General features: G+C 44.1%; 1 protein-coding gene, 1 long non-coding RNA gene and 1 pseudogene across 6 annotated transcripts; 1 reads left to right on the forward strand and 2 right to left on the reverse strand.

The window, feature by feature from the left end:
* Positions 1 to 720: 720 nt before the first annotated feature.
* LOC136541622 (phospholipase D delta-like) lies at positions 721 to 7,359 on the reverse strand. Of its 4 annotated transcripts, XM_066533599.1 has the most exons (11): positions 6,992 to 7,082; positions 5,082 to 6,150; positions 4,112 to 4,228; positions 3,312 to 3,506; positions 2,953 to 3,213; positions 2,787 to 2,855; positions 2,507 to 2,654; positions 1,946 to 2,094; positions 1,681 to 1,845; positions 1,388 to 1,585; positions 721 to 1,289 (listed from the first exon to the last, which is right to left on the reverse strand). In XM_066533599.1, exons 2-11 carry the CDS (start codon positions 6,003 to 6,005, stop codon positions 996 to 998), a joined length of 2,520 nt encoding a protein of 839 aa, XP_066389696.1. In that variant the 5' UTR covers positions 6,006 to 6,150; positions 6,992 to 7,082; the 3' UTR covers positions 721 to 995. The 4 variants fall into 4 exon arrangements, with proteins under 4 accessions (XP_066389696.1, XP_066389697.1, XP_066389699.1 ...); XM_066533600.1 differs by lacking the exons at positions 5,082 to 6,150; positions 6,992 to 7,082 and adding an exon at positions 7,132 to 7,359 and having other exon boundaries at positions 723 to 1,289; positions 4,112 to 4,239; XM_066533602.1 differs by lacking the exon at positions 5,082 to 6,150 and having other exon boundaries at positions 724 to 1,289; positions 4,112 to 4,239; positions 6,992 to 7,011.
* A 23,873-nt stretch (positions 7,360 to 31,232) lies between these two features.
* On the forward strand, positions 31,233 to 45,864 carry LOC136545632 (uncharacterized). 2 transcript variants are annotated; one of them, XR_010781101.1, is made up of 5 exons: positions 31,233 to 31,366; positions 31,447 to 31,493; positions 31,665 to 32,104; positions 32,244 to 32,327; positions 45,579 to 45,864. It is a non-coding gene; the product is annotated as an uncharacterized lncRNA (long non-coding RNA). The 2 variants fall into 2 exon arrangements; XR_010781100.1 differs by having other exon boundaries at positions 31,245 to 31,493.
* Positions 45,865 to 53,250: 7,386 nt separating this feature from the next.
* Positions 53,251 to 55,546, reverse strand: LOC136543664 (protein FAR1-RELATED SEQUENCE 5-like; annotated as a pseudogene).
* Positions 55,547 to 72,089: the final 16,543 nt, after the last annotated feature.

A 72,089-nucleotide genomic window follows, 5' to 3' on the forward strand; every position in this document is an offset into this window, starting at 1 on the left:
TTCCTGGCTAACCGTCCTATTTTTTCTGCATGCCAGCTTGAACAGGTTAGGAGCTAGAAATCTGGGAGCCTCCCCTTCTAGCTAGACGTGGTGCCAGAACCGAGCTTTGTGTCCATTGCCAATTGTGACCGTGGTGGAGGCATTGAACAGGAGGTGATCTATATCCTTAATTGGTACTTCCGTTGCCACCCACGGTTTGGAGTCATCCGTCCATTCCTGCCATAGCCATCGGAGGCACAACGCTCTCCCAAATCTCTCTAAGTCTGGCACCCCCATTCCCCCAAGTCCTTGGGCATGCAGTTGGTCGGCCAATTTACTAGGCAGTGGCCTCCATTAGTATTCTCATCTCCTTTCCAAAGAAACCATCTTCGGTTTGCACATATTCAGTTTAGTCTGAATTCAGTACTAACCTGTCCTTGGACGTTGCAACATTTTTTCCCTGAAATCATATGATTCGAACATACATAGCATGAACGCAGTTTAGTCTGAATTTCAGTACTAACCTATCCTTGGACCTTGCAACATCTTTCCCTGAAATCATATGATTCGAACACACACAGCAAGAACGACGGGAACTGAAGTGCCAAATGGTCTTGTATTCCAACATCTTAACCAGAACTCTATCCAGTAATCCAGATCCCTGTTTTTTAGTCGAGAAAAGATCTTTACTTAAGGTTTTTAGCCTCAATATCATCAGCTGTTATCAGAAGCTAATTTAAGCAAAGATGGCATTGAGCCCCAACGAAATTGCAATGGCCAAAGAATAATATTGCCATATGCAAAACCGTTACCATGCACGTCTCTTTTCATCATAATGTATAATACATACATACATACACTTTTTCATCATATCATACATTACAGCCTTAAAGCTAGAAATCGACCAACAACTTTCCCAAGTATCAACCACTTGTTGGACCACGTCCAATGATTCTGACGAGCAGAGCTTCAGCTCTCCATGTGCCACCTTCGAGCTTCTTCAAGCTCCATTCAACTCACGTCGTCAACGCATTGGGGAGCGACGAGTGCGTGCCCAGCACCTTGCCACCGACATCTGGGAAGCTCTCCTGCCCAGGCAGCAGTCCCACCGTCCCATCTTGTTCAACCCTCACGGGGTACTTCATGAGGTGGCCCTTCATATCCACCATCTGTGGCGAGACATAGCACGCCCAGTTGTCATCTGCCATCTGGTTCACCCGCTGCACGCACTCCTCGGACTCTGGCCGGCGGAAACACTCCTCCACTGTGCCCAGGTGCTCCGCCCAAAGAGACATCCTGTACCCATACACCTGCAGATGAACAGCAATGCAACCGGCACATGTGTTATGGCTTATGTGCTTCAGCGCTATCTGTGGTGCAAAGAATTCCATACAGAGGAGAGACGTGCCTGTCCTCTTGGAGGGCTGCCGCTTCCAGCCCAGCTGTAGTGAGGCTGGTACGCACCCATGGCGATCTCTGTGTCCCGTGAGCCGTCCATGGATCTCTGGTTTATGTTAGCTGATCCGATGAGCACGTACTCGTCGTCGATAATCATCCCTTTTGAGTGCACATAGATCATGAACCTCCTGAACTTCTGGGCCAAACGCTGGAAGAAAAGAAAGGAAGTCAGTCTATCCTTGTAAAACAGATCTAGTTAAATAGCACATTTGAGCAACTTATTCAAGAATGCAGTGTAGTTACCAGTGCAGAGTTCTCATTGGAATTGTTTGTCGACGAAACTTCATTCAAGACTTCACGCTTGCCAAGGCAATAGAAGTTCAGGTACTCCTGTGGATGGCTTTCATGTAGACCCTCCTTTCGTAGAGCATCTGCGACGATCTTGTACATCATGGACATGGTATGCCCCTTGAAGAGATAAAATGGAAGCAATGAAAAAAAAAACATAAGGGAAAAAACAGTGCATCAAATATTTTCAATGAAAATGCGACCATGACGAGGAGCCAACCTGCCAATAGAGTATCTCCTGCATAGCAGCAGTTGTTGGATTGCCTTCAGGCCACATCGGTATAACAATGTATGCTGCAAACCTTTCCTTTGCCTTAATCTTTCTTGCAATCTTTATGGCCAATTCAATTGGTATTAGGTTCTCAGCACCTGTTGCCAAAAGAGCAGTTCAAATCATAAGTTGGATTCGCCTTAGTGATCTTGATATAGAAAAATGCATCAAATGGTATATGCATTACATATTACTAGTTTCTTCCATCACCTTATGCAATCAAACCAGTCATATTTATGCTCTTTCTTTTTACCTTGGATAAGTGGTAAAAGGTTCAATTATTCCTCAGTCAATACTTACGAGTGCTAAAATAAGGTCGTTATTTGCTTGTAATGACAGATCTAGAACTAAACTAGGTTATATGTCTAATAGTGGAAACTGAAGCAACAAATATTACAAGATCCAAAAAGCAAGTCCTGATGTAGAGGGAATGGTGGTACAAATGGGAGGATTAAGAACAAGCGAGAACAAAACAAAAGTAATTCATGTAGCTAACAGTCAACTTGTTACCTGCACTTCGGTGTGCAGACCAGTAGTATGAAGACCCAATAAAGTACTGATTTTCAATATAGACAAAGTGCTGCGCAGATCTGATCGCTTTAACATATGCATTGTGTATGCTTTTGTCTATCTGCAGATTCTTTGCACAGACAAGATTCTGCACAACAAAAGGGTACAACAGCATCTTACAGATAGAAAGCTTGCATTTTAATGTTTTTTAAATTAATTATGCCAGGTCTCCATTAAAACAAATTCACATTCCATGGCTATTCGCTGAAATGGATCATACCTGGGATTCAGCCTCTTGAACAAGTTTTGGGAATCCTTTTACAGATCCTGAATCAATTGATCGGAAAACCTAACCAAATATGAGAAGATAAACAAATCTACAACCTAGTAGAGTAATAATAGAATAGAGCTGTTACATTGATCCCAATATGAATAACTCATTGTACCTGTACATGCCAATTTTCAGGATCTTTTTCTTCAACAACATGTGCATTTAATTCATCTGCAGAGGGGGAAACAATCCATGACATCCTATCAATTTTTACCAATGTATCATGATGCCAACTCACAGCTCTTCTGACACTGACTTTCCATTTTGCAGATTTTCTCCATCTCTGTTCAAAGTTTGTAAGTATATCATATGCAGCAGGACCCTCGATTTTACAATGTAAATCATGCCATGGCTGTCTGGGTCCATGCTTATTAACCTGTCATGATGCTGACTTTATCAATACTAGCATAGAAAGTTCTGTAAGAGAGTCAGCAAAATAGTTGGAGAGGAAAAAATAGATGGTAGAGAACTTACAGGGAATGTGGGGTTGTGGAAATCATCCTTGAAAATAGTATCTAAATCCTTGAAAAGCCTGTGTTCAGGTGTATCATATCTGCCATCACACAAGTCTAGACCACCAATAAAAGCAGTTATTTTTCGATTGTTTCCTGTGGCTTGGGTGTCTACAATGACACATTTCTGATGGTGTGTAAATAAAGTTCCTACAACCTGGAGAAGATAACTTGTTTTTTTAAGATATACTAGTAGTAAGTGTTACAGAACTCAGAGGTAAGGGTGTAAGTGCTATAAAATAAGTAGGACGTATGAACTACGGATTCTAACTCCAAACCCAGAACTTCATTACGAATACTTCTGTATTCAAATTCAGTTAAGGAGACTCACCAAGAGCACTATGCAAGCAGCGTGCTCATATACCTAGCCAACAGTTCATCACTTTTTTCTACCCAAGGTTTCTCCACAAGAATGCTATAACATACACAATGCGAATTTGAGTCTTCGTTTTTCAGCAGCATATATATCAAACTGCCAACTTTATCACTAACTCGCAACTTTTTATTCGAACCAAAAAGTATATACAGCTTTAATAAAATGCAAGTGGGCATCTTCTGTACAAGTTCAACATTCTATCAGCTCAAAATGTAGGTTTATGTTTTGGAGGACAATGCACAGGATGTGGAGAGTGAGTCACAATGTACATGAGAGGACAAAGGACTAACAGAGACAATAAGAATGAGTGCTTGATACGATGAAACCAGCAATGTAGCAATTCAGTGTACATGTATGTAACAACAAGGGAGAAACAATATCCAAACCTGCTGCTTGAAAATGCTAAGTTTGTTGCTAGCATAGCGAGGAGACAGCACACAATGGACACCTGAATGCCTGAAATATTTTCGAGCTTCTTCATCATGTGTATGCATGAGACCATCCTGCATTCCACCTACATCATTTCTATCAGACTATTCTTCTCTAAAGGAAGCAACAAACATGCACTAATAGTCAAAACAATAAGAGCAGTAACTGAAACTTGCAGTTTGCATTCTATTCTTCTTTAGGCTTATCTTGTTCATAATTTTTTTCAAGAAAAACACAGATGACTGATTATCATTATATTAAGATAGAAAAATATAAATAATTACAGAATAAACCGAAAATTCAACATAAATAACAAAGAAGAATAAAAAGACACAACATATGCAGGTTTAAATAGTTTAACAATTGACCTTATTAGCTTAGTTCTTTGTGTATTCATCTTGACAACAATCTTAGGAGACACCAGGGACATTGACCATAAGGAATTACACATCCTCAAAATACCTCTACCTTTTCAGTTATTATATTCTTCCATTCATCATTATCACCTAGTAATTAGACAAGAGTACTATCTAGTCCTTGTTTGCTATCTGTCTACCTCTTGACAACCATTTAAGCAAAATAGTGAAATAAAAAAAAAACTGGACCTGCGAGGGTATGACCACCCCCAGGCATTGCATTAAGAAGAAGACCTTCTCACGTAGGCCTAGAAAACCCCCGAACCCCTGCCCCACCCTTACACAGCGGCATCGTCGCCCTGTGAGAACGGGCCGGTCCTTAGACCTGTGCTTTGGCGTGGGACAGACGAGGGGATTTTTTTAACCCCAGCCTGAAATTCGCTCCCACGGAGAGTCGAACCCAGGACCTGAGGAGTGCCGCCGGAACGCTCTAACCAGTTGGACTAGAGGATATTTATCCATTTCAGCAAAGTAGGAAATGAAGAGGTTCTATGGGAGGAAAGAATCCTACTGTTTTTAAGAGAAATTTGTCATGTGATGTTTTGTCATCCCAAAGCAACACTATAACACGGACTCCTTCTTGAACTTTGCGCTTCAAAATTTCCCCAATGGTGACAGGGTTTCCATTGGGAACAGGTTTTGTTGACTCCCTTACAAGCTTCACAGGATGATACAAGGACCAGCCGACTATGTAGATAAGGTGATGAGCCTCAATGATTGCATGACAAATATCTTCCCAGCATTTGTTTTGTTCATATGTCCTCCCACCATCCATCTCAATCTGAGGTTGAAAATTGTCAGGAACATGAGCATCTTGATATAGTGTGACCCTGCCACCCTTCCTAAGAGGGAAATATGCATTTGGGACACCAACACTCTGAGGGCCATCAGCACCAACTCCATCCTTGTATAGTGGGTTCATGTCGATTGGCTTATACTGGATATTTAAATGCAGCTCAGGAGATGGCTTCATAGGATTACTGTACTGACCAGAAATTGGAAACCAGCCACCGACCATATCACCTGGTGTGATGTGCTCAACTGGTATTGAAGCCACACCGATAAGCTCTGCCCCAAAAACATCGTTGTCCTTTACAAGAAACTCAATTCTGCTAACTGAATGAGCAACTTGAACATAGAAATGTTCATCCCATTTAGGGTTCTCCGAGTTGGGAATGACTCGAGTTTGTGCCACCGTTGCTCCTGAGAGACAAACTGAAACATACGGATCACTAGTGATGATCTTCCTCATGTCTGGGTGGGTGTTCTCCGACTTCCCACAATCAGTGCTGCAAGCTCCATACCCAGTAAAGCATTTTCGCATCCTTTCTGTCATGAGATCCATATTGGGGAGACATTTTGCTTCAATTATTTGTATATCCAAGTCTCCATGCAACAGCATACTAACCCCAGATTCAGCTGAGTGCTTTCCCATTTTATCACGGTATAAAAAAGATCCACCAGACAATAAGATGAACCAGAAGCTAAACTGTCATTATCCTAGAGAAAACATCCTTTGCCAACCAAATCATACTGAAGGGCGCTGAGACCTTTATAGGTTATACAAATACAGAAGGAACCTGCAGAGTGAACTCAATTTTCAGAGGACGCATTCATAATAAACATCAGAAAAGTGAAGACGGCACATATTTTGCAATGTGGACCCGAAAGCCTGAATCCCTTGGTTATGCAGTGGCATTCAGTTTCAGTAATTTGTTTTTGACAAAAGTCCAAGGAGTTTTTGGATTCTCTGAATAACATGAGATCCTAATTCCTATTGACTGGTTGGGAACACGGGCATTGGATCAAAGTAGAAAGAAGACACTCCACAACTTTGACATGATTGTATCGGTGCTCCCTCCTCCACTTGTATTTGGTTTGTGTAAACATCTCAAATTCATAATTGCATACGTCTGTCTAATAACTCCCTACTCCCATTCAATAGACTCACCCTAGAATCAGTCCTATGAAATCAAGTTTTCACAAGATCCATCTATTGAATGATTGTATCACCAACCGGCTGTAGCAAAGAATCTGATTCCACGAGCATAAGAAGCAAAACGATCAAATCAACATATCTAGCATCTTAAGCTAAAGTGGAGGTCATCTGATTATGCGAGCAAAGGCCAAAAGGAACCTTATGATTGTTGGATAATGTATTGTGCTAGAATTCCACAGCTCTTAAGCTAAAGTGGAGGTCATCTGATTATGCGAGCAGAGGCCAAAAAAGAACCATATGATTATTGGATAAGGTATTGTGCTAGAATTCCACAACTATATTAATATATATGTAACACACATTGTAAGGTAATCGAGTTTTACTCTCCTAAAAGCATATATATACGCTTTAATATTTCAATGATAAATGCATAACTATCACTGAGCGCTAATGCACCTAGCAATTCTAGTGGAATAACATACCTGAACATGCAAATACAGTAACTGATTAAAACCAGAAGCCAATAAACAATCCCCAATCGGAAGCCGGAGAGAAAGGGAGAGAGGCAGAGCGGAAAGAGAAGAGAAATAGAAGATAAGGGAAGAGGGGACGGTGGGCAAACCGATAAATGTCCCGGTTGGCCATTCCCGTGGCGCGCGGAGTGCACGGGGCAACGAGCGGCGCAGGCGGCAGGGCCAGGGGCGCCGGTGGAGTAGCATAGACCGGGGGCTCATGCGCCCCGGTGAAAGCTGACGAACGAGCGGTCAGCGGTGGACGGGGTGCGCGCAGTTCGGGTCCCGAGCGCGCCGGGCAGAAGAGTGATGCGGCGCCTCCGTCGGCGGCGGCGGCGGGCGCGGGCCTCGTCTGGAATAAAAGAAAATTTGATAAATTTGTTTTTCGAGTAGTTAAAAAATACTGTAGAAAATATATTTGTTGGCTTTCTCCTATCATTTTCAGTATTTATAGCTTTTAAAAAGTCAAAAATAATTTTGCATCGGAAATCCCGCACTATTTTAAAATTATTTCGACCATTTTTATATTTTTTCTAATTTATATTTGTACTGGAAACATATGTTTTCTTTTTATTCTGCCTCTATATTGACAGATTGGATATTGTATCATGAGTCATGAATTATTTTTATAAGTCATCCTAATTATTTTATTTTTTTCACTCTTGTACGTTTACGTTACAAACCTTATTCTTTTCCCACATTCTCCCACCTCCGTATTCATCCATGGGTTACTTGCGCTTAGAACATCTCTAAACTCCACTCCCCATCTTGATCTTTTAGTAATAATACTAAAAAAACAGCTCTCCAACAACTCCCTATCTCACCTCATCTTTACGCGCTTGGAAAATTGATCCGATAGCGTGTGTATTGATCGGCCAAAGAGGTGAAATGACATAGGGGAAAAATAAGGAGTACGACAGGGTTATCAATGCAAATGTACTAGAGATAAAAGTAAAAAAAAGCGGTTGGTATGATTTAGAAATAGTTTTGGATTTCTGATATAAAATTATTTTCTATATTTTGCAAGCCAGATTTTACAAACCATTAGAGAAATACAACAAATATGTTCCCACACAGGCTACAGCTCGCTGCCCCAACCCCGAAGCCGTGCAAGTCAAAAAAAGAACCCCAAAGCCACACCCTGGGCAAGCTGATTTTTTTTAATTTAACATTTTTTGTAAACTAATTTTAAATCTAACATTGTTTTTTTTTCAAAACTAACACTTTTGGCCGCGTCTATTGCCATGGCGCGACGAAAAGCCTATGCCGCGCCATGCATGGTGGCGCGACGGGTGGCTGACGTGGCGACGACTGGAAAGGCTGATCGGTGACGTGGCAGGGCCTATCGCGCCACCGATCTTGGCGCAGCAATGCCGCGCCCTGACCCGTGGCGCGGTAGAGCCGAATAAAAGCCCCGCTGCCAGTCCCGTCTACTCGAGCAACAAGCCCGCCTGGCCGCCGCGCCCACGCCCGCCCGCTTCAGCCGCCGCCGAGCACGCCGGCCGCCGCGCCACGAACGCCGGCACGCCACGGCCTGCCAAGGCCAGCGGCCGCGCCTCCTAGCCCGGTCTAGTGTGCCATCGCCGTGAGGACGAGCGCCACTGCCGTGAGGTACTTCCCTAGTGTATTTGTTGATTGAATCGACATTGTTAGTATAGTAAGTTAGTAAAATAAATAAAGTGAGTATAATTAGTAAAATATAGTTAGTTAGTATAGGTAATATAGTAAGTTAGTATAGATAGTAAAGTTAGGTAGTTTAGTTAGTACAGTTAGTGAGTCTAGTTATAAATTGAATTTAGTCTAATTAGTTGTTGTAGTTAGCCTTGTATAAATGCTAATATTAGATTAGTTAGTATAATTATAGTTAGAATAGGTATTAATATTACTATGGATATTACGTACCACGATTTCGACGACTTGATGAAGTTTCTTGAAATACTTTCGCAGATGAATTGTTGTATTAGAGTTTTATATGGAGAAAGTGTTAGGAGAGAAGACGGTATGTTTGAGGATATGGAAGAAGAATTAGAATGGTTTGATGAACCTCCTAGCTTCAACGACCTTTGTGTCCGTTTGAATATAAAGTTTGACGGTGATTTCACACTGAAGGGGATGTTTGATACTGGGAAGACTAGGGCACACTATGTCCTCATGCCCTTGCGCGACCATGCTCACTTGTCCCGCTACACTACAGTGCTCCAAGGTTCCAATGTGTCCATGGCTTAGGTGGTGCTGGAGAATGGGTACAGGATGCAAGGTGTTTAGGACGGCCCGTCCATTGATGGTGTTGGATGCAATGAACAAGAATTAGGGGTCGAAGGGGAAGCAACTCAGGATAACATAGATTTGGACGGTCAGTTGATGCAGGAGCAGTTTTATTCAACTACAGTAGGCTGTATAAGCAATGACTTCGATGTGAATGAGTTTGAACGGGTAGAGGAGGAGCAGGAGGAGGAGGACAGGATCGGTGATATAGTTAGCAGTGATTCAGATGATTCTGATGTTGACCAAGGAGGTACAGATGCTATGCCAACACCGGTTGATACCATGCCAGTACTGGTTCATACTATGCCATTACCAGTACCAACTGAGGTTTTGCATGGTATCTAGGCTCAGGGTAGATTAGTCACAGATTTGATAGCAGATGATACCCACTATGATTCATGGGCCAGAATTAGCGAAGCACAACAGTATGTTCCACCACCACCTTACACAGCGACTGAGCTTGAGCAACTAAGGTCAATGAACGTACCTTTTAGGGGCGTTCCGAACTATAGGGATGTCAGCATGACGGATATGACAGTTTGTGACACCGGTCTCTAGATGTGTAGGAAATCATTGTATGACCATGAGAAAGAAACCCTTAGGAAGGGGATGATATTCAATACTATGTTAGAGATGAAGCTCTTCCTTCAGGACTATGATGTGTACCACCATAGGCCGTACACCGTCACTCATTCGGACCAGGAGTTGAGGTACCATGTGATATGCAAAAACAGTTGTATATGGAGGTTAAATGCATGAAAGAGACAGAGTGATGGCAAGTGTAGGATAAGTAAAGTTATCAAACCCCACACTTGCCTATCAAATAGGGGGAAGGAAAATCATCAGCAGCTCACTACACGTTACCTTGCCCATTGTATATTTGGGCTCATTGATGACAATAACAACATTTCGTTGTCTTCTTTACAACAGTCCATATCTGGATTCGTTAAGTACGATGTGAAGTACGGAAAGGCTTGGCGTGCTAAGCAAATTGCCCTGGCGATTCGATGGGGTAGTTGGGAGGAAGGGTACAATAGGGTGCCCCGCATCTTATGTGCAATGTATTACTACACCCCTAACTTGAAATGGTTTGTGGACATCGGAGGGATGTGTTTTTGGGACCCATTGAGGCATGTCCTCTATCGTGTGTTCTAGTCGTTTGCACAAATGAAACATGCATTCCAGTTTGTCGGCCAGTCGTACTTGTTGATGGCACTTTCTTGATAGAAAAGTACAGGGGCACTTTCATGATGGCTGCTACTGTTGATCCTGCGGACTAGATAGTACCCATGGTTTTTGCTTTGGTAGAGGGAGAGAACAATGAATCGTGGTCATGGTTCATGCGGCTTATACATGTACAAGTGCTTGACCCATCTCGCACTATATGTTTAATCTCGGACCGTCACCTAGAGCTTCTTAATGCTACAGCTGAGCATATAGATGGGTTCCCGTCTCTAGTGCATAGATGGTGCATGAGACACTTTGCCGCTAATTTCTGGCGGCGTCAGTGGAAGCAGGAGGCATGTGACAAGGTAAAGGCTCTATGTTGTGTACGTACAGAGCACCAGTTTAAGGAGACAAAGAGAGAACTAGACAAGATGGTAAATGGAGCAGGAAAGGCTTGGTTAGAGGCGTAGATAGAACAAAAGGCTCAGTGGGCATTAGCATATGACGAGGGGGGTTTTAGGTATGGCATCATGACCACTAACTCCTCGGAGTTCTTCAACCATGTATTCACCGAAGTTCGATCGTTGCCTATGTCTGGAATTGTTGAGTTCTCCTTTTATGAGTGCAACGAATATTTTGTGAAGAGGTGGGAACTTGCGTAAAGGAATATAGCTGAGTAGGGGCGTTTTGGAAAGGCCAGAGCTGAATATTTGAAGGAGGCCGATGAATTGGTCAAGCAGCACACTGCCAAGCCATATGAACCCCGCCGCCATATCTTTAGTGTACGGGGCAAGGGTGGCATAAGTTTGGACGGTGAACGTTATGGTGGACGAAACTACTGAGTTGATCTTGAAAAGGTAGAGTGCAGTTGCAACGGTCCTCAGATCATGCATGCCCCTTGCTCTCATATGATCATGGCCTATAGGGTTCGTGGGTACAACTATGAGGATCTGCCATATATGTCACCCTTTATATCTCCATTCGAACACTGTTAGTATTTGGGAGATGAGCTTCGAGCCATACCTTGATCCGACACAGTGGCCACCTTATAATGGTTATGACTATATGCCACATCTAGATCTAATGAAGGTAGGGAAGGGTAGGAGGAAGAAGAAGCGACTCAAGGGGGACATGGACGCTATGAGAGGGTATGGCGAAGACATGTATGACAGGGGAGACTTCAACGAGACCCATGGCAGGAATCTTTGCTTCGTTTGCAAAGAATCTGGTCACAAGGCTAGCAGGCATAGAAGATGAGGGCAATAGGTGCTTTCATATTATGTTCGTATTTCATAACAAGTAGTTCAAATTTTGCAATGCTACATAATGTTAATTTGAATATTGTTAATTTGAATATCTAACCCTTTGTTTATCAATTTGTAACAGGATGGCCCCTCCCACGCCGCACAAGATGTACCCCCTTCTTGAGGTGGAGTATGATGATCCCCTTCTTCCACCGAATGATGAGGTTTCCAAGATGCGTTCGAGGGATCCTTACATTTCTGGGACTTAGTTCGTTACGTCGAACTTATGTCAAATGAATATTGTCGTCCGAAACTTGCAGACTCATGAACTAATGAAAATGTTATGTGGCAACTTGTCAGCCATTTATTTGCTTCATATTCATTTCAACTTGCACATGGTCATGGTAGCACTTGTAGTTGTTTACAGCACCGATAGCAGCTCAATTGAGGCTGGTCGTTTTCTGTCCGCGTCACTGCTGCGTGCGTGGGATATGGCGTGTCACTACTGCGTCCTGGACTATGGCGCGGCAAAACCTGGGCTATGGCATGGTAGAACCAGTGGGCTATGGCCCTATATTCAAGATAGTTTCACTCGATTATGTTCGTTTTAGAAATTCTCAACGCATGATACAAACAAATGTGATCACTTAAGATCGACCATGCGTAATCCGAGTACATGATATATGGGTACAATACATCAATAGTTCAAATGGAATATAAGACAACACAATAGAATTTCTAGTACATAGCTACATTGATCATTAAGAAAATATGGAACTAACAGACGGCGCAATAAAAAACCCTCAGTTAGAAACATACTGAGTAAGCAACTCGTCGTTCGAGTACCAATCCTCAACCACAACCCTGTTGCAATGGCTAGGCTCACCTGCATTGCCCTGATCTGCCTTTCGCCTGTAGTAAGTAGCCTCTGCTTCATCTGCGGCCTGAGACAAGAACGCGTTCTCTTCCTCCTCGTTCATGTGGCTAGGCTCACCTACATTGCTCTAACCTCCATGTCGCTTGTCGTAAGCGGCCTTCGCTTCATCTACGGCCTTTGTGGCCTAAGTGAAGAATGCGTCGTCATCCTCCTCCGCCTGCAAGCCCGCCTCTACTAGAGCGATGAGCTCGCTTAGTTTATCAGTGTCGTCCTCAGCCTCCTCCTCCTGTAAGCCCACCTCTGCTAGAGCAATGAGCTCGCTGTCTCTAGCAGTGTCGTCCTCATCCTTGCCTCCCTCATCAGACAACACAATCGGTGATTCAACGGTGCGACCAGCTCACTTTCTGTGCTCATCTAACTTCTTTTCCTTGTACCTTGCACGAGCCACCTCTACAGCATATCCCTCGCTGCATCCAATCCTTTCATGTATAAAATACAATCAGTTAGCAATGCGATTATATTACATTTAGAATCAGGCAATGAAAAAAAGGCTTTCAAGCACTCTCTGGCACATAATGCAACAACATGCTCGTTCACGACCTACATCTGTACTCTTGTCTCCTCCCTTGCCTCCTTTTTTGCCTTCTCCTCCTCTAACGTCATTCATCTCTCCAATCCCCATTTGTCAAGTCCAACATCGATCGGGTTAGAAATACTGCGCTGTCTAGCAAACTCACGCATCTTGTCTTTGTGATGTTTAACGAAAAGGTTGATGTAGTCAGGTCCATATCCCCTCTTCTGTGCAATTACTTGCTTCCCCTTCAGTTCATCCAAGAACTTAGCTTGGCCATCATAACATTCCCACCTATATTTCCTAGTGCTCTGTTCAAACGAAAAATTATATCATGTATGTCTTAGCAAAAGAAACAAAATACGATTTCACGGTTACCATAAAAATAACCAACCTCATCATAGTCAACCATATGGCCGCAATAATGGCCTATTCTAAGCTCCGAAGGGACTAGACCATAGTTGGATTTAACACCATATTCGCACTTGACTGGAGGTGTTTTGTAAATTAACCTTTCTTTCTTCTTTTACTTTGCCTTTGGAGGTTCTTCTAGCCATTGGTTCTTAGAACCGTACAACCACTCCTTGAAACGACACTTCACCATTGAATACACCTAAATAAGGTGACATTAGTATATGAACACATATAGCTCAACATTTCAACACATACACTTTGCACTTACTTCATGCTTGTTTGGACACACAAACTCTAACATATTCTTAGGGTTTATCACAGCTCAATCTCCGCAATCGCACAGAGGATGTTCATCGAGTTGTCTAACTACGGCTAAGTGCTTCTCCTTAGCCGTCATTGGAGGGAGGTTAGGGAGAGGTGGAACCCACCGCTCTAAGTGCTCTCATGGATGTCACCATCTCCATCAATCGTCGAAAAGGAGGTACCTGGGGTCAAACTTGTCTGCACCATCGATCCACTGAAAGAAAAAGCACCTCTCATGGACCTACACAATAAAATTCCAACAAAATATTAGTAACCTAGTAATACCAATGAAAAAAACATACGAAAATAATTACTTATATTAAAACGACTGCATGTGTAGAAGCAATGAGCTGCTGTGTCTGGATGTCTCGATTGAAACACGTCGGCCAGATGACCACAGTCACAGTTAGGGACATGGAGTTCAGGAGGGATGAGGGCATGTTTGCTAGATTATCGGAGTACAATTCTCTAGGACGACCCCATTTTAGCCACAACTGCTCCCAAAACATGTCTTCCATCTAATAAAATGGTTTAAATTAAACATCAATCAAAACAACCCAAGTTAATATAAAATATAATCATTTGTATTGCAACTAAAATAATATAACCAACGCTTATAGCAACAAAAATATAAATGGTAAACAACTTCTAACTAAATAATTAATCTTAACTTTGACAAAATCAAACTAATATCTTCCTTCAAACCATAGCCCATAGTTTCTAAACATAATTTTTCTCCTAACCTTAACTCTCATTCATAATATTCCTATCCACCATTCAAATAAAAATAAAAAGTGCGTCATTACCTTGAACGAGGTCGAGGAGGGAGGGAGGCGGCCGGGTGTAACACCCCGGTGTTATGCCTGCATTTAGGCACTGCAAATCACGCATATCATGCATCATCAAGCATCCAAATCATACATGCATAATCTTGCATATAACAACTGACACATTACTTCGAAACATACGAAACATGTTTGTGAAACGTAAATGGTACATACACTTATTATAGTTGTTTTGCCCTGATTTTGCTTGCTAGTTTAGTAGAAACTGTTTGGTTATGATTGTAAATCAGCTAGAATTGTTTAGCACAATTTTTGGAGCAAGGTTTGTATTTGAATTATTGCCAAATTTTGCTTTAAAAATAATTCCCCAAAATTAGGGTTTTGAGTTAAAATTTGACTTTGATTTTGTAATTCAAAATCTATAAGAAATTGGACTTTGGTCATGTAATCAAAGTTGTAGAGGATAAAATTTTGAGCAACTTTCCTTTTTGGTCCAAAGTTTGAAACTGCTTTAATTTAGTCCAAAAATTCGTTTGAATGAAAAAGGGATTCAAATTAATTTAAAAAAAAATCTGGTTTTACCTTCGTGGGCCTTGCGCCTCGCTTCTGGCCCGCCAGCCGAAGCCAGCCCAGCCCCGCACCGCGCTGGCCTGCTTCCGCGCTCCGCCTTGGCCCAGCAGCCGCCTCGCCAGCCCAGGCCCACGCCGCGCCCCCGCTCGCCCGCACTCGCGCGCCTGCGCCCTGACGCCGGCAGAAGCCGACCGCCGCGTGGCGCCACCCGTCGCCGAGCTCCTGACCGCGCGGCCACGCGCCACGGGCTTCCTGACGCTGCTGGCCGAGTCTTGAGCACCCCGCGCGCCCACCGCATTCCAGCGCCCCGCATTTCTCTCTCGCGCTGCCTCTCTGCCTCTCACCGCGCGCCCGTCATAGCCACCGCGCACCGCGCCTCGCCGGAGCAAGCTCGCCCGGCCGTCCTAGCTTGCCATTGAGCCCTCCATCTCGCCCGCATCTCCGACTCATCTTCGCGCACCTCGTGCTCGCCTCGGTAAGCAGCGAGAAGCTCCCTCTCCCTGGGAATCTCTCGCCGGAGTTGTGGCTGAGCTCACCGGAGCGCTCCGCTCCGTGGACCTTGCCCTCCGTCTTTCTTCCAGCTATCTTTTCGCGCGCACGACCACCGCACGAGCTCAGTGAAGCTCCCGCTCCACTTTTCGCGCCCCTTCCTAGCCGGAGTTGGCCGGCGTACCTCGCGCAGCGCCGCCGCGACCGCCATTGCCGCCGTGCTCCATGGCTGGGGTGCTTAGGGGTCAGTAGAGAGCAAGGGTAGAGTACCAATCGACGCGGTTCTTCACGTAGAGCACGCCGGTGCCGTCGGGTTCACCGGAGAGCTCGCCGTCGGTGAATTTCACGGCTGCCGCGCCGTCGTCTCCCTCCTTCCCCTGTTTCCTCTCGCTGACGCGCAGGTCCCGCATGTCAGTCGCCGAGCCGAGGAGAGCCAGGCTGGGCTGCGCCGTTCTGGGCCATGTGTGTGTGCGCACAGTAGTGGGCCAGTTCGTTTCCAGCGGGCCGGCCCAGTAGAGTTTTAAAGAATTGTTTTCCATTTATTCTTTATTATTTGAAAACAGAAATGGTTTGCAAAATGTTTGGATACTCAAACTTACTCCAAATTTGTTGAAACAAATTTTGCTAGGTTCCTTGTCAACAGATCTACTTGGGAAAATTATTGCATGTCATTTTTGAGATATTTTTCTGTAGGATTTTATTTAATCATGGATATTGCTGATAACTTGAAAAATATGTAGAAAAATCTATAGACTTCAGAAAAATATGATTTCAAGGTTGTTAATCTTATTATGTAATGTACTTCCTAGGAAAAATATATTTCATGCATGTGCTGTGGAAAAATTTTGAGGTGTAGTTCAAGTACCTTTACTGGCTGAATTTTGTTATTTTTGCTAGAGAGCAAAATTTGTATAAAACATGCATGTGGTAATTTTTGTACAGTTATTATTGACTGTTTAGAACTTAGGAAAAATACTAAATCTATTGGTTGACACTTTTCATAGTACAAAGTAATTTCATGATCATTTTTATGCTATAACTTGTCATTTTTGTGTAGGATAGTTTACTTATCCAAATGCCATGAAATTTTTATGGTAGTCTTTCGAGGGTAGTAGTATGCTACTGCAATTTTCTCAGATTTTTATGAGCATCAGAAATATAGGTTGCTATTCAAACCTATTATTAATTAGGGTTTAAGCAAGTGTTGCTTTAAGTGTGATTAAGAAAGTAGTAAAGCTTTGGTGTATCTTTGAAGCATTTCATAAGATAGGTTAATTTAACATATTAGTAGTAGAAGAGAATGCAGTAGATGACATGTGCTTGTAGTATAGTTCTTCGATGATGTTGACTACCTTGCATTTCAACATATCCATTGCATTCATCTCCTTCGATGCACCGTTTGCATAATCACTTACACGCATTGCATCATACAGGATCGCAAACCGAGAACCCAGTCGTCATACCCGAGGAGCCCGAGGAGCAGCTCGAGGTGCAGCAGCAGGAAGTGCCAGAAGTCAACGAGGAGGACGTTGAGGAACTTCCGGAGTGCCCCGATCACCGTCCGAGCTCCTTCGAGAGAGGCAAGCCCCGGAGCATTTTTCTCCCGGTTTGCAATTAATTAATTAAATGCTTTACTTTAATTGATGCATTACGTTCAGGAGTTGTTTGCAACCGTTGCTGCATTATACCTTGTTTACCTTTGTTATACTATATCCTTGTTACCCTGGTATCCGCAGTCGAGTCAATGCTTAGCTGGCTTAGACCGGTAGAAGTCGGGTGATTTCCTGTCACCTGCGAGCTATAGGTGGTTACCTGGATCTGCTTGGATGACTATGAAGTCATAGTATAACTAAGTGTTAAATGAAGTTGAGACCGGACGGAGACTTGTAGAGTTTTGGACTGTAGTGTTTCCGTCTGTGTCGATTAAGGACCGACCGTTGTTGGGCCTCGAGTCATGTTGAACGCATGCCTTACATTTAGCTGGCCGGATAAAGTACCTTCCGACCGCGAAGCTGGGAGATTTTTCGGGCCGAGTAGATTGCCCGCAACGCACTGTACCGGAGCAGGTGTGGTAGGACACGGGGGCGGGATGATAAGACCAAAGTGCAGTCGGTCGGCCCCCGGGTACATGTGGTTCCTGGCAAACTCGAGATTCCTAGAAAGTTGACTCGGTGATCAATATCTCACTTTAGCGGGTGAGTGAGGTTTGTGTAAGGAATAAATCACCAGCTGGTTAGGAATCGATTCGAATCGCCATCGCTCCTGGATAGTGAGCACTTGACTTGAGTTACTTCATCGTAGTAAATGCTATGGAACACTTGGACAGTTATAGTGAATATGACAGTATGGAAGTTGTTTAATGATCATTGGTTATCATTCTCTGCTTAATCACATGTTTACTCTAGCATAGGTGCAAACCTAGTTGACAGGTTAATAATAATTAACTTGGCAATAATGCTTTTAGACAGGTTCTTGAATTGCTAAAAATGCTTCTTTTTGCAAATGAGTCAGCTACCCTACTATAAAGCCCTTCATAATCCTTGGTGTCATTATTTTCGGTTATGTCGGGTAAGTCTGGCTGAGTACATTCTCGTACTCAGGGTTTTATTCCCACTTGTTGCAGATGGGCAGATGTACTATGGCTACTGTATCAACTGCCTGTATCCTGCGATGGGTGATGCTTAGGACCATGGGCATGGTCATTCCTTACGTCTCATCTGATGCTTTTGTTGGAGATGATCATTCGCTGGCACTATATTTCAACTCTGTGTGTGTGTGATTTGAACAAAAGACTTCCGCTACTTTTTTATTCGAACTGGTTTGTAATAACTACGTTGAAACTCTGATGTGTCTGTTATGTGAACTTTTATGTAATATGTGATGGTGACCGCTAAACTTATTACGATCATGGCTGGGACACGAGTTGGTTTGAAATCCTTCGTGATTTCACGGACTACCGGGTTATACGGGTTTAAGTTTGCTCAATCGTCTGCTCTGGTGGATGATTTTCTTACTTAATTTCGTATAATTGGTCGGTTCTGTCACAGCTGGTATCAGAGCATGGTTTAGCGTGTTACTGTTCACAAGTGTATTTAAAACAAAAAGGCATTGGAAAACGTGATTTTAAAACTATAAAGTGTGCCAGTGATCATATCCGTTATGCCCAGTTAAGGACTTTAGGTGGCTTAATTAAGTACTGACTGGGGTTCTTGCATCATATTTCTCTTTCGTCGCTCATACGGCGTGCTATTGTATGAGTGCCACTTGTTTGAGTGGTAATGAATAGATCAATTGCCTCTACGCCTCGGTAAGTGTGAGTTGTGAGAGCATGATCGGATACACCGCCGATCTAGGGTGAATGCTTATATGATACTGGAGTAATTACATGTTCTACACATGTTTTACAAAGGTATCTCATGTGAGGGTCTTCCGTCTGTGGAGGCGATGCCATCATTAGGATGATGATTCGGGTAGTTACTACCGTTGTACACGTATCTGGGGATTCGTGTAGAGCGTGTAGATAAAATTTTACTGCTTTTATGCATTCATTGGGAATTGGGCTGAAATGAATCTTCTGCAGGTACATAACAACGCTATCGTGTAGAACGTATTAGCTACGTAAATGAGAGATCGTTGTTATGCCACCGAATTCGTCGTTAGAAATTATTTATTTCCTAAGTTTGTGAGAACGTACGACCCGTACATACATCATGTACTTGTGCATCTCATTCATCTCATGCATACCTCCCCTTATAAATTGATTATCTCATTTTGATAAAAGTTGTATCACCTAAAATATGTTTCCCCGAGGTAATAAGAGAACTTTTGCTACAGATGGCCCGCACGAAGCAGACCGCCCGTAAGTCCACCGGAGGAAGAGCACCTCGACGTCCGTTGGCCCTGAGGGAGCACCGCACCACGGACACCTTCTTGAGCGAGTTTGGCATGCCGACTTTGCTTTGGAGAGTGCTCCATGATGTGGGGTACCCAGAGGGTCAGGAGCCGGTGTACTCTTGGAATGAGAGCCAGTTAGCAGATGATGGACTTGCAGTGGTGGAGATCACGGTTCCTGCTCTCGGTGATGCTCCAGATTGGGATGGTTGGCATTTGGAGTTTGAGGGTCGCACTCCAGCTGAGGGTGCAGAGGGAGCAGCCTTCCGTGTCATCAGGGACATTATGAGCAGATTTCCCAGTGAGCTTGCAGCAGCTTTAGCTGGTACTTTTCCTAGGGATGATCCCCGCGATGCCATTTGGGTTCAGCCTGAAGGAAGCGCATTGGTCAGAGGTCCAGCTGAGGGACAGGCTAGCGACAACCAGGCAATGAGTGCTATGTTCGCCGCCATCAGAGCGTATGAGGGTCTTGAGAGTACCTACTGGACTTTGACTGGCTTGCGTAGTGAGGATAAGCTCAAAGGGAAGAAGCAGAAGAAGAGACAGGCTCGAGCTATAGCTAGCTTGCAGGAGCAGTTGGCTGATATGAATCTACAGCGAGATCAGGCGGTTGAAAGAGGTGATAGAGCTATGCAGCGAGTGCATACGTTGACTCAAGCCAACAACAATGCAGATCGCATGATTGGACAGTTGGTTCAGGAAAGGAATGAAGCCTGGAACGCAAGAAACCTTCTGTTGCAGAGAGTCGATGAGCTAGAGGAATACAACGGCTACTTGCACGAGGAGTTTCATGCGCTCTACAATGGGGTTGGCCCATATGCTCCACCGAACGCCGCTGGCATGGACATCGACGACGACAACCAGGATGAGCCTGTAGTTTCACCTGGAGGCGATGGTGACGTCTCCGATCCCGACGATGGCCCCGAGGAGTAGGCTAGTAGCTTTGCGCTAGTATCTAGGTCTTGTCGCGATGACCTTTCTTTTGTTGGCATGTAATCTATCGTATGTTGCTTCGAACGTATGAGAATTGGCATGTGTTTGGAACTTGATTTTCGAATGCGATATCTGAACGCATAAAAAGTCCAGTGTATGTATACTGGCAATGTGATTGTATGGACGCGATGTTTGCCGTTTAAGTAACTCGATTAAGTGCTGTTGTTTTAATTGGAATTGCGATTGTTGTGCCTCTGTTTTTATTGTATGAATTTATTCTCTCCAGTAAATTCAGTATGGCATAATTTTTCCCTCACTCGCAATTATTACAGCTTCACTCAATCATACTTGTTGCTGAAATATGCAGATGACAAACACTCGCCGAACCACGTATGAGGCCGCTGAGCCCGGTGCCAACGGTGCAGGGACCGGTGGTGGTGGTGGTGGTGGTGGAAACCACAGCAACAACAATGAACCTCCCCATGAACCGCATTTGCCACCTCCGCCCCCGTTTACCCCCGAAATGTTCCTCGCACAGCTACTCGGGAGTCAGCGCAACACAGAACAATCTCAGAAGAACATGGAGGATCTTCTCAGAACCATTGCCAACAACGTTCAACGTGGTAACAATCAAGGTGGTGGCATGGGAGTGAACCAATATAGCAGCTTCAAAGATTTCATGGACACCAGGCCACCAGTCTTCAAGGAAGCAACAGAGCCACTTGATGCTGAGGAATGGATCAACACGATGGAAGATAAATTCCGTGTGTTGAGAATGACTGAGGTGCTAAAAACGGAGTATGCTGCACTTCAATTGCAAGGACCGGCGGTAATGTGGTGGAAGCACCATCGCACCACCTTCCCTCCAAATGCTCAGATTTCTTGGAGAGAGTTTGCTGAGGCCTTCCGCGGAGTCTATATTCCACCCGGGCTGACAGAGATGAAGTTGGGAGAGTTTCTGGCATTGAACCAGGGTACCAAGACCGTGATGCAATACCTGCATGCTTTCAACAACTTATGTCGCTATGCTCCCGACATGGTTGACACAGATGCTAAGAGAATAGCCAGTTTTAAGAGGGGTCTCAATCCAAAAATGATGAAGCATGTTGGTACCAACAACTGCGTCAGATTCAACGATTTCATCAGTGACTGTCTGAAGCAGGAGAAGAATAACAATGCCAGCACCGCAGCCAAGACACGCAAGAGAGCCTTCGAAGGTGGGCCGTCTCAAGCTAGAGCACCTATGGGAGGTCGTCCTCCTTATCGCCCATCGGCACCTGGCGCTAGATTCAGGCCACCTCAGCCAAGAAGCCAGAATTTCCGTGGACCTCAAAAGCCATACAAGATGGCAGTACAGCCCAACAAAGCAGCCGCAACTACGGTACAAGGCAGTTCCAAGGGAGCTGTGGGATCTACCGGGACAGTGAGAGGACCCTGCTATAACTGCGATCAACCCGGTCATTTCTCGAGGTTTTGTCCATACCCGCCCAAGAAGAAGCAGCAGACTTATAATGCTAGAGTGCACAGTACAACAGTGGATGAAATTCCAGAGGGAGAGCCCGTCACTGCTGGTAAGTTTACTGTCAATGAAAACCCTGCAGTTGTTCTATTTGATTCTGGATCATCGCATTCTTTTATGAGTCAAGCATTTGCACAGAAACATGAACAACTATGCACAGAATTGGGTTATGGTTACCGTATAAGTTCAGCAGGGGCTGATGTTTTGACCAACCGGATGGTTCGAGGGGCAACCCTTGAATTAGGTAGCAGGAAGTTCCGAGTGAACTTGATAGTTATGCCTGGGTTAGTCTTGGATGTCATTATAGGGATGAATTGGATGAAGGAATGGGGAGTAGTCATAGATACTGGGGGTCGAGCACTTACCCTTAAGGATCCCCTAGGTGAGGGTACTTTCCAAGTACCATTGCCTCGAAGAACAGACCTTATAAGTGTTACATGCGCTACGGCAGTCACTCCTATTCATCAGATTCCGGTAGTGTGTGAATTCCCGGACGTATTCCCGGATGAGCTACCTGGTCTTCCGCCAGATAGAGAGATTGAGTTTGGAATTGAGTTAGTCCCCGGAATAGCTCCGATTTCAAGGAGGCCCTATCGGATGCCTCCCGACGAGTTAGCTGAGCTAAAGAAGCAATTAGAAGATTTGTCGAAAAAGGGGTTTATTCGGCCAAGCAAGTCTGAATGGGGATGTCCAGCTTTGTTTGTGAAGAAAAAGAAAGAGGGCACGTTGAGAATGTGCGTAGATTATAGGCCACTCAATGCTGTGACCGTCAAGAATAAATATCCCTTGCCACATATTGATGTTCTGTTTGACCAATTATCTAAGGCCAAGGTGTTCTCAAAAATAGATTTGAGATCCGGTTATCATCAGATCAAGATTAGGCCACAGGATATACCAAAAACTGCATTTTCCACCAGATACGGGTTGTATGAGTATCTTGTCATGTCTTTTGGCTTGACAAATGCTCCCGCATACTTTATGTTTTTGATGAATACAGTTTTCATGCCAGAATTGGATAAGTTTGTGGTAGTGTTCATCGATGACATTCTGGTGTACTCCGAGAATGAGAAAGATCACGAAGAGCATCTGAGAACTGTCTTGACCAGACTTAGAGATCATCAATTGTATGCTAAGTTTAGCAAATGCGAATTCTGGTTGAAGGAAGTTCCTTTCCTTGGTCACATTCTGTCAGAGAATGGAGTTTCAGTCGATCCAAGTAAGGTGCAAGAAGTTATGAATTGGAAAGCACCGACCACAGTTCCTGAGATTAGAAGTTTCTTAGGACTAGCGGGTTATTACCGTCGCTTTATACCAGATTTCTTAAAGATCACCAAACCGATGACGAGTCTCCTACAGAAGGATCACAAGTTTGTGTGGACAGAGGAGTGTGAAGCAGCTTTCCACACTTTGCGGAAACTGTTGACCACTGCTCCTGTTCTAGCACAACCGGATATAGAGAAACCATTTGATGTGTTTTGCGACGCATCAAGGACTAGATTGGGTTGTGTTCTTATGCAAGGAAGGAGAGTCATAGCTTATGCATCACGTCAATTGAGAAAGCACGAGGTCAACTATCCAACACATGATCTTGAACTTGCTGCAGTTGTGCACGCCCTAAAAATTTGGAGACATTACCTACTTGGTAATGTGTGCAATATTTTCACGGATCACAAGAGTCTTAAGTATATCTTTACCCAACCAGAGCTAAACATGAGACAACGTAGATGGTTGGAATTGATCAAAGATTACAACTTGAATGTGCAATATCATCCTGGCAAAGCCAATGTAGTGGCAGATGCTTTGAGCAGAAAGTCACATTACTTGACTGTGCAGCCCTTACTCGAAGATGGATTCGATCTAATGCATCCTGCCGTGTTAAATAGTATTCAGATTAGTTGCTCTTTGGAGAGTAAGATAATAGAAGGTCAGAAAACTGACAAGGGGATATTCCACATCAAAGAGAAAATAAAAGAAAAGCCGTCTCAACACTTTAAAGTGGATGAACAGGGTGTGTTGTGGTTTGACAACCGTCTTGTGGTTCCCAAGGATCGAGAGCTTAGGAATAAACTCATGGATGAAGCTCACCTGTCTAAGCTATCTATCCATCCCGGAAGTAGTAAGATGTATCAAGAACTAAGATCTCGTTATTGGTGGACCAAAATGAAGAAAGAAATTACAGCATATGTTGTCAGATGTGACACATGTTGTCGAGTGAAAGCCATTCACATGAAACCTGCCGGTATGTTGCAACCCTTATCAGTCCCTAGTTGGAAGTGGGACGATATCAGTATGGATTTTATCACGGGTTTGCCCACTACTCAAAAAGGACATGATTCGATTTGGGTAATTGTGGACCGTCTTACCAAGACCGCTCATTTCTTGCCTGTCAAAACAGATTATCGACCACCTCAATATGCTGAGAAGTATATCGCAGAAATTGTGAGGTTGCACGGTATACCCAAGACCATAATATCTGATAGAGGCTCACAATTCACGGCTCATTTTTGGGAACATTTACACAAAGGCTTAGGAACTAGTTTAATTCGCAGTACCGCTTATCATCCTCAGACAGATGGTCAGACTGAACGAGTAAATGCTGTTTTGGAGGATATGTTGAGAGCCTGTGTATTGTCTTCCAAGGGATCATGGGAGTCATGGTTACCGTTAGCTGAGTTTTCTTATAATAATAGCTATCAAGAAAGCATCAAGATGGCCCCATTCGAAGCTTTATATGGCAGAAAATGTAGAACACCATTGAATTGGATCGAGCCTGGTGATAGAAGGTATTATGGCATTGACTTTGTAGAAGAAGCCGAGAAGAAAGTTCATATTATTCAGCAGAATATGAAAGCTGCCCAATCACGTCAGAAAAGCTATGCAGACAAAAGAAGGAGACCCCTTGTGTTTGAAGTTGGTGATTATGTTTATCTGAAAGTCACACCAATGAAGAAGAAAAGGTTTGGAATCCGAAGAAAGCTTGCCGCAAGATTCGTAGGACCATACAAGATCTTGGAACGAAGAGGCCCGGTAGCCTACAAGTTAGAGTTACCTGAGACAATGAGTACAGTTTTCCCAGTTTTCCATGTATCACATCTCAAGAAATGTTTGCGTGTTCCGGAGGAAAGAATAGAACCTCGAGGTATTCAACTCAAATCAGATTTGGTGTATCGGGAACAACCAGTCCGAGTGTTAGACACTAAGGAACGTGCTACTCGGAATAGTGTGGTGAAAACTTACAAGATACAGTGGGATCATCATGATGAGGGAGATGCAACTTGAGAAACAGGAGAGTATCTACAAAAAGCTTATGAAGAATTTTATAACAAATGGTTCGTAACCCAAATCTCGGGACGAGATTTTTATAAGGGGGGGAGGGCTGTAACACCCCGGTGTTATGCCTGCATTTAGGCACTGCAAATCACGCATATCATGCATCATCAAGCATCCAAATCATACATGCATAATCTTGCATATAACAACTGACACATTACTTCGAAACATACGAAACATGTTTGTGAAACGTAAATGGTACATACACTTATTATAGTTGTTTTGCCCTGATTTTGCTTGCTAGTTTAGTAGAAACTGTTTGGTTATGATTGTAAATCAGCTAGAATTGTTTAGCACAATTTTTGGAGCAAGGTTTGTATTTGAATTATTGCCAAATTTTGCTTTAAAAATAATTCCCCAAAATTAGGGTTTTGAGTTAAAATTTGACTTTGATTTTGTAATTCAAAATCTATAAGAAATTGGACTTTGGTCATGTAATCAAAGTTGTAGAGGATAAAATTTTGAGCAACTTTCCTTTTTGGTCCAAAGTTTGAAACTGCTTTAATTTAGTCCAAAAATTCGTTTGAATGAAAAAGGGATTCAAATTAATTTAAAAAAAATCTGGTTTTACCTTCGTGGGCCTTGCGCCTCGCTTCTGGCCCGCCAGCCGAAGCCAGCCCAGCCCCGCACCGCGCTGGCCTGCTTCCGCGCTCCGCCTTGGCCCAGCAGCCGCCTCGCCAGCCCAGGCCCACGCCGCGCCCCCGCTCGCCCGCACTCGCGCGCCTGCGCCCTGACGCCGGCAGAAGCCGACCGCCGCGTGGCGCCACCCGTCGCCGAGCTCCTGACCGCGCGGCCACGCGCCACGGGCTTCCTGACGCTGCTGGCCGAGTCTTGAGCACCCCGCGCGCCCACCGCATTCCAGCGCCCCGCATTTCTCTCTCGCGCTGCCTCTCTGCCTCTCACCGCGCGCCCGTCATAGCCACCGCGCACCGCGCCTCGCCGGAGCAAGCTCGCCCGGCCGTCCTAGCTTGCCATTGAGCCCTCCATCTCGCCCGCATCTCCGACTCATCTTTGCGCACCTCGTGCTCGCCTCGGTAAGCAGCGAGAAGCTCCCTCTCCCTAGGAATCTCTCGCCGGAGTTGTGGCTGAGCTCACCGGAGCGCTCCGCTCCGTGGACCTCGCCCTCCGTCTTTCTTCCAGCTATCTTTTCGCGCGCACGACCACCGCACGAGCTCAGTGAAGCTCCCGCTCCACTTTTCGCGCCCCTTCCTAGCCGGAGTTGGCCGGCGTACCTCGCGCAGCGCCGCCGCGACCGCCATTGCCGCCGTGCTCCATGGCTGGGGTGCTTAGGGGTCAGTAGAGAGCAAGGGTAGAGTACCAATCGACGCGGTTCTTCACGTAGAGCACGCCGGTGCCGTCGGGTTCACCGGAGAGCTCGCCGTCGGCGAATTTCACGGCTGCCGCGCCGTCGTCTCCCTCCTTCCCCTGTTTCCTCTCGCTGACGCGCAGGTCCCGCATGTCAGTCGCCGAGCCGAGGAGAGCCAGGCTGGGCTGCGCCGTTCTGGGCCATGTGTGTGTGCGCACAGTAGTGGGCCAGTTCGTTTCCAGCGGGCCGGCCCAGTAGAGTTTTAAAGAATTGTTTTCCATTTATTCTTTATTATTTGAAAACAGAAATGGTTTGCAAAATGTTTGGATACTCAAACTTGCTCCAAATTTGTTGAAACAAATTTTGCTAGGTTCCTTGTCAACAGATCTACTTGGGAAAATTATTGCATGTCATTTTTGAGATATTTTTCTGTAGGATTTTATTTAATCATGGATATTGCTGATAACTTGAAAAATATGTAGAAAAATCTATAGACTTCAGAAAAATATGATTTCAAGGTTGTTAATCTTATTATGTAATGTACTTCCTAGGAAAAATATATTTCATGCATGTGCTGTGGAAAAATTTTGAGGTGTAGTTCAAGTACCTTTACTGGCTGAATTTTGTTATTTTTGCTAGAGAGCAAAATTTGTATAAAACATGCATGTGGTAATTTTTGTACAGTTATTATTGACTGTTTAGAACTTAGGAAAAATACTAAATCTATTGGTTGACACTTTTCATAGTACAAAGTAATTTCATGATCATTTTTATGCTATAACTTGTCATTTTTGTGTAGGATAGTTTACTTATCCAAATGCCATGAAATTTTTATGGTAGTCTTTCGAGGGTAGTAGTATGCTACTGCAATTTTCTCAGATTTTTATGAGCATCAGAAATATAGGTTGCTATTCAAACCTATTATTAATTAGGGTTTAAGCAAGTGTTGCTTTAAGTGTGATTAAGAAAGTAGTAAAGCTTTGGTGTATCTTTGAAGCATTTCATAAGATAGGTTAATTTAACATATTAGTAGTAGAAGAGAATGCAGTAGATGACATGTGCTTGTAGTATAGTTCTTCGATGATGTTGACTACCTTGCATTTCAACATATCCATTGCATTCATCTCCTTCGATGCACCGTTTGCATAATCACTTACACGCATTGCATCATACAGGATCGCAAACCGAGAACCCAGTCGTCATACCCGAGGAGCCCGAGGAGCAGCTCGAGGTGCAGCAGCAGGAAGTGCCAGAAGTCAACGAGGAGGACGTTGAGGAACTTCCGGAGTGCCCCGATCACCGTCCGAGCTCCTTCGAGAGAGGCAAGCCCCGGAGCATTTTTCTCCCGGTTTGCAATTAATTAATTAAATGCTTTACTTTAATTGATGCATTACGTTCAGGAGTTGTTTGCAACCGTTGCTGCATTATACCTTGTTTACCTTTGTTATACTATATCCTTGTTACCCTGGTATCCGCAGTCGAGTCAATGCTTAGCTGGCTTAGACCGGTAGAAGTCGGGTGATTTCCTGTCACCTGCGAGCTATAGGTGGTTACCTGGATCTGCTTGGATGACTATGAAGTCATAGTATAACTAAGTGTTAAATGAAGTTGAGACCGGACGGAGACTTGCAGAGTTTTGGACTGTAGTGTTTCCGTCTGTGTCGATTAAGGACCGACCGTTGTTGGGCCTCGAGTCATGTTGAACGCATGCCTTACATTTAGCTGGCCGGATAAAGTACCTTCCGACCGCGAAGCTGGGAGATTTTTCAGGCCGAGTAGATTGCCCGCAACGCACTGTACCGGAGCAGGTGTGGTAGGACACGGGGGCGGGATGATAAGACCAAAGTGCAGTCGGTCGGCCCCCGGGTACATGTGGTTCCTGGCAAACTCGAGATTCCTGGAAAGTTGACTCGGTGATCAATATCTCACTTTAGCGGGTGAGTGAGGTTTGTGTAAGGAATAAATCACCAGCTGGTTAGGAATCGATTCGAATCGCCATCGCTCCTGGATAGTGAGCACTTGACTTGAGTTACTTCATCGTAGTAAATGCTATGGAACACTTGGACAGTTATAGTGAATATGACAGTATGGAAGTTGTTTAATGATCATTGGTTATCATTCTCTGCTTAATCACATGTTTACTCTAGCATAGGTGCAAACCTAGTTGACAGGTTAATAATAATTAACTTGGCAATAATGCTTTTAGACAGGTTCTTGAATTGCTAAAAATGCTTCTTTTTGCAAATGAGTCAGCTACCCTACTATAAAGCCCTTCATAATCCTTGGTGTCATTATTTTCGGTTATGTCGGGTAAGTCTGGCTGAGTACATTCTCGTACTCAGGGTTTTATTCCCACTTGTTGCAGATGGGCAGATGTACTATGGCTACTGTATCAACTGCCTGTATCCTGCGATGGGTGATGCTTAGGACCATGGGCATGGTCATTCCTTACGTCTCATCTGATGCTTTTGTTGGAGATGATCATTCGCTGGCACTATATTTCAACTCTGTGTGTGTGTGATTTGAACAAAAGACTTCCGCTACTTTTTTATTCGAACTGGTTTGTAATAACTACGTTGAAACTCTGATGTGTCTGTTATGTGAACTTTTATGTAATATGTGATGGTGACCGCTAAACTTATTACGATCATGGCTGGGACACGAGTTGGTTTGAAATCCTTCGTGATTTCACGGACTACCGGGTTATACGGGTTTAAGTTTGCTCAATCGTCTGCTCTGGTGGATGATTTTCTTACTTAATTTCGTATAATTGGTCGGTTCTGTCACACCGGGGAATGGAAGGGAAGGGAGGGAGGGAGGCGGCAATGGAGGGCCGGGTGGGCGGCGGGCGCGGGCAGGCGGGATTGGCCGCGGGGCTTTTATTCGGCTCTGCCGCGCCACGGATCAGGGCGTGGCAGGCCCTGCCACGTCACCGGTCAATATTTCCGGTCGTCGCCACGTCAGCCACCCGCCGCGCCACCATGCATAGCGCGGCATAGGCTTTTCGCCACGTCATGGCAATATGCGCGGCTAAAAGTGTTAGTTTTGAAAAAAAGCAATGTTAGATTTAAAATTAGTTTATAAAAAGTATTAAAATTAAAAAAAAATTAACATGCTCAGCGTAGGCCGCCGCGGCAGCTCACCCTCCATCGGCCCATGCTTGCACACACGAACAGGAAGAAGAGAGCTCGCCCCTCAGCGTCCCCAGGTTTTTATGGATTAAGGCATCCTATTTTCAAGAAATGTTCCGTGGATATTCCGAGGAATCCACAAAGCAACGCTCCTTTAGAGTGGTGCCTAGAAATCATCACTAATTGGTGAATTCGCAGATTAGCACTAGGGCACTAAAAAAAATCACAAAACAACACTCCACCTCTATTTTAACCTCTTTCATTTTTACATAACTTTGTCAATATTTCTTGCGCTCCTGCAAGGCATGTCATCTAACCTTGTACCTTAGTCTTTTAAACAAAGACACTACTCTAACTAAATAAAAATACATGCATATAGGGTCAGTCTTAAAATGGATTAATGGAAAGATATGGAAGCTACATTAATCATAAGAATTTTAGAAACGACATAATGAATAACAAACATGAAGAAAAAGTATCTGTATCAACAATAATAATAATAATAATAATAATAATAATAATAATAATAATAATAATAATAATAATAATAATAATAATAATAATAATAATAATAATAATAGTAATAATAATAATAATAATAATAATAATAACAAACATGAAGAAAAAGCTACATTAGCGGAAAGATATGGAAGCTACATTGAAAAGAAATCTAGAAAAAATCATATTGAATAATAATAATAACAATAATAATAATAATAATAATAATAATAATAATAATAATAATAATAATAATAATAATAATAATATAAATCCACTTAAACTTTACCGAAAGTAGTATCTGTATCTATTCACTATCGGTAATTTCCCCACATGCATGGGTTTATTTAGTATTTTTGATAAAAAAATACACATAAGGGGCACAATGGGTGATGGTTTGCGCGCAACACGATTTAATTACATGCTATATTGAAAAGTTATGGAAAAATAAATAAAAGAGATTAAAATAGACTCAAAGTTTAGTGGTTCTAGTGCTACTATGTGAATTCATCAAATATTCTGTTTCTTGAAAGGAGTGTTGTTTTCTATATTTTTCCGGATATTCTCGTAGGGAACGAATCCAGTCCTAATTCCCTCTAAGCCAAACACTATTAGAAATGGATTGCTTTATTCTGTCTCCACTGTCCTCCTACCAAAACACATGCTAAGACTAAGAGCTCGATGATCCTAGCCTTGAAGGATAGGAATAGGAATAGGGATATTCCATCTTTGAAGGGGTAATACTGTATCTTAGCTATCTATTCTTTATACCTCATTTAATCTTGTCATTCATCTATTTTTCTATCCCTGTCCCACTCCCTGTATCCCTTTATCCAAACGCCCTGTAAATGGCCCAATACAGCCCATTTATATAAATAGACAAGGAAAAAAGATTTCTGCCTTCTCCCGTACCTTGTCCTTAGCCACCGCCGCACAGCGCCTTTGCAAGTTCGCGACGGTTCGCCGATCGGCCGGCTCCCCATCTTCCCATCCCATCGGATTGGATCGCCTTGACAGTTGACACCCGGCCGCTGAGTCCGATCCCATTAGCGGTGAGCGATGATTTGTTCCAGTTGCTTGCTGCCCGTGTTTCTCTCATCTCCTCTTCCGATTTCACCATCGGCAGCTGCAGCAATTCTTTATTCTTTGAGATGCTCGTGGTTCCAATCATCTGGTGAGGTATATACATATATGCATTCCCCTTTCCCTCATTTTACCAGTTCTCTTAATCTCACAAGATCTAAAATAGTCCCCACTCTCAAGTCTCAAATACCTATGGTTACAGTGTTGTTTGATGTTTGTGCTTGGTTAAATTACTGGATTTAATAAGGGCACTGATCTCCTGTTCAGTTTGACAGTCTGGAAGCAGCAGGGGATTTCCTTCAGTTCACTGCAGCTCGACAGTGACAGTGGGTTCCATGTTCCCTCTCTTGTTTGTTGCGATCACCATCCATGTGAGTGCTATTTCATCTGAATGTAATTGATTTACAGACCAAGAGCATCTCCAGCATTATCTAAAAAAATACTCTAAAAAATAGGTTTTCTGACTTTGCAAAATATACAACAGTTTCTAAAATGTCACGCCTAAAAGACAAAAGGTAATTTTACATCAGGAATCCTAAACTATTTATAAATCACATTAACCACTTTTATAATTTATTTCTCTCTGTATATTTGCCTCAGGAACCCTGTCTTACTTTTTTTTTTCTTCCCCACATCCTTCCACCTCCATATTGGGCGACTATATGCGCCGTGGGAGTGGTTTTTTTCAAGTGCCAAAAGATTGTAAGGTGGGTTTGTGAGTTGTTGGAGATGAGTTTTTTCAATCTTGCCAAAATTCCTGGATTGATAGACTCTTCGGGATACTCTTGGAGATGCTCCAACAACAAATAGAGTCACTTTTTAATGCACTGCCTATTTTGTTATCAGAATTGATACGATGAATTATGAAGAGGAAATTAAAGGGGACAATGCATCGCTTTTTCGATGCTGAAAACATGGGTCAAACAAGTAGTAAGCTTCTTTTTTTCATATATATGAGTTAATACGTTGAACTATTTGTATTATAATTTATATGCAACTTGTGCACTTGATTGTTGAATTTAAGACTTCCAATGATATTTTTAACCTAGTATACAAGACTTCTAAGCAAAATTTTAAATTTCTTGTCTAATTCACTAATAAAAATCGTTACTATGCCATCGATTATAAAAATAAGTTATTTTCACAGAGGGCTTTAAAACCATCCCAATAAATTGTTTTTCAGGTATGGTTTTTTTAAGACAACCACCTTTAAAAATCAGTTTTTAGGATCGGTTGACTTAAGACAGTCGTCTCTAAAAAATATTTTCATATTTTTTATAAATAATTTAGAAGTCATAAAAATAACAAAAAAATTTATGTGATCGGAAGCGCGAAGGACCACCACCGCTCAAATATTTAATTTTCACTAGTTCTAAATAAGGGCAGCCGCACCACATTGTCACTATTGATTATTTATACGACGCTATCCATTTGTACTAATATGTAAGAATCATGCAATCAATATTTTGTTTCGTAAACAATCTTAAATAGAAAATTTTTCAACTATAAAATTTTAGGTCGCCGAGCACTACAACTTTGATATTGAACATGTCTCTACCCAAGGTCTTGAAAAATTCAAAAATTTAAAATTCGATCTGAGAAATTAATATATATCTCTGGTCCCCTAAACGACCTCGAATAAAAATTCCATCAACTACAAAATTTTAAATCTCATCGATCACTATAATTTTGATATAAATTTTGTCTTCATTCGACTTTATTTAAAATATTTACGATTTTTTTGTACTGTAGCTATGTTTAAGAATGGTTGACTTGGTCATCAACCTTTAAAAATTGATTTCTAGGGGTTGTTGACTTAAGTCAACCTATTTTCACTGGCAGATGACATGAGCAACCTTCCTTAAAAATAGATATATCACTACTACACAAAATCTTTTGTGAGACATTTTGAAATTGGCCTTAGTTAATGCGTGGGATTAACTGAGGCAGCCATTTTTTACTAACTGAGACGGTTACAGTCAACTGCCTCGCAAAATTGATTTATGGAGGTGGTTAAAAATCTATTAACAGAGGCCTAAAAAATGCCTCTATTTTGGGAGGCAGACCTCCTAAATGTTCCGCCTCGGAAAAAAGGCGCAGAGCCCAGCCGACCCATTAGCGTAGCCATGCATGGAAGGAGCTCTTAGGGTGTTCAATCCTTCATTCCACTCGCACTCTCTCCCTCCGAAGTCTAGTGGCCGAGCGACGCCCGCACCCGAGCAGCGCCCCGGCGTCGTGACTCCACCCTCCCTCCCTCCACTCTCTCCTTCCCTCCACTAGTTCACTATCTCTCCCTTGCACCTACCCATTCTACGGCGGCGGACCAGAGCAGATCCCAGTGAGCGGCGGTGGTTCGAGCACCCTTTCCCTAAGATTCGGTGAGCCCAAGGCCATCTCCCTCATATCCCGACGATACGAGGCTTTGAGCAGCGGATCTGGCTGCAAGCGGCGGTGGTGCCCTCCCCCACCCCCTCCCCCACCCAAGCGGCGCCCCTCTCCCTCAGATCCGGTCGCGGTGGGTCATGGCGGCCCCTCTTCTGCAGATTCAGTTGCGGCAGCGGCGGATTCGGTCGTGGCTGCAGCGGATTGAGGCACGGCGACGAGGGTGGAGGGAGGATCGACGGATCGAGCACCCCCGGCTATGGTGGCATGCGGAGTGGGGCCTGCTCCCTCAGCGGCGGCGGAGGCGGCACGCAGGGGCGACAGAGCTAGGCCCAGATCCAGCCCGTTTAGGGCTGGATACAGGTTTTTTCTTCTTTTTTGTTTTTTATTCAATTTACCGAGGCGGGCATTGAATCGCCTCAGAAAAAGATCCCATTTACCATGACCTTTTGACAGAGGCGGTTGCGATGCCCGCCTCGGTTAATAATTTCTGCCCACGTCAGTAAAGTTTCTTGTAGTAGTGTATTTTCAGTGACGATTTACATAACAGAGCCGCCACTAAAGATGTATTTCCAGGGACGGTTTATTAGCTATATTGCTCCCAGAGTTAGTTACAAACGGTTTGCTAAGTAAATTTTTAGGCGTCGTTTGCTAAATAAAGTACCCTCAAAAGAAATAGGAAGCGCATGTAAAAATCATTTTTGTACTGGTGATTATGTATGGATTATATGAAAGTTATATATGGATTATATGAATTGTATATAAGAAAATTGTTGGAGCATACCCTTAATAAAAACTCTGTGTCCGCCACCTGTTCAGGTGCTCCCCAAGTCCAACCACGACTCCAACCCACCTAACTGCTAACCCGGTATGGGAAAAGTACTACGGCCATCTATTTGGTGTGAAGGGGTGGTGGGCGTCATCTCCATGGTGAGGCAGGCGGGCAGCTCCGTAGCTGGCCGGCGGATGGGCGGAGGGTGGAGCGTCGCACGTCACCGTGTCGGGAGCGACTCGCGGCAATAGACGGGGGCTGGTGCAGCTGCTAGTCTCAGGACAGGGGCTGACGCTAGGGTTGCTCGATTTGGGCTGGGTGTTGAAGACCTGTTCCCTTCTAATTCGGCCCACGACCAGGGCTGCAGCCCCAACAACCCCCCTGCCCTCTGCTCCTTACCATGCATGTGCGATGACATCACCACCAACTCCTTGTAATTGTTAATCCCATCCCCTCAGCTATATAAGGATGGGGAGCACACACAAGTTACTCACGATCTCTTGTAGCACACCTCTACCCAAACTCCGAGCACTCGGGCACAACAATAAATACTTCTTTATGCATTAGACGTAGGCATCAATCGCCTAAACCAACACTACTTAAAACTCAATTCCCTTGTCAGTGCAAAACTGACAAGGAAATATAATTGCTCTGATAATAATTAAGTTTTCTATCAGTATCACCCACCTGACAGGATAAGATATAATTTTTCTGTCGGTGGAGGCCATACCGACAAGGGAATTCTAGCTTTTAGTAGTGCAGTATAATCCTCTGTGTCATGTATGCTACCCCATCAAAACACCATGTGTGACACAAAATTTTACTTGCTGGTGGTACAAAACGTCAACAATAGGTATCCGGGAGATGGCAAATATGATTTTTGGGAAGCGCTTGATTGCCCACGTTCTTCACTATGGGTTGTATCATGTTCAATCCAAGTGGTGCCATGTACCTTTGTCTTCATTGCCAACTGCTTCAACCAGGCCCTCCCAAATATCATCGTCAACAACATCGCTCGTCCACTAGCCACAATGACATCATCTATAGACAATCAACTCGGTCATGGTTTTTTCTCGAGCAACGTAGGAGAGTTGCGTGTCATTTCATTAAATTGAGAAAAAAGAACCAAATGAGAGGCAAAGTCAACTCCACTAGGACACCTAGTACAAGGCTAACAGCGCCACACCTAGAAAGAAAACATGACAAAAAAAAAAAACCATCTAGAGCCTAAGCAGTCGATGGAAACAACCTACAAATGAGTTGATGTGAAGCCTTAGCACTAGCCTAGCACCACAGATTACACTCATGCACTACAAGCAGAACCTTTTGAAAGCAAGAACTACCACCCTCAAAGACAAATTGGTTCCTATCTTTCCAAATCTCCCAAGCGACTATGATTATTAGCGAATTAAGCCCTTTCTTTATTTCCTTAGGATCTGCCTTGATTGTCTTGCTCCACCAGCTACTAAACCGAGAGTCCTCTGGTTGTGGTGCAAGATGAAGCAACCCTATCACAAAAAATAGTTGTCCAAATTTGCCTTGCAAACACACAAGCAATCATGTTATGTTGTGTCACTTCATTAGCCTAATCACAAGGGACAAACTATAGGTGGGAAAGCCACTGTCTTGCAAGTCAGTCAGCAGTCTAGGAACGGTTCTTGATCGCTAGCCAGATGAAGAATTTGCAATAGAGGGGCCCCAAGACTTCTAGTATGCTTCCAAGGAGCAAACTTGATGGTCCCTGTGAAAAACACCATATAGGCTTATTTGCTAGAGTAAGAGACAGATTGTGTGAGTCTCTAATGGTGTTGATCAAGAGTGTCTTGTTGAGAGGTCATATTATTAACCATGTCCCAAAATTGCAAGTATTCCAACGAGACCTCAATTGTCAAAGCCCCCTTGATATCAGCCATCCAATTTATGTTTTGTAAAGCTTGTGCCACCTTACGTTGTTTCAAGGATCTCTTGGGAATGACTTGAATCAGGTTGGGGGCATGCTCTGCAATTGTTTTACCATGAAGCTAGCAGTCTAGCAAGAACTTAGTTGAAGTTCCATTACCAACTATGGTCTAGATGGCAATGTCAAAGAACACTTGAGCATTAGGTGGAACTTGCACAACCAAACCTTAGCAAAGACGCTCCTCATCATCTTTCTTTGGTGCCCACAACCATTGGATACAGAGTGACCATCCCATGGTTTCAAGGTTATGAATGCTAAGTCCCCCAAACAGAATAGGGCGTTGAGCCTTTTCCCATGACATAAGATAGTTACCCCATTAGCATTTTCATGGCCCTTGCACAAAAAACCACATCTTTTCTTATCTATGGCTTTTAACACCCATTTTGGCAAATCCATGGCAATCATAAGATAAATTGGGATAGTACTAACCACCACCTGTACAATGATCAAATGACCAGCCTTATTCATAAGAGATGTTTTCCATCCAGGAAGATTATCAACCACCTTGTCTATAAGAAGTAAGAGGTCAGACTTGGTGGGTTTGCGAAGAGCCAAAGGTAAGAAAAGGTAAGTACATGGAAAGTCCTTAGCTCTCATGGGAGTGTTTCTGAAATTGTTCTCAGCTCAAGATCTCTACACTGTATGTGCAAGACTGAACTTGTGTTCATATTAGTTTTGAGTCTGGAGGCATGGCCAAATAACTCTAGGTTGAGAATAATAATTTCAAGGTTAGATCTTTTTGGTTTTAGAAATATTGCCACATCATTGGCATAGAAAGAGTGCCTATGCTTAACTTGTTGTAAATCGATGGACTGGAGTTTTTGCGAGTTGCATAGCCAATTAAAGAGTTTAACCCTTCCATCACTAGAATAAATAGCACAGGAGAAAAGGGTCTCCTTGCCGAATACCATGTTGATGTAGCAAACTCACTCCTGGCCCCCATTGACTAGGACCCTAGTGGATGAAGTGGACAACAACAAGCAAATGAGATTGCACCATTTCTGTCCAAAAGCAAGTCTTTGTAGAATCTCTAGTAGAAAGCGCCATGAGACTTAATCAAAAGCTTTTTGAGATATCATGTTTTAAGAGAAAAGTGTGGCATCTTTTTCTTATGGAGGCACTTGGCCATCTTCTGTACAATATAAAAAGTTATCTTGGATGCACCTTCCTTGCACAAAACCCACTGTGATTTATTGAGACCAATTGCTTTAGAAAAGGGGGCAAGTCGGTTGGACATGATTTTTTATACTAGTTTGGCAAAAGTATGAATTAGACTAATGGGTTGATAGTCCTTCACCTGCAAGGCATCAACTTTCTTTAGCAGGAGCATGATGATTGTTGTGTTTAGAAGTTTAAACTTAAAGACCTGACTACGATGTACTGCATCAGGGGCCAACGACATGTCTTCCTTAATGTTTCCACAGCTAGCACGATTGAAGCGACCTATAAAACCATCTGGTCCAGGTGCGTTATCAGGTGGGAAATCACAAATTGTTGACCATACTTCCTCTATAATTCAAAGGCCGCTTGAAGCTTCTCTTCATGTGAGGTGACAATATGATTTTGCACTTGGAACTTGGCTACAAAGTTTTTCTTGTGATATCTGGACTATTGATGAAAAAGGATGTTTTGGCATCCCCCTTCTGGAGAATGAGGACCCAAGAGCATAGCTGTGCCACCATGCACTCGAGAGATGCCATCTCAAGGCAACGCAGTTTGAGTTTCCGATGAAGCCAATCTTCACCTATGGTCTCTAGCAATTTCAAGCCTATGAAGAAGTTCCTTAGCCATCTCCAGTTGCAACTTGGTGTTGGTGATTCTTTGCTAGCAAGCCTTTGCTAAGCCACTACAGCTTGATAAAGACCCGCTCAACTGAACAGGTGGTCGCAACATGTGCACTCCAAATTGAGTGGATAATGATCAGAAACTCCAGATGCAACACTTTGCAGTAGCGAATCAGGAAAAATTTCTTCCCAATCCGAACCACAGAAAGCCCGATCAAGCCTTAGCAGAGTAGGTGAATATCACTCACTGAATCAAGTATATTTTCTACCTTGGATTTCCTTTACCTCAACATCATCCAGGTAGTGGCCAAAATGCCCCATCAATGCCCTATTTAGATTTGCATTCTTTTTGTTCATTGCTTGATAAATCAAGTTAAAGTCCCTGGCAATGAGAACTGGTCCATTACAGAGGGCCCTCAAATCATGTAGCTCTTGGAGAAAATTCAACTTCTCATCATCCTCATGGGGACCATAAATACCAATAAGCCACGAATTGCGCCCCTCCATCTCGGCAAATTGGATAGAAATAGACAAGGAGTCTACCCAAGAGGTAATAGCCTGGCAGAAAGAGCTCTTCTAAGCAATCAAGAAGCAAGCTCGGTCATCAATATACATATTGTTGCTATGTCATGTTACTACATTGCGTTAGTGGAGTTTGTGTAACACCCTAGAAGAAAACAACAATAACATCCTTCTGGAGTATTACCACACTACACTATAACAAGAACACATCATCAAAGAACATGGAAACATCAACGATCATCTAAATTGAACATTAAAATAAGTCTTCTACGATGACATAAGAAACGACATCTTCAAGCACAACCAACAAACCACAGATGTTTATTAAAACATAGAAAACCAAGGGATGGTTTTGTGCATCTGCTGCATATGTGGTGAGTTCCTAAGGGTGTCAACCCTTAAGGGGGTGAATGTAACACCCCAATGCATTAGGAGCCTGTAGTAATTGTGTTGTTGGCCCATGTGGCATGTGGAGTTGTAGTTGATGGGTTTAATACCACTTTGGAAGTTTAGGTGGGTGAGTGCGAGCTTATAATCCTTGTTGCTCCAAATGTAGCACCTTTGGGTTAACCTTTCTACAAGAAGTGAGGATGAAATTGTAAGAGAGGTGGCGATACAAGCAGGTTTTGGACGCGGGTTGTTACAGTTTTACTATAGCAATGTGGCTCGGTTATATCCAATAATAGCGCTGCTGGTGCCCCCGGCACGCACCGGATCAACGCAAGGGTATAATTTCCTAAACATTCTATTATGTTTAGTTTTTTTCTTTTAGTACTACAAGTTACGTGTTTGCTAATTTATGGAAATAACATGCTCTAATAAATTAGTAATGGAATCGTGCATATATTGCCTCTCTCATGATTTATATCCGAATATAATCCTGCAATTGCCTAAAGTTTCCAACAAAAACAACCTTGCTTGGTGAGAGATCACATCCAGGATGAAGCTGGCACTGCCAGCTATATATAAGTAACGGCTTCCATGGTCTTAATTGAGTATCAACCATTCATCAATTGCCAGAGTAGCCATTTATTTTCATCAATTGGCGATGTACAGCTAGCGGGACAACAATTCTGCCAAGCAGTTGCTTGTTGCATTGCACCCTCTTAGGGCAGTTGGAAGAACAATTTGAAGGATAATGGAGCTGCTTTCGACCTTTTAGGAATGAGACATATGGTGCATGTAACAAGTTAGGAGTCACTAGCCCGGGCCTAGCTATTTTTTGATGGTATCCTAGTATAGATATATTACCAGGTAATATGAAATGAGTTTGGAGCATGAAAACGGTGGCACCAATTCGAAGAGAGTAAGATAAACACAAACAACAGAAACTCATACAAGGTTACATCACCTTATGAAGAAGAAAACATGACTTCTTCTATTAGACACAAGACAAACAAGTACAACATACCCAATGAAAAACAAAGACACATCTACTTTTATTACTAGACACATTGCATGCCCCATATTTCAGACTGTTGCCCTGCCCCTTTCCTTATCAGCCAAATCGAGCCTCAATCATGTTGTCCTTTGCAGAATAGCAGACAGGGCATACTGTAAGATTGATTCCACATGACTTGCATGCGCAGAGGTGTTGGCAAGGCAGGATTATCATACAAGCATCACGGGCACAACAAATCTTACAGAGAAGACTGGTATGTGTCCTCCCTATAGAAGCTCCCTCCATGTTCGGTGCTTGACTACAAGAGCCAGTAGACTCTAATTCAGTGGATAAACCATGTGCATGGACATTTGTTGCTTGCATAGGAGGCAGCTGGGAAATAAGCGACTTATTCATTTCATAAAACCCTGTAGCAAAGTACTGCAATTCATCCCTTTCCTGTAATACAGTTTGGACAAACTCTTGAGTGTTGTGCAGTTCCATGCGTAAATGGGAAATTTCTTCATTCTTTCGCACCAACACATCTCTTGCCATTGATTCAGCAAAGTTTAATAGAGTTTCATTTTGTGAAGATATCTGTTGATGCAGTTCTACTCGTACCTGTTCATTCTGTTATAGAAATGAGATGAAATGGACAAGAAGAATTAGAAAATGTCTCCAAAAACTTCAGAACAAATAGCTAAAGTGAAAACCTACATGTGCTTGAAGAATTCGGTCTACTTGTTGCTTGTGATGATCAAGAGCAGCCAAGAATGGTAACTGGGCTATTTGTTGATCACTGTCCATATGGCTATACCTAAACCTTGTTGTTCCGTAGATTGATTGTCTTGCCTTGGATAAGAGTTATGGCAGTCCACAGCAGGTTCCTGAACAGATGGATGCCTTTTATAGTGAAGGACCAAGGGTGGGCAATCTACAGAATGATATCTTTGGCAAGATACATTAACTCAACACATTTATTTTTATGACTCATGTTCATGAATAACACATCTGCACACAAATCGAGGTACTCTGCTTCTTACCTAACATAATTCATTGCTAAAAATACATGGTGTGGGCTGCACCTAATTCAAAGGCTGGTCAAACCAGTAGTTGATAAGCACATGATGTCTTTTGTCGTAGATGCGCGTGTATCTGTATCCTGTATAATAAATTTCTACATATATTAATGTGTAGGATTGTGTGGTAGCCCTCAAAGGCAGATCGAAGGATTCAGTCTTCCACCGTTCTATAGAATCAGATAAGAGAATAAATACATGGGATGCTTTGTTCATAAAGCTAAGAAAACAAGTTTCTTAAAATACTATCAGGTTGGTAGTACATTTCTTACACTCATTAGTCATTACTGATCCACATTCTACACATAGTTAGTGGATATTATATCATTACTTATTAGCTACCACTACGCCAGAATTGATAATCACTGTCGGGTCGAAAGCAATCATCACTACCAGCATCTATGTCGACAGAGGTTAATCGATAATGATAGGGGTGGCATATAACTGCTAGGTTGGTGACTCGGCAGTGATAATAGGAGCAACACTACCGGGTCACAGAATTACCGCGGCAAGCACTGTTGTTCGTCGGGTGTCACTGAGTGTGTGTCTCCGGTGGCTCGGGTGGACTCAAGAACACAAGAATCTCAGAGGGGACGCAACAGTTTATCCTGGTTCAGGCTATCAGGGCCCTACGTCCAGCAGCTGATGATGCTTATACTCAAGAGCACCTAAAATTTGGGGGGTTACAACAGAGTGTAAGAGAGAGATTTGGTAGGGGATCGCTCGGTGTTATCCTAAGAAGCCTCGCCGCCGGTGAGATCTTCCCCCTCATCGAAGAGGAGGAAGACGGTGGAAGCGGGGGAGGAGCTCTCAGTACTCCTCTCGGGGTGGCTCTGCTCTCATTGCAGAGCTCGAGCTATCTCGTGACGACTCGAATGACCTGTCTCAGTTTTGGAAATCGTCCTCCCCCCTCTAGGATCCGACCTCCCCTTATATATCGAGGTAGGTCGGGTACATGACTGTTTGGGGGGTTTCGCCTATGATCTACATGCACCAGAGTCCAGGAGTGTCTTGCAGCGGCGTCGTGTGTTCCTTGGCGTTGTCATGGAGCTGAAGAAGCGTTGGGAATCGTCCGGTGGGTCTGTTCTAACATGTTGAGTGCCAGGCTATGTCGGCTTCGACCGGCCTCCATTAGGTGCACCTTCTGGAGGCTTCTTGGAGCCCTGAAGCCAGCGGAGAATTTTGTCTTCTTGGGTCACGCCCCGTGCATGACCCTATCAGAGGAGCGGTTGATAGGGCCACGCCTGCTGGGCAGCACTGAGGAGCCCATGAGCCTCAGTGGCTTGGGGCATCTGTCTCTGCCCTGAGCCTTGGCTAGCGCCGAAGGCTAGGAGGGGGCCAAGGATCGGGTCCAGGCTTCCGTTGATCAGGAGCCTGAGGCTCGGGTGAGCCCCTGAGCTTTGAGCAGAGGCAGCGGGCGTGCTCGGGCTCAGCCCAATTCCTTAGCCGGATGGTGCACGTGAGCGCACCCGAGGGGTGTAGCCCCAAGCCCCCAGGCGATCCTAGAAGGGTCGGTCAGAGGGTCTATCGGTCGGGAACCTTTGATCCCGAGGCTTAACATACCCCTATGTTAGGATCTCGTCAGGTGGCACTCATGACACCATGACACCACTGCTGGATTAGTGGCACTCAAAATTTTCTATGTAATTACTCAAAATTGACACCCCTCACCCTCAAATATAGGGGATGCCAAGGTCTCTCCTACCCAATGGTTGGAGCTGGTGCCATGACGCGGAGGTAGTTGCGGATGCAAGAGGGGGCTTGAGATGAACGTGGGAAGGCTTGGCCATGGCAATGTGGCATCAGCAACAGTGTTGTTGAAGCGGTGGTCATTGTGGTCGCCGCGGCATGAAAGTTTAGCTTGCCTCTCTATGGTAAGCATGTGAACACCACCACAGCCTCGAGCTCCAGGCGGCGTAGTTGTTGGATGGGGAAACCTTGAGCTCCCAACGATGGTGGCAGCATCATGGCAGCCCACACAGACCAGGCCTAGCACCAGTGGCAGTACCTAGAGGGCCCACACACAGATCTTCACCCTTGCGATTTAGGGACCGAGGAGCTATTGTAGGGTGATTTTGTGAATGGCTCCTAAATGAGAATTTAGAGTGCGAGTTAATTTGGTTCCTAGGAATTGAGAGGAATTGACAAATAATCTAATAATGAAATAGAAAACACTTTCTAAATATTGGTTTCAATTTAAAGCATCCAAACAGACCCTTAGATATATAGAGAAACACACCATACCAACAATATATCTCTTATAGTTTTATATATGTTCTTTTTGAGAGATAGTGGATAATTAAACTGCGATAGATGCTAACACATCACGACAAACTAACTGTGCTTGACTGGATCTAAGGAATACGACAGAACCATATCAGGATTAGGGTTCTTACGATTGAGGATGCCCACGAGATGTAAGGAGGATGAAGTGGTCGGAGAGGTAAGCGTCTGGCTGAACATCCATGATTTACCTACCCCATGACTCCGATGGTGGCGGAGCGGTGGTGCCTGTCGTGGTGGAGTCTGCTTGATCCATTCTGATCCGCCATGAAGCCCACGAGGCGTCGAGACACTCCGAGTCTGTCGGGTGGGGGCACGCACTGCATGTGTTCGGACACCTAGCTCAATGGAAAATTATAATAAAAATAATATAAAGTTAGCAAATTTTATAGGCCCATTTCGCACATTATAGGATCACTGAATTCACCCCACTTTAGTCAATGAGGTGTTGGAATCTCCATGTGGTTGCTAGAGTTTACTGAATTTGATGATTGGATAAAAATCCATATAGAAATTGAAATCAATAATCACATACTACAATTGAATATGAGCACCCCATCCAACACATGGATGTTTCCTTATTAGGTGCCTACTGGTTCGATTGCCTTGACTCACAGCATCCACTGCTCTCTCTTTCTCTGAATGTGAAACGCAACTTTGTCGGACATAGCCCTAAAGTCTCATTAAGGTAGTCTTTGGTTGGACATAGCTCGGCGTCGCGTTTTATAGGAGGCTGGCCGGGCAGGGGCTGTGCCACCGGCTCGCCTATTCGCCTTGGTGTCCCTTTGGTGGGACAACGGTGGCACGGAGACGATGAGGCATGCTGGCGAAGTAAAGACATGATGGGATGGAACGGGCAGACTAAACAGGAGAGCAACACGTTCTGGGGTGGTTGGCAATGCAGAGCGGCCTTGGTTGCGAGTTCATCCTTGTGCTGCTGCCTTTGTATGTGCTTGTTTGCTATGCTGTGCGTGTGTTGCTTCTGTTGTTTCTGTGTGTGCTGCACGTGCTGCAGGTGTGTACCATGTTGGTTGCGTTGCTTCTCGTGCATGGTGAAGGAGAAGGGAAAGGGAGGTAGCCAGGTAGGTAGAGCCTTTATATCATGATGGCGTCAGAGTAGTTGTGGTCGGCGGAGGGGTCTGATGGGGTGATGCAAGCTGATGTTGCATGCGGTGATGGCAGGTGTGGATGATGTTGGGTGTGGGCGATTGCTGGTGTCGCATGCCGGGGAGGGGGGCATGCAGATGCTATCGGGTGAGGATGAGCAGAGTGAAAGAGATCGAGACCTGGAGGTCGGCTCATTATGTTGTCACCGGGCACAATGTGCAGCACACATGTTTGGGCGTGGAACTCATAGGCATGTAGGTGGAGCTTGAGATGGATATGAGCTTCAGGGGAAGTTCAAATAGAGCTCAAATGATGTCTGGTTTTTGAAACAAATTTTAAAAATACTTTTGAGTATGAGTGATTTTAAAAATTTGAATTTTTAGGGTGAGCCGAATCATCCACTGAGCCGGCGGTGATTAATTTTATCACTGCTATTTTTGAACCGGTGGTGATAACCTTGTTTATCTCAGCCCACTTTCACAAACCACGTCGAAAACCGGCAATGAAGGGGGCTCACAAACCGGCAATGATGAGCATTGCGTAGAGTGAAGGCATGCAATGGTGTTCAAATATAGATTAAGGTAATATTGAAATATGTTGGGATCATGGATCATGGAAACAACTACATTGGTATGAAAATAAAATAACATAAATAAATATAAATCACTGTACTACAAGGTTACATCACATATAGGAAATACAAGCCTCCTTTCTCAGTCACATCTGATAGACTACATTTCAAATTGTTGTCTCCTCTTTACTTCTCAGCCAAATCGAGCCTCATTCATGTTGGCCTTTGCCGAATCGCATAAAGTTACATGTTTAGATTTGCTACACAAGACTTACATGCACATAGGTGTAGGCATGGCAGGATTAGCATACAAGCATCACTAACACAACAAAGCTTGCAGATAGGAGTTGGATGTGCGTTCTCTATAGTTGTTTCCTCCATGTTCATTGCTTGATTACAAGAACTTCTTGAGCCTAATTCATTGGATGAAGCAAGAGCATACACATTTGTCCCCTGCATAGGAGGCACCAGAGAAATAAGCAACTGATGCATTTCGTATGTCCCCTCAGCGAGGTACATCCACTCATCTCTGTCCTGCAATGCAGTTTGCAGAACCTGCTGAGTGTTCTGTAGTTCCATGTGTAAATGGGCAATCTCTTCATTCTTTTTCATCAGCACGTCCCTCGCCATAGATTCTGCGAGGTTCAACAGAGTTTCCTTTTGTAAAGATATTTGTTGTTGAAGTGCAACCTGTACCTTTTCGTTCTGTTAAGTGAAAAAGGAAATAACAGAGAATTAGATTTAGAGAAATTCAGCTTAAACTTCATAATTGAAGTACTTCAAAAAACCTTACATGGGCTTGAAGAACCTGGTCCACTTGAACCTTGTGCTGCTCAAGGGAAGTCCTGAATTGTGACCAGTTTATTTGCTGTTGGCCATCTATATTGCTACCTGGAGTCTCATTCAGCGATACAAGGGAAAGGAGGTTCTGTGGTTGTTCTGAAGGCTGATTGGCATACAAAGGATGGGAGTTCGAACAATCCATTGCAAGTAGCAGACTTATATGGAATGTGTGTTTGACTGAATGAGAATAGAAGGTCGCTATTTATAGCGAAGAATGGATGGTGCGCAATCAACCGATTGAATCACCTATATCTTTTGAATGATACAATATTAACTCTACTCATTTAATTCGTGTGTTTCCAAAGGGCATCTACATGCAAGTCTAGGTACTCTGCTGCATACCTATATTAATCACTGCTAACCGACAACTCCTCAAATGATGAAAAACAGATACCATCAAACTAATTCAAAGTCTAGTCAAACTAGTAGTTGATAAGCGCATGACGTCTTTCCATTCATAAATGCTTAATTGTCATATTTATTTTTCTTACACCTTATGATCTTTTACTTACATATCATATCCTTTGTTCATAGTACTAAAACATAGCATATCTTTGTTCCCAGGGCAAAGAAAATAAGTTTGAAATTTCTTATTTGATAAGTAATATATTGTTAGTGCTTGCTATTCATCATCACCATTTCGTACTTAATTAGTGGATACTATAAATTTATTCCACTTAGTGATGAATACCCCGCTCCTAATCGCAAGTATTTATGAGTTTCGTATCCAATTCAACTAACTTACAGATTTAAATGAGACTTCTAGAAGAAAACATAAATTTTGTTTAGCTGGTGGGTGTGAGTACTATGTGGGCGACATAGTCTACCCTATAGTAAAACTTTGTAATAAATTTATGGTCACAAACATCTCACGATGTAGAGACCGGGATTTTTTTCATTTGCTTGATGAAATAAGTTTCCCTTTATATAAAAAAAAGAAGAAAACATAGTGGCATAGAAGACACATGATTATCTGGAATTAGATAATCATTCACATGGCTTCATCGACAACCACCACGTGACGTTGACAACCCCACCTCTAGTAGATTCCTTGAAAAAAACAAAGTCATTCTTGCCAACAAGTATGATCTAACACCGACATAATAACTCATAAATCATTTGTGTAAAATTACAGTTAGGGTAATGCCACAAGATAACAACCATTGCTACATGACAAACATGCTCAACATGAATTCCACCTAAAAAAATTTATCAAATGCTAAATGGTAAAAAACTATATATGCAACACTAGAAATAACCTCATAGCCAAAGAAGTGATGTGATACAATATACAAGCTCACTAGTCTCAAGAAATATCATGCTCAACCTTGCATTGAGGGTAAGTTTGGTCACTAACTAGAAGCTCGATATGACCATCCTCGATGAGGTGGCCGACTGTTGCATGATTTGCTTGGAAATTGAGGAAATTGTACATGAGAACATATGTAGACAAATGAGTTTTTTCATTGTAGAATAGAAAGAGAAAATATTTGTAAACTAAACAACTATAAAAAAGATGGAGAACTAACAAGTGGGTGAATGGAAGGATCTTATGTCACATGGAAAGGAGCCCTAAAACCATATTAGCCAACATACCTGGCTCTTGAAAATAGAGCTTATGAGAATCCATAGGCAAGAACATGAATCTTGTATGTGACTATGTTACATAGCACCTAGGGTGAAAAAGGAGAGTGACTCCAATAACATAACAACCTGTTTCGTTAGCGAGTCCTGAAGACTAGCCATGGAACCATGAACCTCTATTGCATTACTATGATTACCTCAACAAATCCAGCTCTAGGGTATAGGACTTCTTGAATGCGAGGATGAGCACAGATTCTACTGGTGTGAGCTCTCCTAGTGTCCTCAAAGAGTTAGGACTGAATGAGTTTCTAAAAAATAACCAATACAATTTGGCTGGCCAGTGGTAGCGTGCCGCCTGGAAGTGCATGCACAATGAGGAGGTACTGCTCCTGGGAAACATAATTCACAAACCGAAGTGATGGGAACTAATTCAACACCAAGAGCTTTAGTTATGTAGCAGAGAATATCCTCACCTAATCCGCCACATATTCTTGTGATCTGGCCAACAAGTCCAGTAGTCCTGCCATATATGTCAAATGACCCCTCATCTCTTCCTCAGTGTCTCCTATAGATTTTGCCATGCCTTCAACTGTAATTCGATGGTGCACACAGAACTTCACACTACCGTCTTGGATGGCCCTCATAAAACTGGTCTGCATTGCAGTCCAAAATGGGCCTCGTGACATGGGTCTTGGTTCTAGAAACCAATCCTCTAAGAAAAGAAACCTCAACTCCTGAATCTTGCTACATCTCATTCTCAACAACTGGTTGGCAAAGGAAGCAAGGGGAGTAAGAATCATGTGTCATGCTACTTAGTCAAGTTGTCTCTCCCTCCTAGTTTTGTCCTACAAAGTTTTCCAAGCTAAACTAATGTAAGAATGGTGCCCACAGCGTCGTGAATTGTAACATTGTGTGGTCCGCCGCTTGGTTCTCAACCTCATGATCTCATCCTTCTCGCAATCCCATTCTTGCTGACCTTCTCAAAGGCTTGGTGGTGTTCTTTTCAATGGATAGTATAGAGTAAGTGACTCTCTTTCCCTATCTCGACTCCTTGTCCTTGTCTAATGCACATGACTCCCTTTCCCTACCTGATACCCATGACTCCTTCTCCTAGCCTAATGCTCGTGAGGCTGCTCCCCTAGACATACTAATTAATCCCAAAGTACCAAAGATATAGATGAACAATTACTTGTGTAACCAATTACATAGAAGGAAATTAGACTCCACTTGAAGAATTAGATGTATAAACTGAGACGTTTTGGATTTGAGGGTATAGATGTGCACAAGGATATTACCAGTAATGACAACACAAGCCTGTAACAGTTGAGGATAGTCGAGGAAACAGCAGGAGGAAGACATTGATGCACAGGTATGGTGGTAGAACTGCATGCACCAAGTCTTCAGGGTTACCGCTATATAGGGATAGGAAACCGTTGGTTGTCACACTAATATGATAGACCTACAGACACGGAACATGGTCTACCGCTGGGCGCTAATAGGTGGCACCACAGTCGATGTCCATGGAGTTTGAGGTTGGCAGTGGCAGACGATGAGATGTAAGTATATTGTCCTTTTAGGGTTGGGTATAAATGGATTGCCTAGATTTATTGAAGAAAGATGGCCAAAAGAGATTCTGGATGGGGTACAATAGTACATGAATGCCGGATTAGACACTGGTGTTTTCCTAGCATGAAGCAAAATATACAATGTAACACCTAGCCCATTAGAAGCCTGTAATGGTTATAAAGTTGGCCCATGCAGCCCATGTGGCACATGAGGAGTTGTAGTTGGTGGGTTTAGTACCACTTAGGAAGTATAAGAGGGTGATGGCTAGCCTATAATTCTTGTCGTTCCAAACATAGCACCTCCGGGTAAATCCTTTTACACAAAGTGAGGACGAAAGTGTAATCGAGGTGCTACATGTATGAGGGCCCGTTCCATGTGAGGAGCTAGGCCATAAGAAGATTTTGGATGAGGGGTGCTACAGTCCTAATATCCATTCACTTCTTGCATGGATGTATTGGCAACACCAACAATCTTCCGTTTACCTTGAAGCATGACATGTAACTGGCCAGGTCTTTTGCATAGAATACTTTTACTACATCTTTTGCCCATATGAAAGGTTCTTGTCTTAAACCCATGGTGTTGAGATCCATGATAGTAATACACCCTTGTTCATCATGGCCATCCTAGGATTTGTTGGGACAACGGTGCCGTCAGGGTTGAGGGTAGAAGGCCTCTCGGTGGAGGCTAGCTAGAGAAGGCCGCTTGGTGAAGGTTTCATGCAGGGATCCTCTAACAAAGGTCTCGTGCAGAGGTCCCTGGATGGAGTAACCCAGACGAAGGATCCAAGTAGAAGGTCCTCGGACGAAGGTCCTGGACGAAGGCCTGGGGAGGGGACTTAGTAGTTGCCGGGGAGAAGATCCCTAGATGAAGGCCCAGGGCAAAGGCCCAAAGAGGGGATTCATTAGGGTTTGCAAATGAGTGGGAAGAGAGAGAGCCCATTGCCCTCATGCTCTTGGCATTATATATATTGGCAGCGACAATTTACATGCAGCCCCTTGCGTGGGGTAGAATTCATAAGGTACTACACTAACCCCTATTGGCAGATGTGATATCATTGAAGATGGTGGCAAAGCCCCCAATGCCGATGAGCTTGTTGAAGGTGATGCCGATGTAGACGCTGACGGTGTTGGTGAAGCCCCTTGTGGAGAAGGTGTCGGCGCATGCTATGTTGGTGTAGACGCTGAAGTTGTTGGTGAAGCACCTATGGCAAAGGTGTTGACGTAGGCTAACGTTGTTGTAGACAACGAAGGTCTTGGTGAAGTTCCTTTTTGCAGAAGGGTGAAGAAGTCTTATGAAAATGCAGCTGAGTTGATAGGGTGCATTTTTCATCGAATATCAACTTGTTGAAAGTTTTTAGACACTCCAAAAGACATTGGCTTTCTACTTGCTACAAAAGATGGTTAGTCATTTCATATAATATGCGAGTGATGAAGTTTTTATGCTTTTTATAGAACAAAGGTCAAGATGCCTGATTATGGATAGGTCTTTGTCGGGTGAAGTTTTTGAAAGTGGCGGCCTAGATGCCTGATTTTAGATAGGTCTTTGTCGGGTTACCGCGGTGCCATACATTTGCATGAAAAATGTTAAAAGGGATAAACTTGTCATGCACCTTGCAAAAATGATAGTTATGCTTGAGGAAAGGCTAAGGTCTGCGCATAAAGAATGATGCCCTCAAAAGAGAGAGGGTCATAGTTTCAGATGGCTAGCGAAGCCTACCATTTAGTATCATATGTGGTTAGTTTCATGTGAAGGTTAGCTCAAACAAAATTTGGTTGATGCATACTAGAAAGACGTGAAAAAAACAAAAGTTGAACAATATAACCTTCAAAAAAAGAGGGGAAAATGTTAGCGTTTAGAGGGTTCGATGGGTGGGTGTCTGCCGAAGGTCGATTATTGATGGAGTTTGATTGTTGGTGAGGTCTGATGGTTGATGAAGTCTGCTGACTAACAAAGGTCGCTAACTGATGAAGGACAATGAAGGCAAATGACTGACGTAGGTAACTGACTGACGAAGGCCAATTAATGATGAAGGTTGCTGACTGATGATAACCAATTGTAGTTGAAGGCCACTGACTAATGAAGGTCATTGACTACCGAAGGCCAATAACAGACGATGGCCGCTGACTAACGAAGGCCAATGAATAATGAAGGCTAATGACTGATGATAACCAATTATAGATGAAGACCACTGACTGATGAAGGCCACTGACTATTGAAGGCCAATAACTAACAAAGGCCAATGAATGACAAAGGCTATTGATTGATGATAACCAATTATAGATGAAGGCCACTGACTGATGAAGGTTGATTTTTGTGAGGGATACTAACTAATGTAAACTAATGTAATTTCGTATTGTCAAAAAATGTGCATACAACAAAGAAAATATACTCTATGGGAGGGTTAGCTTGGGAGGATAAGAGATACTTACAGTGATGGTGACCTGCATGTTAGTAGCAAAAAGAGATTCAACAAAAATAAAAAAGTGTTTTAAGTTAGCCAGTTAGGGCCAAGCATGTATATCCACTCAGGCCATGCTTTTGATGTGGCGAAGGTCGCAACAACTTTCTTAGTCACAATGGTGATGAGTTGTATGCGAAGGTTAATTTTCAAAATTTGCCTTAGAGGTGAAGGTTAAATCAGAATTGTGACAAGATAAATCACAAGAGGAGAAATTGCAGCTGATGAGAATTTATAGGCTGGTGAGAAATACTCACTTGTTCTAGTTTGGTTCCTACACGATGATACTTTTAGCATATGTAAAAATTAAAGTTAGTGATTGATATATGGCACCGTATCGTATGCAAACCAAGGTTGCTGTGCAACCTTGGAAACTTCCGTTTCAAACCATCGATCTGAGATCCAGTGGCTACGGAGAGAGGTGGGGTAATTTTACGATTAAACGCCCGCTAGCCCTCAGTCCGTTTTGCAAAAAAGACCCCATCTTCCTTTCCCCTCGTCGCGACCCCATCTTTCTTTCCCCGTCGCTCTTTCTTCTCGCCCGTCGCTCCTCCGTTCCAGGCGGCCAGAGGAGGAGCGCCCCCGGAGGAGGAGCACCCCGGAGAGGAGCCGCCCCCTTGCGCGCGCCCCCGGAGGAGGAGCTGCCCCTTGCGCGCGCCCCCTCCACCGGCCCGCTCACGTCGGCCGCCACCTCTCCTACGCCGCGAGTCCTCCGCCAGGCGGCCGCCGGAGGAGCCGCCCTGCAGGAGCACCCCCGGAGGAGGAGCCGCCCCCTTGCGCTCTTGCCCTCCGCCGGCCCGCTCACGCCGACCGCTCACAGGCTGCGCCGCGCTGTGCCACGGCGACCCGCCTCTCCTTCAACTGTACCCCGACGCCGCGGTCCATTACCAGGCTGCTCCGCGCTGGGCCACGCGACCAGCCTCCACCTCGCCTGCCACGACCAGGATCAACCTCGCCCGCCACGACGCCGTGTCGGAGGCTGCCCGGCCATGCTCAGAGCTGTGTTGCCTGTTTCAGTGCTCGAGTTGCGCCTTCTGTGTGTAATGCCTAAAAGTGCAGGGCTCAGTGTTGTTTTGGTGATCTGTTTGCAGGACTCGAGTTGGTGATCTGTGTAATGCTAATGGCAATTGTGCCTTCTGTGTGTAATGCCTGAACAAAAGGATGTAACCATGTGAATTCTATGTTCTGAAGATTGAAATAAAATTGATTTCAGCATGTGTTTAGAATTATGTGCTGTGTGCATGGATTCATTGCTACATTCAACGTTGATGTAGCCATGTAAGAAGTGTATGTCAGTTGCCATGCTCGGTGCTGAACAAAAGGATGTGTTCGATTCTTTGTTTTCTTTTTCATAGAGTTATACTTCATCTTTGTTTTCTGATTGGTTTACTGAATGCTTCCTGTATCAAGCAAACAAATTCAGAGTCTTCCTGTATCAAGCAAACAAATTCAGAGTACAGTGACAAACAAATTCAGAGTACACTGACAGTGGTTCTATTTCTGAAAAGCAAAACACACATGATACTTTTAGAAAGCATGAAGCTATTAACACTAGGAAAGATCATGCATTGTTTGGGCAATTACGGGCGTCATGATCCACTAATTGCTTGCATTTTCCACACATCCGTTTTCTTGGTGCCTTCTTCTCCTTGCCCTTTTTAATTCTTTTGCATCGCCCTCTGGAGTTGATATCATTTGGTGGATGTATCTCCACTTCTTGTGGGATTTTGCCACCAAGGAATGCTTCAAACTCATCTTGTTTATTAACTGTAGCAGCAGGAATGATATTTTGGAGAGGTTCTACAAGGTTTGCTAAACTAGAATATAAAAATTCCATTCCTTGTTCAGAGTTTTTGGCCATCTGGATAAGATCTTCAAACTTGTTGCGTGAATCTGAAATTTTTCTCCGCATTGCCACCTCCATAGGATCTTTAGCTTTTTCATCGAGAAGGTTACCTTCGTCATCGAAGAAGAGTTCTCTATGAAAATAAAGATCCGATCAACACTATTGCACATACAAAATAATTTTTGAATAGAAAATAAATCAGCCGTGTCAACTCACCTTTTACACCTTTTGTCCCACCTCTTCATAAAATAAATCGATGGTATCTCATTTTGCTTTTCGCCTCTAAGCACTTGGATGATATGACGGCACGGGATGCCATAGGGCTCATAAAATTTACAGGAGCACATACCAAACATGTTTGACTTGTTCATCTGAACCACTCGCTCTTTTCCAGACAGGCTGCTGATGGTGATAGTTTTCATATCTTCAGACTCCGAAATCCCTTGAATAATGCAATGGTCTCTTGCAACTATGAGTTGTTCCTGAAACTTGCTGAAAATTTCATGGGTATATACGACACTACATTGCTTCTCCATGGCCCATGGTGTCATCAATTTAGGATTGGTGTGACGACTTTTATTGTCGGCTATCAACTCCTCTTGGCGCTGGCACTCCAAAGCTGTGTCAAACCATAGCCAAAACTCAACAAAGGATAACTTTCGATGAATGAAACGGTTAAAAAAGAATTTGCACTCTCCGATCGTGATGTAGTCCTAAGAAGTCCTGCTAGAGGTATGTCCATAAAGTATGCTGGAATCCATGATTCTCGAATGTCAAACTTTGCGAAAAACCACTCATTTCCAATCAGCTCATACTTTATCATGATAGAATTCCACTCAGATACAAACTCACTTGAATTCTCAGAGCCCCAAACACACTTGTTTAATACTTCCCAGAATTCCTCATTATTTCTTATGGTGGGCCCAACCTTCTCAGGTACCTTTTCCATGATATGCCACATGCAAAGTCTATGAGCTGTATTTGGTAGAATCTGAGCAATAGCAGCCTTAATGCTCGCATCTTCATCTGTTATGATTAGATGAGGTGCTACTCCACCCATAGCCTTAAGAAAGGTCTGAAACAACCATACAAATGACTCGATCTTTTCATCAGCCAAGAATGCTGCCCCAAGAAAAACACTTTGCAAGTGATGATTGACTCTAGTAAATGGCACAAACTTCATATCATATTGATTAGTAGTATATGTTGAATCTACCGAAAGCACATCACCAAAAATAGAATAGTTTTTCCTGCATATGGCATCTGCCCAGAAGACACGCACAAGTCGTCCTTGTTTATCCACCATAAACTCATAAAAGAAGGCAGGATTTACTTCCTTCTTTCGCTCAAGTTGTCCCACAAACATTTGTGCATCAGCATCCTTGATTTTGCTCCTCAGGTCACGATAATAGTTCTTCAAATCCCTCAGCGTGCAACCAACATTTTCACATCCACCATCACTGACTTGGAGAAGGTGAAATGCCTGGGACGTGCCAATGCTAGCCTTATGACAGTTGAACAAAGTACTCTTTGCCCTCTCACTAACACGACGGTTGGATCTTAGCAAGTGCCTCTTATCTGGCAACACAAAACCATGGTTGTGCTCCTCAAACATTGAAAATATTTGATACTTCTTGTCACTACCAAGCTTAACAACAATATGTGCCTCACAGCCACATCGGGTTTCCACCACATTTGATGTCTTCCTTTTTTTCCCGGATTGATCACTAACATCGTGTACCTTCTCCTTTCTGTACCCTTCCCTTGAGCAAAAAAACCGCTTGTAAAATATTTCCTCATTTTGCTTCTTGTGCTGACCAACACGAACAGAGAAACCAGGTTCGTGTGCATATTCCTTGTAAAAATTCTCCACGTCTGTGAGTGTATCAAATGTCATTCCAACCATAGGCTTCGAATATTCTTTGCAACTATCTGCTATATTAGGAGAAGAGGTTGCCCGTGGTGTGCTTGGTTCTTCAAGGTAGGCATGCAGGTTCACCATCCGCGGCATGCAGGGACGTTAGCAATGATCCTACTCAAGATGAAAGTCAAGACGGCAGTCTTATAGGAGGGCAAAAACGAACCTGCATCGGGGCAGTGTGCAACCGTGGGCAGCATCGGGGCGGCATTCGTGGGCAGCAACGGGGCGGCGTTCGTGGGCAGCATCTCCGAGTCCGGCGGCCGGTGAGTCATGACGAGGAGCGGCGGCGGCAGTAGAGTCGAAGATGGACCGGCGGCGGCTGACTTCGACAAGACTGGAGCGATTAGGGGGCTTCGATTCTACTGGAGCATCGGGCGATTAGGGGGGTCATTTGGAAAATAAAACACAATTACTAGTGCCTGGCGGGCTGTTAAATGTAAAAAAGTCCCACCTCTCTCCACAGCCTTCGGATGAGCATCATGGGGTCCAAATCATTAGTTTGCAAAGTTTGCACAAGTATGGTGGTTTGCATACGATACGGAGCCTTGATATATATGTGCAATAACAGTCATATAATTGCGAGAAGCCAAGATTAGGATATTGCAAGGCATGCGTTAGATATGCTCAAGGTGCTAGTGCCTTAGGTTGAGCTGTTATTATTACCTTGGTCAAATGGCAAGTTCGAGAGCACTTTTGATGTCTATATCAAAGGTTAATGTTTGAGATACAAACTATTATAGTGTAGCAAGGAAGAAACAAGAGATACTTATCGTGTGTATTGGTGATCTGGAGTCCAAAAATCCAATTCCAAACTACCAATATTAAGCAGATATCCGAAGTCCAAAAATTTCAAGCGGAAGTTCCAACCCGAATTTCTAGTCCGAAGGTCCTAGGTTCAAAACCTGAATTTTGGGCTTCACTAAGGAAGGCTGATGAAACTGATCGAAGACTGATGCTCCTAGAAAAACCTGAATTTGTGGCTTTGCTAACGAAGGTTAATGAAACTAATCAAAGGCTAATGCTCCAAAAACACCCAATTTTTGGCTTCGCTGATGAAGGCTTTGAAACTGATCGAAGGCTGTTGCTCCAAGAAAAAAACCCAATTTTCGACTTCACTGACGAAGGTTGATTAAACTGATCGAAGGCTGATGCTGCGAGAAAAAAACCTAGTTTTCGGCTTCACTGACAAAGGCTGATGAAATTGATTGAAAGCTGATGCTCCGAGAAAGAGTTTTCCAAAGTAGTAGGTGTCAACCTTCGTTTTCTAGCTGTATATGGATGTGTATATAGATATGGATGAGAAAAACTAAACATGGCAGCTGCTGACGGCTAGCAAAAAGAACTCAGAGATTCTTCGAGGCTAACAGCTGGTAAAAAACCTAGGGATCCCAGTGTTGTTTGTCGGCAGTTTCAGACCCAGAATAATGTTGAAGCCTTCGACGAGAAATAAGCCAAGTGTTGTCTACCAACAGCTTTGGGACGATAACCTGGCCTTCGCATATCAAGCACTAAAATGACCTACACATGTTGGGCATACATCCTTGCAAGGTTTGCTAGTTAGCAAATTGAGATGCTCTTAAAGAGCCATGGAGGTTCTGTGCTCAAGTGCTCTGCCAAAGGTTTAGGAGCAGTTTGCTTTTTCACTTAGGTTTGGCAAAAGCTTATAGCTTTCTAAACCGACAGAAGGTATTTTTCCTCTTCTTTAACAAAACTGGCCAAAGGTTTGGAAAGGCTTCGTGGTTCTAGTATTTCTATATATAAGGTATAAATGGAGATAAACACGGCAGCTAAGTTAAATTGATAGAAAACATTTCCATAGTGTAGTGGAGAAGCCCCAAGGTACTTTTCGGGGTCTTCGGTGGTTTTGTAGAGTTTTTTTAATAGTCGAAGGTTTGGAGCTTTGCCTTTTTTGAAAAAAGTTGAACCTCTACCAGCTTTCATGCAAGGGTTTAAGGAGATTGTACCTTTTCCTAAAGGTTCTTACCATCCCTCAGGGTTCTCATAGTTTCATGATGAAATCCTGATGTGAACGTCCCGTGATGAAGTGTGTACGAAGTGATGTCACATCCTTGGTACATCAAAGTTGTACTGCTTGGTCCCATGGCCAACGCAATAAGGTCAGGGTCACCGGTTGCAACTTGCATCAATTTTTCCCGTAACAATGGGGCAAAGTTATCTCTGTGTTGCTTCGAGATCCATGCCACGGACCTACCAATTCTACATGCAGATATTTCTTTCTTATGCATCTCAACATTGGGCGAAAGTATGGATGCTAGTTGCAAGACATGTAAATGTGCTTGCATGAGAACATTGTAGTCACGAACACAGATAGATGTCTCCCTAATCGCCCCTTTCCTTGTAGCCATCCCTCATGCTTGTAACACACGAATGCCAAGTCTAGGGTTACCCAAATATTGATTGCAGGACTCCAGTGCTTCCTCTATTGACCATCATTCTGGTGCATGAATCTACAATGGCATGGGTGAGTCTAATTCGATTAAATCAACACAAGAGATAGAGGCATTCTTTTAATATTGTATCAGAAAGTGATATTTTAGGTGCTATTTTAGGGGTACCCTTGCTTTAAGTTTTAAATTTTGTTAGCTATAGCTCAACATTATAATCCAAAAATATATCAAACTTGCTTGCAAGCTCATCACAGCTTTTGTATGAGCTAGATAACTTTTGTTTAGGTTATTTTATTTTTAATTGTTACTTAGTGCAAGTTTCTTGCAATTCTTCCACCATTTTAGCAAGATCACCATAAGACACTACAACATATGTGGCATTTTGTTACATAGAAAGCTTGACAACAGGTTAAGATGTCACTAAATCATCCTATTTATGACGTTTTGAACCCAATTTGACATAGTAACAAAAAATAATGCACATCACAAAAAGTATCATGATTGAAGTACAATTCCAATCTATGATATTCTTTGTTGTGTCACAGGCTGCTAATCTATGACAAAGTTTTTGCATCATGACTTATTTGGTTGATTTCTTAAACATTGTTGTCTATGTGGCCTTATGGGCTCAACTGTTAAGACAGGTCCCACTACCACGTGGAATTGGAGGAATTTCCTTCTTCTCCCAGTTCATCTTTAAAAATCATAACTTTTATATGACTTGAATGGAGATAAAATTTGTATGTGAAAAATGAGACCTACAACTTTGTAGTTTAGGGATTTTTTTATTTAAGGTTGATACAATACCTAAAATATTTATGAATATTTACATACATGTTTGTAGGTTTTGACATTTTATCGACTATTTTGGTACCAAGATGGCTTCAAATGAAAATCATGTAAACTAAATGGTGGTAAATTTCATCACTAAGTACAATTCTTATATAAATTTTATCTTTATATGTGACTATATGAAAAAGTTATAATTGTTTGAAGATGTGTTGTGCAAGGGTGTGAATAAATACGCCCTCAACAACCGGACTTGGACTTCTGACATAAAAGGGGCTCTTACTGTTGGTGTAATGGTTGATTACTTCCACCTATGGGACGTCCTAGCTGATTTCCACTTGCAACCAGATGTTGAAGACAGACATATTTGACAGTTTTCTTCAGATGGACAATATTCAGCGAAGACTGCATACAAGGGATTTTTTGTGGGGTCTATATCTTTTGAGCCATGGGAAAGAGTTTGGAAGACTTGGGCACCACCCAAATGCCGTTTCTTTGTTTGTTTGGTCGCTCACAACTAATGTTGGACAGCGGATCGCCTTGCACGCCATGGACTCCCACATCCTGAGCATTGCCCTTTGTGTGACTAGGCTGCGGAGACTATTGATCATCTCTTGGTCTTTGCAAGAGAGTTCTGGTTCCAGCTATTTTCTTAGATTGGACCCCAAGCCTTTTCCCCACAGCCCACAGAAACATCCTTCCATAATTGGTGGGAAAGAGTGAGCAATGCTGCTAGTGAGATGTTAAGGAAAGGAATGAACTCTCTCATAATCCTAGGAGCATGGACCTTATGGACACACTGTAACAAATGTGTATTCAATGGTGCAGCTCCAAGTGTTGCAGGCGCACTTGTTGTAGCTGAAGATGAAAGAAGGTCGTGGTCTTTGGCGGGGGCTCGAGGTCTATCCCTCTTGGTTGCCTTCGCTTCGGGTGGTTAGCGCCCTGCTTCTTTTTGGTTGTGTTTAGTTACTGTAACAGGCGCTTTGTCTACCTAGCAGCAGCAGTGAAGTGTGTGTGTGGGTTTAGAGTTGTGTGGGGTTTTCTTGTCCCATTTTTATCTTCTTAATATAATGATGCGCAACTCTCCTGCATTTTCGAGAAAAAAAGGGTGTGAATAAATTGCCTCAATTTATCCACTAGCTAGTGCAGTATATTTTAGAAAATTCATAATTTCTTCATATAACCTTGTATAGGGCAATATTTACGTAACTATTGTAGATACATAAGGGATCCCAATTTTGTAGTTCATAATTTTTTTGTTTGAATCCATTTTGGTACCACAATAATCAATATAATGTTTAGATCTACAAATAAACATAAGAACATTACATTATTTTTTAGGTATTGTTACGACCTCAAATGAAAAAAATCATAAACTACAAATTTGTAGATCACATTTTTCTTTGCAACTTTCATGTAAATTTTATTTCCATGGAAGTTCATATGTAAAAGTTATTATTTTTTTATAATGAGTTGATAGAAAAAAAATCTGCAGAATTATTAAATATAAGGAACCACAAGCGCTCAAATTCAAGACCTAGCTAGAAGATTAAATGTTTTGGGCAAACCACCTAGCTACGAATGTGTCGGGAACCTAATACCGGGGTACCCAAGGAGGTGGAACTAATAACCATCGAACGTTAAAAACTCCCGAACGGACAAGAGCACCGCTGCGCTTCTTGCCCGAACGACGAGAGTTTGGTTCCGCCTCGCTCGATGCCCGTCGACCAGCTCTGCCTTCCCCGAGGGCTGGGGGATGGCTCCGCCTCGCCCGAGGGCTGAGGGCTAGACTCCGCCTCACCCGGTGCCTGTTGGCTAGGTTCCACCTCGCCCGACCCTCGAGGGCTAGGCTCCGCCTCGCTCGACCCCCGAGGGCTGGGCTCCACCTCGCCCAACCTCCGAAGGCTAGGTTCCGCCTCGCCTGACGGACCTCACCTCGCCCGATGTCCAAATACTAGCTCCGCCTCGCCTGACAACCACTCCCCGCTCCCTCATGATAATAGGTACAGGGTAAGACAAGACGTTTGGCTCAACCGCGACATCGAGGACCATACCCTACGCTAATATAGGAAAGTACCATCAGGGCGTGACGAGACAGGCGCTTAGACCCTTCTAGGCATGGCAGAGCCTAAATAGTGTTGTGGGCGTGTGCTCTTCGCCCTACAGTGTTGTAGGCGCCACCTTCAACCTCCGGGCAAAGAACCCGACGCGGACATACGACAACCACTACGTTCCAAGCGGGGACTCCCGTCTTCTGCAGTGACAAATGAGCAGTCACTGCACCATCCGCTCCCCACGGGGTCAGAGATCAACAACCCTATCCGACACGCCGCCTGCAGGGGCGGGACGGGATGCACCCACTTGCTAAAAGAGGCCAGGGCATGGCCTACGAAGATCAACAAACACACCGCTTCTGACATGGTCTGCCATGTTATATAGGGCAGGCGCGAGAAAAAAGGAAGGCCCAGCTCCTTCGAAGGACCTTCTATACCCTTGGTATTTTCTTCTTTCTCCCATCTGTAGCCCCTGCTCCCCCCTTGGTCTATAGAAGGGAGGGCAGGGCTCCCCACTAAGGGGACCGACTTTTGATGAACACACATCACACACAGTCAAGCTGCTATCATGCTCTTGACATCCTTTCGACCCTTCCATCAGAGACCTAGGACCAGTCCCTCTCTCGACCGTTTGTACCCCCTACTACGAACCATTTTCGATGCTAATAACATGAGCAGCAATAGACTAGACGTAGGGACATTTAGCCTGAACCAGTATAAATCTCGTGTCCTTTAGCGCACCATCCGGGCCTAATGCACATAAATATAAATTTACTTGCCGGTGCTTATTCGAAACACCGACAGTTGGCGCGCCAGGTAGGGGACTTTGCATGTTCCAAATCAGGCCTTGGATGGCTAACCATGCAATCAGCTGGGTCTCGGGCGCACACGTGTGTTTCGGTGACCTGGTTTTCATCGTCATGCTGGGAGGAGAGCTGGCGCTGGCCCACGCGGCCGTCCAGTCTCTCCCTCCCATCAACTTCAGCCATCGGAGGCTTGAGGGCCAGCCTAGCATCTCCCTTGGACCCTAGTCGTCTAGGGAGGCCCCGTGCTGCATCACCCTCCCTCCAGAGCGCCACGTACGGAGTGCCCCGATAGCGTTTCCATTCGGCCTCCGCAACGCTGCAGCAACCGCTGGCCACCTCCTGGCATTACGCATGGTTCAACCGCCTACGGACTCACCTCTCGGCCCAGGCGCTCCAGATGATCCCCATCACATGGCCCTTTGTGGTCTGGGGGCTCGACCTGGTTGGGCCAATCAAAAAGGCGCTCGGGGGCTTCACCCACCTGCTTGTCACCATAGACAAGTTGACGAAATGGATCGAAGCTCGACCGATCTCCACGATCAAATCTGAACACGCTGTGCTGTTTTTTCTCGACATCATCCACCGCTTCGGAGTACCGAACTCCATCATCACAGACAATGGCACATAGTTCACCGGCAGGAAATTCATTCGATTCTGCGATGAACAACACATCCGGATCGATTAGGCTGCCGTCGCGCACCCCCGGACGAACGGGCAGGTTGAGCGCGCAAACAGCATGCTCCTGCAGGGCCTCAAGCCTAGGATCTTCAACCGATTGAACAAGTTCGGCACGCGCTGGGTCGCTGAGCTCTCGGCGGTGCTCTAGAGCCTAAGGACAACTCCCAGCTAGGCAACCGGCTACACACCTTTCTTCATGGTTTACGGTTCTGAGGCCGTTCTCCCAACGGACCTTGACTATGGAGCGCCAAGAATCAGAGCATACAACGAACAGCGGGCCAAGGCATCCCACCAAGACACCATGGACCAACTAGATGAAGCCCGCGACATCGTCCTCCTCCGTTCGGCCAAGTACCAGCAGGCGTTGCGACGGTACCACAGCCGACGGGTGCGGGGTCGAGCCTTCAACATAGGGGACCTTGTCCTCTGCCTCGTGTAGAGCAACAAGGACCACCATAAGCTCTCCCCGCCCTAGTAGGGGCCGTACGTCATCGCGGAAGTACTCCACCCAAGCGCCTACAAGTTGAAAACCATCAACGGCGAGGTCTTCACCAACGCCTGGAACATTGAGCAGCTACGCCATTTTTACCCTTAAATAAATGCATGTTTTTTCTTATCAGTTTTTGTCTTTACAAATCCCCGATCTTTAGTGACATCCGACCCCTGCAAATCGCGAGGGGCCGAACCTCACTCGGGGGCTGATACAAATAATACAAGTATGTTTATCTTGCAAACACTTCCTGTGTTATCTTTGCAAACTTTCTCTAAGTTTCCCATTCTTCTCATAACAAGTCCTAAAGACTAAGATTTCAGGAACAAATTCTGAGTACGACTAGTAGGACTACGGGAGACCCACGCCCTAGTAGCTAAAACCTCTTTGCTCACCAGCATGATCAGAGCTAATTCACCTGCACTCCTAGTTTTTACAACTTGAGCCATGGGAAGGCATCAAAACCTCTTCTACAAGAAGAGGAAGCTGGAAAGCTGTTTGTCGTAACAAAAGATGGAAATTTTGTTTATTTTTGCACAAATTCACCACTTACAAATCTCTACTTAGCTTTACTACAAGTACTACTACGGTTGCCGCACCAAGCTCTCCATCGGCAACGTCCGGGCATGTACACGGGCCAGTTCATCTACTGCGGCCGCCGCCCACGCTCTCCATCGGCAACGTCCCACAGCTCCACGGGATCTTCGAAGGCACCGTCATCTGCAACATCGAGCACCACCCCGGTGAATGCAGTGCCCCTTTGCCGGGGTGCCTAGGGACTACGCCATCATCATCAGCTCCAACCCCGACAATGGCGTCGAGGCAGGGGGTGCTTCCCGCCGAAGGAAGGCCGCAACGAACGACGGCAAGGTCGACGACGCTCGGCACCCTCCAGTGCCCCTCCTCCATCGGTGGCGGCGGTCCCTCCACAGCAAGTGTGGTTCACACCATCTCATCTATGTTGGATGACCTCCAGCTCGACATCACGCTCCTGATTCACAAGCAGATCTGTGAGTTGCTCTCTCCCTCGCATCACCCTCTCTTACTCAGGAACCGCCGCATTCGGTGGAAAGGAAGGAGAAGTGGTAGCGGCTCAGAGGCTGGCTAGGGAATGGGACGAGAACTCCTCTCCCCCTCCCTATTTAAAGAAGGGTCACAGTAGCGGATAAAAGGCGAAAGGTTGGGACAAAAAACTCTCTGCCTTCCCCTATTCAATACAAATGCGAAATCAATGCTGACAGAAATCTGAGGGGACGCATCGGAAACAATGGGATGCGCTCTGGTCGATGGGACGCCACCTGGTAGGATCATGGAACAACCCAACAACGGAACCTCCCTCCAGGGGGAGCCCAACGGGCCTCCTGAGTCGATCGGGCGGCCCAGGCAAAACAATGAACGAACGACCAATGGAAAGATAAGCACCCCTGTTTACTTGCTTTGAGTGTTGAATTCTTTACCGAGCCTTTGACCCCAGCAACGGCAGGGGCACGGACATCGCTCGGGGGCTGTCGAGGGCACCTATTTGTTTAAGCACCCTCTTAGCCGACCCCTCCTTACATTTGAGAAACCAGAAGCACGGCGTGTGGGAATATAATGGTGAAAACAACTATGGTGAAAACAACTAGACGAACCACCAGACCCTACGCCCCGACGGCTATGGTGTTTTTCTTCACAGCATAATCGCGTTCATAGTTCCTCACATTACTAGCCTTAGCTCCTGCCTTCCCGAAAGGAGTTTGGAGGGGTCCACCTGCAGAGCCCCATTTCAGGGGGAGGCTGACAGATCACTTAAAAATCAATCGAGCGGCTCGGATCGCCGCCAAGAGATGAAAACAAAAATAGAGATACTTATGCAGGTTATGCCGGCCTCGTCGCAAATGTCGAACCCGAACCTAGCTCAGACATATCTGGTAAGAACTTCCCATGGCTCATACCACCAAGGTAATGTTACCGACCTTCGCTTTCATTTCGATTAAACTATATGCTAAATCCATACATCCAAATGTTGCATATGCAAATTCTTGCATCTCAACGCTTCGTGTCGCGTCACGAAGCGACAGCCGCCTCATTCAATATGAGTGACGCCTGACCAAGTTCGAAGGCCGACCCATGAAGGGCTTGAGGCCACCTCATGTCAAACAGAGCTAGGGGAGAAAAACCGAAATGAGCCCCAGCGGCCTCGCCCGACCCCGTTCAGAAGCGGACAGTGACATCTCGACCTTTCTCGTTTGATTCTAACCTCGAGCCAGACCCATAGAATCTCCATCGAGGAGAGGCCAATGGGCCGCCTGAGCCCAGTGAACGGCTCGGGCATCTGCCGGGAGGCGAGTTAAGAAGTAGTGGAATGCCACATGAGGGCCCTACCGGCCCCGTCAACGAATGATGGATCCAGATTCCACATGAACATACCCGTTAGCGAGCTCATTGAGTGCGACACTCGAGCCATCGAGGCAAGTGTCGTCAACTCAGCCCCTCCAGTCACGGAAACCGAGGACGGGGTAGTGCGCGAAAACACGGTCAACCCCTAACTGACCCTAAAGGGCTCTAGGGCTCGAGCCGCTCGATCCAAGATCGAGAGATCGATGTTCGAAGGCTGACCAGTGAAGGGTCCTGGGCCGCCTCGCGTCAAACAAGAGCCAGGGGAGAAAACACAGATGGGCCTCAATGGCCTTTGCCTGACCCGCATTATGGCAAATAGGGTCATCTCAACCTTCTTGTTCAATTCAGCCTCTAGCCGAGCCCATAGAAACCCCATTTAGGGGGAATTTGTTGGAAGGCTTTGCCGATCAATTTTTTGCCGTGTGTTCTTTGTCGAGTGCCGCACTCGGCAAAGAACCTGAATCCAATAGTACACAGAATATTAGTACATGCGATTCTAAACCTAATTTCACTGGTGTTTCTGCCTTTCGCTAGTGTCAAAGGCCAGTGAAAATCACGAACTTCACTGGCATCTTCTAGAGAACCGCGTGTGTAATTTAGTTTACACTAGCGGTTTGCTTAAGTCAACCGACAACTGCCAGTGTAAATCCATTTAGACTGTCAATTGGGTTTAGACGAGAACCATGTATGCATGAGGCATTGAGGTGCGTAGTATGTTATTTAATTGCTAATGTGCAACTCATGACAATTAAATGAAGATGACATAATAAAATTGATTAAAATTGTATGGTTCAAGTAATGACAATCTAACACGATCTGACCTCAAAGCCATCCACCGGACCAGCATGCTGACCGATTGAATCGTACGCGTGCGCGATGACAACTGACTTGAGCCAGCGTCCTCCAGAGTCTATGTGCCTAGTGCCAAACATTTTACAACAACACGTCCAGCTGCATTCAGCTTGAAGCCAGCATCTGACGAAGGCGATGGTGCGTACAAAAGCTAGCTAGAGTGCGTCAACATAAGACCAGACAGAGGCGTGCATCGTGGCTTCCTGATGCTTCTCAATCCTAAATGTCTTTACAGACAAGATACTCTTGCTGCATTTTGCATTATATTGCTTCATTATTTCCTGGCCAGCATAAAGCCTCCTTCCTGAGTGGTAACTGTTAGGATCGTAGGATTGGTACCTCTGTGTGTAACCCGTAGATCCCCCCTGAACAATAGTGTCGTGATCTCGCGGACACCGGTGTCGAGGCAGCTCCGGCTCGGTGGCGAGGTACAGTGGTGGTCCAGAGGGGCCGGCAGAGGAACGACGGCGGTGGTGGCGGACTCATCCCGTCGCTGGCAGCACTCTTTAGGATCGGATTAGGATTTCTCTGTAGGTGGGTGGCGGCTCCGTTGAACCTCGTAGTCCGAGCCCTCACCCCCACCTTCCTTTTATGTGTGTTGTGCGACAGGGGCCCACCAACCGGATTAGGGTTGGGCTCCCCCGATAAGGGAGCAAAGATAAGGGCCCAATAGGCCGTTGGGCCTATTGGTGGAGATCAACTAACATTCTCCCCCTTGATCTCATTCCATCTTTCACTTTCATATCATTTGCTTTTATTCATTCCATTACAGATTAGCTCATAGAGCATGTCTCATCGTCATGGTCCATTGCCGATAGACTTAACAGCTACAACTCACTACTCTGTTCTGAAATAAATACTTATCTTTGGGCCTTCTTTTGTCCAGGAATATTTTAGGCTTTTCCTTAAACCCAAGCTAGCTACATATTCTCTGAACACTATGTCCTCTGAACATGTTGGGTGGTAAGCCTTTTGTAAGCAGATCCGCGAGCATCCTTTCTGTTCTTATATGCTCAAGACTTATGACTTGATCCCGGACTTTATCTTTCACAACATAATACTCTATGTCAATGTGTTTGGCAGCACCACTTGACTTATGTTGTGAGCATCCTGTACTGCCAGATTATAATTGCAGTATTACTTTAGTGATCTATAGATGTCGTCAACCACCTTCAAACCGAGTATGAACTTCGTTAGTTAGTTCACCTGCCCGTTGCCTCGTAACACGCTACAAACTGTCATACATTGTGGATGATGTAGTGACAGTTTGCTTTGAGCTTTTCCATGAAATAGCTCCCATTTGTGAGATGATAGAAAATCCACGTCTGGATATGCATTCACTCTCGCATAATCAGAATCTGAATATCCCACCATGTGGAGTGAATCAGATCTTCTATATGTCATCATGAGGCCTTTCGTTCCTTGCAAATAATGCAAGACTTTATTTACTAATTTCAGTGTTCTATTCCAGAATTGCTGTGGAATCTGCCAAGTAAAACCCGGTAACAAATACCAAGTCAGGGCGCGTACATACTTGAGCATGTTGCAAGCTTCCGACAGCTGAAGCATATGGAACCACTTTTACTTTATCGATTGAGCTCATATTGGTTCCTGGGGCATTGAAAATCCCCATATCTGTCGCCCTTGACTATAGGAGCAGGTGAGGGACTATATTTGTGCATACTGAATTTCTTTAAGATCTTTTCTATGTATGTCTTTTGTGACAGTCCTTATACCCTTTTTCTTCTATCTTGGTGAATCTCGATCCCTAGAACGAACGAGGCTCCACCAAGATCTTTCATATCAAATTTCTTTGTCTCCAGTAGTAGACTGACATCACTACTAGCAAGTAAGATATCATCTATATACAGGACAAGGAAGATAAACTTCCCATTCTTAAACTTTGTGTTGACACAATTATCCTCTACATTCTCTTTAAACCCAAAATTCTTTATTGTCTGATCAAACTTCAAGTACCACTGTCTTGAAACTTGTTTTAATCCATGAATGAATTTCTTTAGGCGGCATCCCATTCGTTCTTTTCCTTCCATGACAAAACCTTTCGGTTGTGCCATGCAAACATTTTCCTCCAAGTCTCCGTTGAGAAATGCCGTCTTTACATCCATCTGATGTAATTCTCAATCGTAATGTGCCACTAATGCTATTATGATTCTGAAGGAAACTTTACATGAGACTGGAGAAAATGTCTCATTGTAATCAATCCCTTCTCTTTGCATAAAGCCTTTTGCCACAAGTCACTCTTTATATGTTTCTATATTCCCTTGAGAGTCAAATTTTGTTCTGTAGACCCATTTACAGCCTACTGTTTTGGCTCCTTTAGGAATTATTTCCAAGTCCCAAACTCTATTGGCATTCATCAATTTCATTTCATCTTCCATGGCCTTAAGCCACTTTGATGAATGATCACTTCTCATGGCTTCTTCAAATGAGGTGGGATCATCCTCCATTTGAAATTCTTTAGTGTTATACACTTCATAATCAGCAGAAATAGCTAATTTTCTAACTCTTTGAGACCTTCTAGGGGCCTCCACATTTGGCACATCTACTGTTTGAGGCTGTTGTTGCTCCCCCTCATGTGTGGCAATAGGTTCTATAGGATACTGAAGAACAGGTTTCTCATTTTCATTCATTTTTGCCACAGGTGGAATAACAACAGGTGTTGACACCATAGTATCTTGCACTGTCGGTGCAGCGACAGCATGTAGTGAGAAAGTTAGCTCATGAATCATTGGAGTGGGCGCATACACCCGCTTCACTTCAAGATCAATTTCTCGAGCTACCATGCTCCCCCTCATCTTTTCATCCTCTAGGAAAAACAACGTGTCTCGTTTTCACAAACTTTGTGTGTCTCTCTGGACAATAGAAACGAAAACCTTTTGACTTTTCTATGTAGCCAAACAAATGGCAACTTACTGTTTTGGGATATAACTTCTCAATATTTGGGTTAAATACTTTAGCCTCAGCAGGGCTCCCCCACACACACGCAAGTGGTTTAGTGAGGGTACACTTTCTATCCACAACTCATATGGTGTTTTGGGCACCGACTTACTTGGTACTTTTTTGAGAATATGAATGGGGTTTTTAACGCCTCCATCCATAGGCTCAACTGTAAGGTGGAGTAACTTATCATACTGCCCACCATATCCATCAGGGTACGATTGATTCTTTTAGCTACTCTATTCTACTGAGGTTCACCCGGTATAGAATACTGGGCTACTATGTCATTCTTTTAGGGTATGCCGACCGTAGTACTCCTCCATGGTCAGACCTGACTATCTTAATCTTTAATATCTTAAATTTATCCAATACATCTTTTCTTTCTTTGATTGGATAAATATAGCCATAATAGGAGTAATCATCTGTGAATGTTATGAACGAATTATAACCATCCACACTCTTTACAGTAAAACCGACCACAGATATCTGTGTGAACAATCTATAAAATTCCTGCGCTTCATTTGTCCTCTTTCTTTATATACTTTCCTTTTATGCATTCTCTGCATTGTTCTTAATCTGAGAGCTCTAATGGACGAAGAATATCATTCTTAACTAGTCTTTCTATTCCCCCTCGAAATATGGCCTGAACGATAGTGCCATGATTTCAACGACGCATTGTGAGCTTTCTTATGCCACCATTATCAGAGTGACTATCTGTCACCAGCTGCTTTATCAGCTGGATAGCGCATGTCTTTGAAGCTAGTGAACTGACTCTTTATTCTATCGAGGTACTCGGTGACCGTGTCACACTCTGAGATTGAGCCCACAATTGCAAGCTCAATCATGTTCTTTATCATAGCCAAGCTTTTTCTTGTTGGTAGTGATTCATTTCCTATGCCTAAGGAGTCATATGATATCTTTTTGGGATTCAAAATCTCTCTCTTTAGTTGCCCAAGTGGCATCATTCTCTTTTGTCTCCCTCATCGGTGCCACAATCTCAGTGGAACACGGTGAGGTGACTACCCAGTCCATCTTAGACAAGATGAAAACCAGGTCAAAACTTTTCTTAACATAAAAATAACACCATTTGCATGCCTTGATTCCAACGTTGATCAAAATCAAAACATACAATTATTCTTATACACTAATTCTACATCACCGTTGGGCAGAAATAGAATTAATGCATAAATCATTAACTTTCACAATTGTTCTTACACACTAATTCTACATCACCGTTGGGCAGAAGTAGAATTAATGCATAAATCATTAATATTAACATCTGTTCTTATACACTAATTCTACATCACCGTTGGACAGAAGTAGAATTAATGCATAAATCACTAACATTACGATATTGTTATTAACAATGTTGGTTAGAAAATAACAACATCATAATTTTTTCAAAACTCTTTTTCTCCAATTAAATACCACATTGGTTCAAAATAACTGGAGAATCAACATTTTCTTTAGCAGCGAAAAAACTTTCTTTTGCTCCAATTAAATATTACGTTGGTACAAATTAACTAGAGAATAAACAATTTCTTTGGCTGTGGAAAAATTCTCTTTTCCTTGAATTTCACCCACAGGGAAAATTGCTTTTTCTATTTTCTTTAATCCATTAATCAATTTCTAGGAAATAAACATTTACTGGAAAAAAATTCTTTTTCTTGAATTTTACCCACAGGGAAAAATTACATTTTCTATTTTTCTTTTTAACCATTTATTCATTTTTCCAGAAATAAATATTTGCTGGAAATAGAAAAAAAGGAAAAACTCATTCTTTTCTGTATTGTTCTTTCGGCCCAAAACAACAAGGCGGCCCACGGCCCACGGCCGTACGCGCCCTTCCCGTGCCTAGGCCGCAACTGGGCCTGGGCCAGGAATTCGGCCTGGCGCGCGCACCCGCCTGGGCCGGGTTTGGCCCAATAGCGCTCCGCCGTCGGATCACATCCGATGGTCGCCCGGCCGTCTCGCTCGATCAAAAGCAACCCGACCGGCCACGTCGGCCGAAACCCTAGCCCATTCTGTGTTCTACCTCTCTCTCTTCGTTGCTCTTCTTTCTTTCTCCTTAGCACAACAGCGCCGCCATAGCGAGACACCGAGAGCCAGCGAAGGCAGTGGAGCGGGCAGACACGGCGCCGTCGCTGGCCCCCTCGCCGGCGTGCGTGCTCCCCGACGGGTGAGCACACCGCCGTCGAGCGTCCTGGCCGCGGTGCCCCCTTGGCTGAATCCCGGCGAGCAGTGCCCCCGGCCCGGTCTTCTTCTTTCGCGCCGGCGAAGGGTCATCCCGACGCACGGCGAGATAGATCCGTCCCCCCTTTTTCCCCCCTTTCTTCTCCGATTTGGGTCTTGTTCCTCTTTTCCGAACTGATGTGGGGAATTAGGGTTTGGGTCTGGGGTTCCTTTTCTTTCTTTTGATTCGACCAATTCAGTCGTTCCCTTTGGAGTTCATCCGAATGGCTTTCTCCTTTTTCCCTTTCTCCATTCGAGTTAGGGTTAGGTCTTAGGGTTCTGACCCTTCTTTTTCTCTTCTTCCCCAATCGCACTAGGGTTCCTTTCTTTTTCCCCTTCGGATTTGAGTGGGTCTAGGCCAAACCCCTCTTTCTTTGTTTTTCTTTTTGGTGCTCGGATTGAACCAATTTGGATTTCTTTTCTTTTTGGGTTTGATTCCGATTGGGATGAGGGGGTTAGGGTTCCGAATCTCTTCCCTTCCCCTTCTTCCCCCTTCCCCTTCTTCTTTTGGGATTAACCCGATTTGGGATGGGGTTACAAATTAGGGTTAGGGTTTCGGTTGAACCTTTTCTTTCCGCATTTCTTCCCTTCCCCTTCTTTGTTCATCTTCTCTGATTCAAACACGGATCTGTTCTTTCTTCTTTTACTCGATTAGGGTTAGGGGCTTACACAGAGGCAACCGGCTCTGGTACCATTGTTAGGATCGTATGATTGGTACCTCTGTGTGTAACCCGTAGATCTGCCCGCGGACACCGGTGTCGAGGCAGCTCCGGCTCGGTGGCGAGGTATAGTGGTGGTCCAGAGGGGCCGGCAGAGGAACGACGGCGGTGGTGGCGGACTCATCCCATTGCTGGCAGCACTCTTTAGGATAGGATTAGGGTTTCTCTGTAGGTGGGTGGCGGCTCCGTTGAACCTCGTAGTCCGAGCCCTCACCCCCACCTTCCTTTTATGTGTGCTGTGCGACAGGGGCCCACCAACTGGATTAGG

Source organism: Miscanthus floridulus, chromosome 3 (assembly GCF_019320115.1).
Source record: "Miscanthus floridulus cultivar M001 chromosome 3, ASM1932011v1, whole genome shotgun sequence".
In the NCBI taxonomy this organism is placed as follows: Eukaryota; Viridiplantae; Streptophyta; class Magnoliopsida; order Poales; family Poaceae; genus Miscanthus; species Miscanthus floridulus.

Coding starts and splice junctions, on each gene's coding strand:
- LOC136541622 (XM_066533599.1), bottom strand. CDS start 6,005: ATGGGAAAGCACTCAGCTGAATCTGGGGTTAGTATGCTGTTGCATGGA. Junction 2,856..2,952: donor CTGAAAATTGGCATGTACAG/GTACAATGAGTT, acceptor ATATTTGGTTAG/GTTTTCCGATCAATTGATTC. Junction 1,846..1,945: donor AGGAGATACTCTATTGGCAG/GTTGGCTCCTCG, acceptor TATCTCTTCAAG/GGGCATACCATGTCCATGAT.